The sequence below is a fragment of the Budorcas taxicolor genome, chromosome 2 (genome assembly GCF_023091745.1).
Source record: "Budorcas taxicolor isolate Tak-1 chromosome 2, Takin1.1, whole genome shotgun sequence".
Taxonomy (NCBI): domain Eukaryota; kingdom Metazoa; phylum Chordata; class Mammalia; order Artiodactyla; family Bovidae; genus Budorcas; species Budorcas taxicolor.
This window is the reverse complement of record NC_068911.1, coordinates 39411210-39482254: the sequence shown is the minus strand read 5'-3', so window position 1 is coordinate 39482254 and position 71045 is coordinate 39411210. Positions and strand designations below refer to the sequence as shown.

The 71045-nt window shown below is 50.9% G+C and overlaps 1 protein-coding gene across 2 annotated transcripts; it reads right to left on the bottom strand.

Moving 5' to 3' along the window:
* Window positions 1–27079: 27079 nt before the first annotated feature.
* SRL (sarcalumenin) lies at window positions 27080–64155 on the bottom strand. 2 transcript variants are annotated; one of them, XM_052636193.1, is made up of 7 exons: window positions 64027–64155; window positions 40402–41379; window positions 38558–38659; window positions 37336–37431; window positions 33585–33701; window positions 31812–32045; window positions 27080–30302 (listed from the first exon to the last, which is right to left on the bottom strand). In XM_052636193.1, the coding sequence occupies exons 1-7, from the start codon at window positions 64085–64087 to the stop codon at window positions 29491–29493; spliced, it is 2400 nt and encodes a 799-aa protein (XP_052492153.1). In that variant the 5' UTR covers window positions 64088–64155; the 3' UTR covers window positions 27080–29490. The 2 variants fall into 2 exon arrangements, with proteins under 2 accessions (XP_052492153.1, XP_052492154.1); XM_052636194.1 differs by having other exon boundaries at window positions 41041–41379.
* Between the last annotated feature and the right edge of the window lie 6890 nt (window positions 64156–71045).

Here is a 71045-nt window from a genome sequence, read left to right as displayed (position 1 = left end):
CCCTAAGCCATCAGACACAAGTACGAGGAGAACTCTCTGTACTTGGCAAATCCGCGTTGGTGTGGGCCCGCGGGCGGGTAGCAGAACACCGCAGAGGGGGTGGACACAAAGGTGCTGGGATCCTAGGCAGCGGAGTGGCACTTCCAGATGGCCCAGGCGTAGGGCTGAGGGGGCTGCGGCAGAGAAGGCAGAAGGCAAACCGGGAGTGGAGCTCACTCCAAAGAAAGCTCTGGGAGGGGCGCACGTGCGCCTCCCGGGCTGGAGGTGGGTGGACAGGCTTTGGGAGAATCTCTTCCTTAGCAGTGAGTGCCCGGGACACCTGAGGCTGTTGGGTGGGCTAGATCAGCAGTGTCGGGTCTGAGGGGAACCCGGAGCTGGGGGCCCTGGCTTAGCTGGGAACTGACCACCCTGGGCCAGGCATTTCCTCTCACAGGACTGCTTCCTCATTCTGAACTGCATGGTGGGAGGAGACGTGACAGGCTTCCCTGCTGATGTCCAAGACCGACTGGAGCATCACTGTTGCAAGAGAGAGGCTCAGCGACCTCCCTACCCCAGACTCCATCAGAATATATTTCTAGCACCTGCCTCCCTTCAGCTCTTTGTCATTTTCCTCCAGCTAGTTCTTAGTCCCTTCCCTTTCTTTCTGGGTCAGGAAGGCAGTTTGCAAAGGTGGCACCCTCCGCATTTACCAAGGAACACCTGGGCAGAGTTGGATACACGCAGAGATGAGCTTGCAAAGCTCTTGGTACACCTGCAGCTCTGTGACTTATGCCCAAAGGCACTCAGCCTGAGAAAGTCTTGGTGGGCCTGGGGGCCGGCCTCAAGCCACCGTGACACGCCCAGGGCTGCACTTCTGGTGACTTCTCCTCCAATCACCCAGACTGTGACTCCTCCCCTCAAACCCTTGCTCCAGTTAGACTTGCAGGACAAATAAGACAAACCAGCAGTATGCATTCAGGACCCTGAAGATGTGGAAATTGCAAGAGTCCTTTTCCCCCCAACCATGACATTTTCAGGGGTGGGTGTGAGACCCAGAGATACCTCAGGCTGGCTGACTCCTCCCTAGATCAGTCACTCAGTCATGTCCAACTCTTTGCGACCCCATGAATCGTAGCACACCAGGCCTCCCTGTCCATCACCAACTCCCGGAGTTCACTTAAACTCATGTCCATCGAGTCAGTGATGCCATCCAGCCATCTCATCCTCGGTAGTCCCCTTCTCCTCCTGTCCCTAATCCCTCCCAGCATCAGGGTCTTTTCCAATGAGTCAACTCTTCCCATGAGGTGGCCAAAGTATTGGAGTTTCAGCTTCAACATCAGTCCTTCCAATGAATACCCAGGACTGATCTCCTTTAGAATGGACTGGTTGGATCTCCTTGCAGTCCAAGGGACTCTCAAGAGTCTTCTCCAACACCACAGTTCAAAAGCATCAATTCTTTGGCGCTCAGCTTTCTTCACAATCCAACTCTCACATCCATACATGACCACGGGAAAAACCATAGCCTTGACTAGACGGACCTTTGTTGGCAAAGTAATGTCTCTGCTTTTTAATATGCTATCTAGGTTGGTCATAACTTTCCTTCCAAGGAGCAAGCAAATTTTAATTTCATGGCTGCAATCACCATCTGCACTGATTTTGGAGCCCCCCAAAATAAAGTCTGACACTGTTTGCACTGTTTCCCCATCTATTTCCCATGAAGTGAAGGGACCAGATGCCATGGTCTTAGTTTTCTGAATGTTGAGCTTTAAGCCAACTTTTTCACTCTCCTCTTTCACTTTCATCAAGACTCCTCCCTAACTTCCTGCCAAATATGCAGACCTGCCTCTGCTGAAGAAATGAAGACATTTCTAGGATTATTGGGACTTCCCTAGTGGTTCAGTGATTAAGACTCCATGCTGCCAATGCAGGGACCATGGGTTCAATCCCTGGTTCGGGAACTAAGATCCCACATGCTGTACAGCATGGCCTTTAAAAAAAAAAGAAGAAATTTTCTTGGTTAGAAAAACCTAAGGAAGACAGAATCCAACCTAAGGAAGAGGAATTGATTTGGGACAATGGAGGAAGGGAGAGGGTGCCTGAAATTCTGGGTGGGAATGTAAATTCACCCAAAATGTGTAACATTCTCCTCTACTCAATAAAGTTGACTAATGAAGTAGTGACATTTGTTATTATCACTTTTACTTCTTTTTTTTTGTCCTTTAAATTGAAGTATAGTTGATTTTTAATGTTGTGTTAAATTCTGCTGAAAAGCAAAGTGATTCAATACACATACACATACATTCTTTTTTATATTCATTTCCATTGTGGTTTATCATAGGGAATTGAATATAGTTCCCGTGCTATACAATAGGACCTTGTTGATGATCCATAATAGTTTGTGTCTGCTAACCCCAAACTCACACTCCAACCTTCTCACATCCTCCCCCCTCACTGTTACTGTTTTGAAGTGAAGTAAGCTCAGTCGTGTCCGACTCTTTGCAACCCTGTGGACTGTAGCCTACCAGGCTCCTCGTTCCATGGGATTCTCCAGGCAAGAATACTGGAGTGGGTTCCCATTTCCCTCTCCAGGGGATCTTCCTGGCCCAGGAATCGAACTCGGGTCTCCTGCATTGCAGGCAGGTGCTTTAACCTCTGAGCCACCAGGGAAGTTACTGTTTTAGTTCTACTTTTAAAAGGCAGCATTTTAAAAACAGCTTTATTGAGATATGCTATGTATGCACAAGATTCATCTATTTAAATTGAATAATTACATGGTTTTTAGTAAGTTCACAGAGTTGTGAAACCATCACCACTAATTTTAGAATATTTCATCACCCCAAAAAGAAACCCCATACTCATCGCTAGTCACTCCCATTCTGCCTATCCCTATTTTCTAGCCACAGGCAACCACTAATACACTTTCTATCTCTGTAGATTTAAAAGACTGAATTTTGCTCCATAAGATACTTTTCCTACAGTTAGGAGATGGCATACAACAGATGGCAGTGATGTCTTCAGATCTTATGACTCATAAAAATGGCCAACAAAGAAAATATGCTTAAAAATCACTGATCATGGGGAAATGTAAATCAAAACCATGATGAGATATTACCTCACACCCTTTAGAATCAGTCAGTTCAGTTCAGTCACTCAGTCATGTCTGACTCTTTGAGACCCCATGAACCACAGCACGCCAGGCCTCCCTGTCCATCACCAACTCTCGGAGTCTACCCAAACTCATGTCCATTGAGTTGGTGATGCCATCCAACCGTCTCATCCTCTGTCGTCCCCTTCTCTTCCTGCCCTCAATCTTTCCCAGCATCAGGGTCCTTTCAAATGAGTCAGCTCTTCGAATCAGGTGGCCAAAGTATTGGAATTTCAGCTTCAACATCAGTCCTTCCAATGAATATTCAGGACTGATCTCCTTTAGGATGGACTGGTAGAGTCCTTGTGGTCCAAGGGACTCTCAAGAGTCTTCTCCAACACCACAGTTCAAAAGCATCAGTTCTTCAGCGCTCAGCTTTCTTTATAGTCCAACTCTCACATCCATACATGACCACTGGAAAAACCATAGCCTTGACTAGATGGACCTTTGTTGACAAAGTAATGTCTCTGCTTTTGAATATACTATCTAGGTTGGTCATAACTGTCCTTCCAAGCAGTAAGCATCTTTTCATTTCATAGCTACAGTCACCATCTTCAGTGATTTTGGAGCCCAGAAAAATAAAGTCTGACACTGTTTGCACTGTTTCCCCATCTATATCCCATGAAGTGATGGGACCAGATGCCATGATCTTCGTTTTCTGAATGTTGAGCTTTAAGCCTACTTTTTCACTCTCCTCTTTCACTTTCATCAAGAGGCTTTTTAGTTCCTCTTCACTTTCTGCCATAAGGGTGGTGTCATCTGCATATCTGAGGTTATTGATATTTCTTCCGGGAGTCTTGATTCCAACTTGTGCTTCTTCCAGCCCAGCGTTTCTCATGATGTACTCTGCATGTAAGTTAAATAAGCAGGGTGACAATAAGCAGCCTTGATGTACTCCTTTCCTTATTTGGAGCCAGTCTGTTGTTTCACGTCCAGTTCTGACTGTTACTTTCTGACCTGCATACAGGCTTCTCAAGAGGCAGGTCAGGTGGTCTGGTATTCCCATCTCTTTCAGAATTTTCCACAGTTTATTGTGATCCACACAGTCAAAGGCTTTGGCATAGTCAATAAAGCAGAAATAGATGTTTTTCTGGAACTCTTTTGCTTTTTCAGCAATCCAGCAGATGTTGGCAATTTGATCTCTGGTTCAGATATGACCTAAATCAAATCCCTTATGATTATACAGTGGAAGTGAGAAATAGATTTAAGGGACTAGATCTGATAGACAGAGTGCCTGATGAACTATGGACAGAGGTTCGTGACATTGTACAAGAGACAGGGAGCAAGATCATCCCCAAGAAAAAGAAATGCAAAAAAGCAAAATGGCTGTCTGAGAAGGCCTTAAAAATAGCTGTGAAAAGAAGAGAAGCCAAAAGCAAAGGAGAAAAAGACAGATATACCCATTTGAATGCAGAGTTCCAAAGAATAGCAAGAAGAGATAAGAAAGCCTTCCTCAGTGATCAATGCAAAGAAATAGAGGAAAGCAATAGAATGGGAAAGACTAGAGATCTCTTCAAGAAAATCAGAGATACCAAGGGAACATTTCATGCAAAGATGGGCTCAATAAAGGACAGAAACGGTATGGACCTAACAGAAGCAGAAGATATTAAGAAGAGGTGGCAAGAATACACAGAAGAACTGTATTAAAAAGATCTTCATGACCCAGATAATCACGATGGTGTGATCACTCACCTAGAGCCAGACATGCTGGAATGTGAAGTCAAGTGGGCCTTAGAAAGCATCACTATGAACAAAGCTAGTGGAGGTGATGGAATTCCAGTGGAGCTATTTCAAATCCTAAAAGATGGTGCTGTGAAAGTGCTGTACTCAATATGCCAGCAAATTTGGAAAACTCAGAAGTGGCCACAGGACTGGAAAAGGTCAGTTTTCATTCCAATCCCTAAGAAAGGCAATGCTAAAGAATGCTCAAACTACTGCACAATTGCACTCATCTCGCATGCTAGTAAAGTAATGCTCAAAATTCTCCAAGCCAGGCTTCAGCAATACGTGAACCGTGAACTTCCAGATGTTCAAGCTGGTTTTAGAAAAGGCAGAGGAACCAGAGATCAAACTGCCAACATCTGCTGGATCATCGAAAAAGCAAGAGAGTTCCACAGTTTTGAACCGTGGTGCTGGAGAAGACTCTTGAGAGTCCCTTGGACCACAAGGAGATCCAACCAGTCCATCCTAAAGGGGGTCAGTCCTGAATATTCATTGGAAGGACTGATGTTGAAGCTGAAACTCCAATACTTTGGCCACCTGATTCGAAGAGCTGACTCATTTGAAAGGACCCTGATGCTGGGAAAGATTGAGGGCAGGAAGAGAAGGGGACGACAGAGGATGAGACGGTTGGATGGCATCACCAACTCAATGGACATAAGTTTGGGTAGACTCCAGGAGTTGGTGATGGACAGGGAGGCCTGGTATGCTGTGGTTCATGGGGTTGCAAAGAGTCGGACATGACTGAGCGACTGAACTGAACTGAACTGAATGGTCTAGTGGTTTTCCCTACCTTCTTCAATTTAAGTCTGAATTTGGCAAAAAGGAGTTCATGATCTGAGCCACAGTCAGCTTCCGGTCTTGTTTTTGCTGACTATATAGAGTTTCTCCATCTTTGGCTGCAAAGAATATAATCAATCTGATTTCGGTATTGACCATCTGGTCATGTCCATGTGTAGAGTCTTTTCCTGTGTTATTGGAAAAGGGTGTTTGTTAGGACCAGTGCATTCTCTTGGCAGAACTCTATTAGCCTTTGCCCTGCTTCATTCTGTACTCCAAGGCCAAATTTCCTGTTATTCTAGGTGTTTCTTGACTTCCTAGTTTTGCATTCCAGTCCCCTATAATGAAAAGGACATCTTTTTTGGGTGTTAGTTCTAGAAGGTCTTATAAATCTTCATAGATACATTCAACTTCAGCTTCTTCAGCATTACTGGTCTGGGCACAGACCATTCAATATCACAGTAATCCAAATCTATGCCCCAACCCTTTAGGATGGCTACTATCAAAAAAAAAAAAAAAAAAGGAAAAGAAAATAGGGTCTTCCCTGGGGGTCAGTGGCTAAGACTCTGAGCTCCCAAAGCAGGGACCCCAGGAGTGATCACTGGTCAGGGAACTAGATTCTACATGCTGAAACTAAGAGTTCACATGCAGCAACAAAGATCGAAGATCCTGTGTGCTGTAGCTAAGACCTGGCACAACCAAGTAAATAAATAAATAAAAATTACTATGAAAATAAAAAACAGAAAATAAGTGTTGATGAGGATGTAGAGAAATTGGAACTTCTGTGCATTGTTGGTGGGAATGTAAAATGGCACAGTCACTATGGAAAAACAATATGGCAGTTCCTCAAACACTTAAAAATAGAGTTATCAATCACCACACTATCCAGAAATTTCACTTCTGGATATACCCTCAAAAAATTCAAAGTAGGGTCTTGGAGAGATATCTGCACACCCACGTCCATAGCAGCACTGTTCACAACAGCCAAGAGATGGAGGCCACACAAGTGTCCATTGACAGATGAGTGAATAAGCAAAGTGTGGCACAGACATACAATGGAATAGTATTCACCTTGAAAAGAAAGGAAATTCTGACACACAGTACAACATGGATAAACCTTGAGGACATTATCTCAGTAAAACAAGCCACTCACAGAAAGGCAAATATATGGTGTGATTCCACTTATATGAGGTCCCCATGTATACCTTGGCTGCACTGGATCTCCCCTGTGGCGTCTGGGCTTCTCTAGTTGTGGCACTTGGACTTAGCTGCCCTGTGGATGTTGGGATCTTAGTTCCCCCACCAGGGATGGAACCCCTGCCCCCTGCATTGGAAGGTGGATTCTTAACCACTGGACCACCAGGGAAGCCCCTTTAGGCGCTGTTTTAAGTTGCTACGTTTGTGGCTATTTGTTAGGCAGAAGCAGAAAAACATACAGTCTCCTAATTGGGGACAAAAAAAGAGAGAAGATATTTGGTGGGGGAGAAATGAATCTCAGTGACTGACTTTGGCTTCTTCACATATTTCCACCTCCTCGAGTTTTTGAGGACCTGCCGCTCTGCCCACCGGCCCACCACGCCCCTGGCCCTGGGCACACACTGCCCACCGGTGGGGAGCCTCCCCTCAAGCCACCACATCTTCTCAACTTTAGGCTGAATGCTTCCAACAGAGAAGCCACAACCGGACCTTTTTCATATTTCCCAAAGCACCCAGGACAGGGCCAAGCACACAATAAACACTCAGAAATGTTTTTGGCTTGAGACATTTTCTTTCAGCTCCAGTGACCAGCGGGGCCAATGAAGGAACCCGAAACCCAGCCGGCCACAGGAACCCAGAGAGCCCCTCCCAGGAGACTCTGGTCTCACAGCGTCCTGGGGTTAACGAAACGCCAGGAGACACAGGAGATGCGAGTTGATCCCTAGGTCAGGAAGATCCCTGGAGGAGGAAACGGCAACCTGCTCCAGGATGCTTGCCTGGGAAATCCCATGAACAGAGGATCCTGGCAGGCTGCAGTCCATGGGGTTGCCAAGATTCAGACACAACCAAGTGCGCATGCACCACATGCAAGATGGGGATACCCATTTCTGCAGCCTGACCTTTCATTAACACTGGCAAGTCATATTTTCAAGCACAAGTGGGCTACCACTGCTCTCAATCACAATCAGTTTTGTTTTTTTTTTGAATGTTTACTTACACCTGGAATGTGCAAACAAAGGAAGTGAGACTAAAGAGGATGAGAGAGCTCACACAACATACTACCTGTATTTCATTCAACAACAGATTTATTCCGGATACCCACCATGTCCAGACACCAATCAAAGACCCTGGAGACAGAGAATCAGATCAGAGTGGTTCTAACCCTTAAACTTGAATCCAGGACTCCCCTGAGCACAGAGGCTGTGGCAGTCTTTGACAGTTTAGAGACCAGGAGACTGAATTTTCTCAGGTTGTTAAAATGAGTGGGGGCAAACCCAAGCCTGCTCTGGGGAGGCAGTAGGTGGGGTCCCTTCTGAACCCACCCCTGGGATTCTGGCCTGCCTTCTGTGCCCCACCCTTGACTCCCATCACAGGCAGTGATGTCACTGTCTAAATAACTGTGTGACAATCTTGGCAAATTTCATCCAGAGCCCTCAAGCACAGATTAAAAAGTAAGTCCATGGCATCTGAACAGACCTTTGGGATTCCCTGGTGGCTCGGATGGTAAAGAGTCTGCCTGCAGTGTGGGAGACCTGAGTTTGATCCCTGGGTCAGGAAGATCCCCTGGAGAAGAAAATGGCAACCCACTCCAGTATTCTTGCCTGGAAAATCCCATGGACGGAGGAGGAGCCTGGTGGGCTACAGTCCATAGTATTACAAAGAGTCAGACACAACTGAGCAACTTCACTTTCACTTTCACTTACAGTTGACAAGGCACTGTCACGTTCATTGTCTCATCTGATCCTCCCAGGAGCCCTAGGAAGTGGGTAGGGTAAAGATTATTATCTCTACATTTTTTTTTTTTTACTCACTAAGTCCTTTTTCTCTTACCTTGGATGTGGGGTATCTCTTCATGGCTGCTCCAGCAAAGTGCAGCCGCTGCTCCTTACCTTGGATGAGGGGTATCTCCTCACGGCCGCCCCTCCTGACCTTGAATGTGGAGTAGCTCCTCTCATCCCTCCTACACCCACATAACCACCGCTCCTTGGAGGTGGGGTTGCTCCTCTCTGCCGCCGTCCAAGGTAAGAGAAACCCAAATAAGATGGTAGGTGTTGAGAGAGGCATCAGAGGGCAGACACACTGAAACCATAATCACAGAAAACTAGTCAATCTAATCACACTAGGACCACAGCTTTGTGTAACTCAATGAAACTAAGCCATGCCGTGTGGGGCCACCCAAGATGGGCGGGTCATGGTGGAGAGGTCTGACAGAATGTGGTCCACTGGAGAAGGGAATGGCAAACCACTTCAGTATTCTTGTCTTGAGAACCCCATGAACAGTATGAAAAGGCAAAATGATAGGATACTGAAAGAGGAACTCCCCAGGTCAGTAGGTGCCCAATACGCTACTGGAGATCAGTTGAGAAATAACTCCAAAAAGAATGAAGGGATGGAGCCAAAGCAAAAACAATACCAAGTTGCAGATGTGATTGGTGATAGAAGCAAGGTCTGATGCTGTAAGAGCAATACTGCATAGGAACCTGGAATGTCAGGTCCATGAATCAAGGCAAATTGGAAGTGGTCAAACAGGAGATGGCAAGAATGAACATCAACATTCTAGGAATCAGTGAACTAAAATGGACTGGAATGGGTGAATTTAACTCAGATGACCATTATATCTGCTACTGAGGGCAGGAATCCCTTAGAAGAAATGGAGTAGCCATCATGGTCAACAAAAGAGTCCGAAATGCAGTACTTGGATGCAATCTCAAAAATGACAGAATGATCTCTGTTCGTTTCCAAGGCAAACCATTCAATATCACAGTGATCCAAGTCTATGTCCCAACCAGTAATGCTGAAGAAGCTGAACAGTTCTATGAAGAGCTACAAGACCTTTTAGAATTAACACCCAAAAAAGATCTCCTTTTTATTATAGGGGACTGGAATGAAAAAGTAGGAAGTCAAGAAACACCTGGAGTAACAGGCAAATTTGGCCTTGGAGTACGGAATGAAGCAGGGCAAAGGCTAATAGAGTTTTGCCAAGAGAACGCACTGGTCATAGCAAACACTCTCTTCCAACAACACAAGAGAAGACTCTACACATGGACATCACCAGATGGTCAACACCAAAATCAGATTGATTATATTCTTTGCAGCCAAAGATGGAGAAGCTCTATACAGTTAGCAAAAACAAGGCTGGGAGTTGACTGTGGCTCAGATCATGAACTCCTTATTGCCAAATTCAGACTTAAACTGAAGAAAGTGGGGAAAACCACTAGACCATTCAGGTATGACCTAAATCAAATCCCTTATGATTATACAGTGGAAGTGAGAAATAGATTTAAGGGACTAGATCTGATAGATAGAGTGCCTGATGAACTCTGGACAGAGGTTCGTGACATTGTACAAGAGACAGGGAGCAAGACCATCCCCTTGGAAAAGAAATGCAAAAAAGCAAAACGGCTGTCTGGGGAGGCCTTAAAAATAGCTGTGAAAAGAAGAGAAGCCAAAAGCAAAGGAGAAAAAGAAAGATATAGCCATTTGAATGCAGAGTTCCAAAGAATAGCAAGGAGAGATAAGAAGGCCTTCCTCAGTGATCAATGCAAAGAAATAGAGAAAAACAACAGAATGGGAAAGACTAGAGATCTCTTCAAGAAAATTAGAGATACCAAGGGAACATTTCATGCAAAGATGGGTTCAATAAAGGACAGAAATGGTATGGACCTAACAGAAGCAGAATATATTAAGAAGAAGTGGCAAGAATATACAGAAGTGAAGTGAAAGTCGCTCAGTCATGTCCAACTCACTGCAATCCCATGGACTATACAGTCCATGGAATTCTCTAGGCCAGAATCCTAGAGTGGGTAGCCATTCCCCAATACACAGAAGAACTGTACAAAAAGATCTTCACGACCAAGATAATCACGATGGTGTGATCACTCACCTAGAGCCAGACATCCTAGAATGTGAAGTCAAGTGGGCCTTAGGAAGCATCACTACAAACAAAGCTAGTAGAGGTGATGGAATTCTAGTTGAGCTATTTCAAATCCTGGAAGATGATGCTGTGAAAGTGCTGCACTCAATATGCCAGCAAATTTGGAAAACTCAGCAGTGGCCACAGGACTGGAAAAGGTCAGTTTTCATTCCAATCCCAAAGAAAGGCAATGCCAAAGAATGCTCAAACTACCGCACAATTGCACTCATCTCACATGCTAGTAAAGAAATGCTTCAGCAATACGTGAACTGTGAACTTCCGGATGTTCAAGCTGGCTTTAGAAAAGGCAGAGGAACCAGAGATCAAATTGCCAACATCCACTGGATCATTGAAAAAGCAGGAGAGTTCCAGAAAAACATCTATTTCTGCTTTATTGACTACGCCAAAGCCTTTGACTGTGTGGATCACAATAAACTGTGGAAAATTCTGAAGGAGATGGAAATACCAGACCACCTGACCTGCCTCTTGAGAAACCTATATGCAGGTCAGGGAGCAACAGTTAGAACTGGACATGGAACAGCAGACTGGTTCGAAGTAGGAAAAGGAATACATCAAGGCTGTATATTGTCACCCTACTTATTTAACTTCTATGCAGAGTACATCATGAGAAACGCTGGGCTGGAAGAAGCACAAGCTGGAATCAAGATTGCCGGGAGAAATATCAATAACCTCAGATATGCAGATGACACCACCCTTCTGGCAGAAAGTGAAGAGGAACTAAAAAGCCTCTTGATGAAAGTGAAAGAGGAGAGTGAAAAAGTTGGCTTAAAGCTCAACATTCAGAAAACTAAAATCATGGCATCTGGTCCCATCACTTCATGGGAAATAGACAGGGAAACAGCAGAAACAGTGTCAGACTTTATTTTGGGGGGCTCCAAAATCAGTGCAGATGGTGATTGCAGCCATGAAATGAAAAGATGCTTACTGCTTGGAAGGAAAGTTATGACCAACCTAGACAGCATATTCAAAAGCAGAGACATTACTTTGCCAACAAAGGTCCGTTTAGTCAAGGCTATGGTTTTTCCAATGGTCATGTATGGATGTGAGAGCTGGACTGTGAAGAAAGCTGAGCACCAAAGAACTGATGCTTTTGAACTGTGGTGTGGGAGAAGACTCTTGAGAGTCCCTTGGAGTGCAAGGAGATCCAACTACTCCATTCTAAAGGAGATCAGCCCTGGGTGTTCTTTGGAAGGACTGATGCTAAAGCTGAAACTCCAATACTTTGGCCACCTCATGGGAAGAGTTGACTCATTGGAAAAGACTCTGATTCTGGGAGGGATTGGGGGCAGGAAGAGAAGGGGATGACAGAGGATGAGATGGCTGGATGGCATCACCAACTCGATGGACATGAGTTTGAGTGAACTTCAGGAGCTGGTGATGGACAGGGAGGCCTGGCATGCTGCAGTTCATGGGATCACAAAGAGTCAGACACAACTGAGAGACTGAACTGAACTGAAGTCCTTTTTCAACCCCATTAACTGTAGCCCACCAGACTCCTTTGTTCATGGGGTTTTTCAGGCACGAATACTGCAGTGGGTTGCCATTTCTTTCTCCAGGGGATCTTCCTGACCCAGGGACTGAACCTGCGTCTCCTGCATTGCAGGTGGATTCTTTGCCAATGAACCACCATCTCCACTTCACAGATGAAGAAACTGAGGCTCCAAGAGTTGAGGTGATTCACCCAAGGTCACCTAGTTTAGAAGCCAAAAATTCATGTTTCTTCCCTTTCTATCATCTTGTCTCTAGTCTTGGGGACTAAATGGGAACTCAAAGGGAGACTAGCTGAGCTCTTCTCAACTGGCCTTAGTGGCTGCTCTTTTGAGAATTTTGTTATTGAAAGAATGAAAGAAAAGTAAGGATCAAGAGTAAGAGGAAGATACAAGGATGCCTGATAATCCAGTAACTATCAAAACTCTCCAAAACTTGAGAGCTTTCAAGGAACTCACATATTTCTTATCTCATTTGGTTCAAAGAACAATCCCCTAAGGTTAATAAAGCAAGTACAATCGTGGCTCAGACGGTAAAGAATCCTCAGACACGACTGAGCAACGAACACACTGACTGATTGTAAGAAGGCTGGCTCAGAATCAACCCCTAACTCTTCTGATTCACAAACTCTTTCCATAACCTAAGTGAGGGCATTCTTAGCACACATACCCTACTTCTGTCCCTTTGGTCCTGAGGGTCAGGACCAAGAGACAACTGGACACCCTTCTCTTGTGTGTCCATACAAGTCCAACTTATGGTGACCTTTCTTTTTTATTTGTATTTTTGGCTATGCCACATGGCTTGCAGGATCTTAGTTCCAAATCGAGGACTAAGTGGAAGCATCGCATCCTAACCACTGGGACACCTTTCATTTCACTGTTCTTCTGCCGGAAGTTGCCCCAGAAGCAGGGACCTCTCCCTTCTGGTTTTAGGATTGTTGCTATTGTTCAGCCGCTAAGACAGGCCCAACTCTGCAGCCCCATGGACTGCAGCATGCTAGGCTTCCCTGTCCTTCACTTATCTCCTTTGGTTTTAGGATTACTTTTACACAACTGATTTTATATAACTGATAAACCAGGGAGAATGTTATCTGTCAAGCTGCTGTTTGTCCATTTAACAGCTGTTTCTGAGCAGGGCTTCACTCTAGACTAGGCCCTGATGTTAGAGAAATGAACCAGACATATTCCCTGCTAATGAGATGCTCACAGTCTAGCGGAACTGAAGAAAACACAAATACCTGACGAGATACATGACATTCATGAATGCATAACGAGATGGAATAAATGTCACAACAGAGTTATAAGCAAAGGGCTGTGGAGAATCAGGGACAATTCCGACTGGTGGAAGAAAAGTGTATTCCTAAAAAGCAAGCAGCCTTGGGCTGGACCTTGATGGGTGAGTGGAGAATCTGGACTCACAGTGGAGAAGCAGGCGTGTGTGGGTCACTGACTGGTGATGGAGTGCCACTCCACTGTGTTTATCGATAGACATCCCAACCAGCAGCATGTTGTAGCTGCTAGTGACCAAGGTGGGATGTTGAGTATCTGGGATGTTAGACAAGTGCAATGCCCGTGTCTCTACTGAAGGCTCAGGAAGCTGAGATGTGGGAAGTCCATCTTCACCCATCCAACTCAGATCATCTATTTACTTGGCCTGAAGATGGATCCCTCTAACACTGGAATGGCTCCACAGACGTACTTGAGAAATCATCAAGTCTTTCACTGCAGAAGAAATAGCACTTTCCTGCTTGCAGCATTAGTAACCAAGCTAATGTTCACCAATCTCTTGTAAGTTCCTGGCTCAGCTCTGATCCTGCCAAAGACGGCACTTCAATCACAAGCTTGCTTTCCAACAGGGCTTTGTCTGTGAACAGTTTGGATGTTTTAGGTCCTTGTTTTGTTTGTGGAACTGACGCAGAAGCAATTTATGTTACAACTTTTAAGACTTTTTTTTTTTGGCTGTGCTGGGTCTTTGTTGCTACACTCCAGCTTTCTCTAGTTGCGGCGAGTGGGGGTTACCCTTCATTGTGGTGCTCAGGCTCTAGGCATGTGGGCTTCAGTAGTTGTAGCGCAGGAGGCTTAATTGCTCTGCAGCATGTGCAATCGGGATCGAACTGGTGTCCTTTGCATTGCAAGACAGATTATTAACCACTGGACCACCAGGAAAGCCCACTAGGCAACTTTTTTCCATGAAGATACTAAAAGATTTCAGGTAAGACATACAGTTATGGCAGAAAGAGCGTGAACATTTGGGAAACAGGGACGGAGCCCCATGTGAGAACAGCGTGAAGTCTGCTCAGCCCCCATGTCACCCTGAGCCTAGCGGCCGTCCAGCTCAGTCAGGCCTCCAGCTAGATCTGGGCTGGATCTTGCCCCAGCGTGAAGGAAGCCAAGAGACCCAGACCACCTGCTCCTCCTCTTCTCAGGTCCTAAGGTGTCTGTGTCATGTCCCACCTGATCTTAACTGCCTTCTTAACCACTCAGCTTTTCTGTTCTCTATGTCTGGTTTGCTTTTCTGACTAGATTAAAACACCAGTCTCCTGATTCCTTGTGAACATGGCCACGGGGTGTCTGTATCCTATCCCTGCCATCGTGAAGCTGGGCACAGAGCAAGTAGGTACTGAAAACCTCTGTGTGGAAATCTTGTTGTTTAGTCACTCAGTCATGTCCTCTTTTGTGACCACACAGACTGTAGCCCACCAGGCTCCTCTGTCCATGGGATTTCCCAGGCAAGAATACTGGAGTGGGTTACCATTTCCTTCTCCAGGGCCTCTTCCTGACCCAGGGATCAAACCTGTTTTTCCTGCATTGGCAGGTGACTTCTTTACCATCTGAGCCACCAGGGAAGCCCCTGCTGAAGTCTACAGGCCCAAGAATCACAGGATGACAGTTTCAAAGATGAGGAGAGCATCCCTCATCTGGGACAACAGTGAAGGGATTAAGAGTAGACATGTACTTCTGGTTTTAGGTTTGCCTTTTATAGAACTGAGCCATATTTAAATCAAGCGGTTTGGATCATTCTGTGGGACAGCCCTGCATTTCCAGTATTTCACCTTCTGCTCTCTCAGACCAAGGTCCCAAGGTTCCCCTAATCTGTTTTTCTAGTTCCTGCTTGTCAACATCTTCCAAGGAGACATGGGGTCTTCTCCTTCCTCTTGGGAAGAGTAACAGGAAGGATGGTAAGGTTGCCACTGTCAGTCTAGGGGCCCCAGGGTTCGAGGCCAGAGGGGAGAGCTGAATCGGGGCCCAATGGGGGTGGGGGTGGAAAGGACCCCAAAGCAGAATACAGCTTTCTATGAGGTGGTCTCCTCTGAAGGGCTGGGTGGACAAGAATGACAGACAGGGACATCAGATAGGGTCAAAATTCAAACAAGTCCCCCTGGCAGGGAGATGGATCATGAGCTACTCCATCCCCCCAGGGAGATGGTCCATCAAGGGGACCAAATAGTAACAGGGTGGGGCACAAAAGGGGCAAAAGAGACCAAAGTCCTAGGTGGTTTAGGGATTATCTAGTCTGACCCCCTTCTGATCCCACAGTTGAGGTCCTCAAACATGCTGAGTGAAAGTAGCCACTTTCACTCAGCATCAATCTTCATCTTTGATGCTTCCAATCCATCCTCCAAGTTGTGGTCTTTTTGCAACAGTCCATTCAAGTTGCTCCTCAACCTTCAGGTTAGAGTTCAAAGTCCGTATGGCCTAAAACGGTCCCTCTCTGTTAAACACAGGTAGTGCTAAGTTGCTTCAGTTGTGTTCGACTCTTTGTGACCCCATGAACTGTATGTAGCCCACCAGGCTCCTCTATCCATGGGATTCTCCAGGCAAGAATACTGGAGTGGGTTGCCATGCCCTCCTCCAGGGGATCTTCCCAACCCAGGTAGACCTTCACATACAATATTCTGTCTTTATCCTATGCCTTTCCACATCCCACTGACCTCATTCCACTGACAAAACACTGCACAACATTCTCCAAAGATGCAATAAATTTACTCCCATCTGCCAGGAGAATTGAAATGTCAAGGTCCAGCCCAGGTGCTACCTCCTCAGTTAAATCCCCCCTCACTTTTCCAAGGAAGAATGAGTTAGTTGATCTTCTATGTTCCAAAAATACCTCTGCAGACTTCCCTGGTTGTCCAATGGTTAAGAATCCATTTGCCAATGCAGGGGACACAGATTCAATCCCTGGTCTGGTGAGATCCCACATGCAGCAGGGCAACTAAGCCTGTGTACCACAGCTGAGCCTGAGTTTCAGAGCCCTGGAACCACAACTACTGAAGCCCACGTACCCTCTAATCCATGCCCCACAATAAGAGAAGACACCACAATAAGAAGCTCTCATACCACAACTAGAGAAAGCCTGCATGCAGCAATGAAGACCCAGTGCAGCCATAATTAATTAATTTTAAAAAATAAAGTTGGGAAAAACATATATGTATGCTTCTGCATAGCCTTTCTGACCCTGATTTGTACTGATTCAGATACTCAGACCATAGGGGTAGGGATGGGTTTTGACTTCTCACACCCCTGCTTGCTAGCACACCAGTTGCTAGCCAGTGTCCTACTAACACTCCTGTTTTCCCCCCTAGTTCCGTCATCCTACCGAGTTCTGCATGGTTCTATATATTCTTTTCTGCTGAACAGGTACTCCTGTCTGGTCTCAGCTGGTGTTCTGCATGCACTTCTGTGTCTAAAGGTGTATTCCTGATGTATCTGTAGTAAGTGGTCAAAAAAAGTGTTCATTTATAAAGGATGAACCCCTTCCCTTTATAAACACACAGTGAGCTCCTGGCAGAGCCCAGTTGAAAATCTAGGTTGTCTGATGTCCAGATCAGTGGTCTTCTCCTAGGCTGTCTCTTCCATTTTCCGTGCCCATCCAGTTGGATTCTCCTCACTGATCTGGACTTAGAAACCCTGGGGCAGCAACAGACATTGGCAGAAGCAGGAGCCCAAGCTGCCATCTGTAAGGAGAGTCTCCGTGCCCATCCTGGGGAACTGTCGTGCTGCCGAGGGGCTCTGAATCGAGCTGGAGGCGGTGGCAGAGCAGGCAAGTCATCGCAGCCCACGCTCGTTCTCTGCTCAAGGGCTCCAGCATCTGCCTGTCTTTGGTGATACAGGAAATGGGTGCTCTGAGCTGACTCTGAACCAAGGAGGGATGGCTGCCATCATGGCCAAGGTTCCCCCCACCCCTGGTGATGAAAGCAGGAGTGATGGCCTCTACCCAAAGGAGCCAACCTATAGGGACTCAGGGATGCAGGGGATGGGCTCAGAAAAGCTGCAGCCCCTGATAAAGGTCAAGGAACACAGGTCACGATCCATCTGGAGAGACAGATGTGGATGGCCTTTCACCTAAGCAGCCTGTTCTCCACTGCCTGCCCTCATTGGTGTGTCTTCATTTCCCCAAATTAATCCAAAGCTTCCCTAAGGGACTTCCCTGGCAGTCCAATGGTTAAGAATCTGCACTTATACCACTTTCCTTGTGGCTCAGCTGGTAAAGAATCCACCTGCAAAGTGGGAGACCTGGGTTCGATCCCTGGGTTTGGCACATCTCCTGGAGAAGGGAAAGACTACCCACTCCAGTATTCTGGCCTGAAGAATTCTATGGAATGTATAGTCCATGAGGTCGCAAAGAGTCAGACATGACTGAGCGACTTTCACTTTGCGTAACTTACAGGGCACAGGGCACGGGTTCGATCCCTGGTTGGAGAATTAAGATCCTTGAGAAAAACATCCTCCACCATCCAGCCCTCAAATGCAACCAGGATGTTTGTTTTACAGCTGAATCTTGTTTTGAGCAAAGTGAGCATGTAAAGTTAAGAGATGGAGCTTCACTTAACTCTTTTCACCACAAAAAGCTCCCCAGAGGTGGACTTCCCCAGCAGTCCAGTGGTTAAGACTCTGTACTTCCAATGCAGGGGGTTCAGGTTGAAGAAACTAAGATTTCACACGCCCCTCATGGCCAAAATTTTTTTTTTAATTTTTTAAAGGAGGAAAAAGAGCTCCCCAGATGCACTCATTCACTGCTGGCTTCCTGCGTATAAGGTCCTCTATTAGGAACTGAAAATTCAAATCCTACTGCAATATAATCCCTGTCCCCAGCAAAGAAAGTAAGTTGCATCTTCACATTCATGCACAGACAGGAGTAATGTGATGTCTTCCAGGGGAGGCTCACCAAGGTGAGTTTGGGAATCTGGAGGTGAGTTTGAAGGGAGTGGTGCCTGAGCTGGGCTCTAGAGAACAGGGAACTTGCCACTCAGAAGTTGGAGTGCCCGCCACATGGACTAGGGGAGGATCCATGGACCATGCATACATGTGTGCTAAGTCGCTTCAGTCGTGTCCGACTCTTTGCAAGTCTATGGACTGTAGCTACCAAGTTCCTCTGCCTTAATAGCTGTGTGGTCCTACTATGTATGTGTGCGTAATCAGCCACTTCAGCTGTGTCTTTTTGTGACCCCCATGGACTATAGCCTGCCAGGCTCCTGTCCATGGGGATTCTCCAAGCAAGGATACTGGAGCGGGTTGCTGTGTCCTCCTTCAGGGCATCCTCCCCACTTAAAGATCGAACCAGCAACTATGTTCCTGCATTGGCAGGTGAGTTCTTAACCACTAGCGCCACCTGGGAAACCCCATCCTATGTATTGTTCAGTCCCTAAGTTGTGTCTGACTCTTTGCAACCTCAGGGACTGCAGCACGCCAGGCTTCCCTGTCCTTCACTATCTCCTGGAGTTTGCTCAAATTCATGTCCTTTGAGTCAGTGATGCCATCCAATCATCTCATCCTCTGTCACCCACTTCTCCTTTTGTCCTCAATCTTTCTCAGCATCAGGGTCTTTTGTATAACTAATGAGAACCTATTGTATAGCACAAGAAGTAAAAAAAAAAAAAAGTATAACATGCTTGTAGAACATACTAAGTTAACCTTTAAAATGTATTCCAATACACAGTAGATGCAGACTACTGCTTATTTCACTTGTACGAGATACACAGAATAGTCAAATTCAGAGTCAGAAAGTACACCGGTAGATGCCATGCCCAGGAGCGACAGTAGGGGATGGAGAGTTAGTGTTTAATGGGGACAGAGTTTCAGTTAAGGAAGGTGAAAACTTTGGGAGAGGGCTGATGGTAAGAGCTGCACAACAATGTGAATATAGTTATGTCATTGAATTGCACAGTTAAATATGGTTAAAACAGTGTTTTATATGACTTTTACCACAATTAAAAAAACCTTAAAGAAAAAGAGCTGTGTGATCTTGAACACATTACCTAACCAGAATCTTGCTTTTCTGCAAAGTCCCTCCCTGATACTTTCTACTAAGTGGATCACTAAGAAATGAAAGGAGATTGTGGCTAGGAGCATCTGGCAGCATCGGGCACACGGCATGTGGTCACTGAATGTCAGGTTCCATCTCCACGTCTGAGGTGCTAGGACAATGAACAACAACTTTGGGGGACCCTTGAGGAAGGAAGAGGCCAATAAAAGAGGATTCTGAAGTGGGAGGGTGGTGGTGGTGAAGGAAGAGGTTCCTAGAGGAAAGAACCCAAAGCTTCTGAGTTGAGGTTCTGCTCCATGGCAGGCCACTTTAGGGATGCTGGAAAAATACTCCCTATCACATTGGTCTTTGGTTTATCCCCCAACAACACTGTGTTCCAGGAGTGGCACAGAGATGCAATTAGCAGAATCGAGCTTGTGGGTGGAGTGTAGGAGTTGAGCAGGGATGAGAGGCAGCACCTGGGCTCCTGCCCAGACTGTGGGGGGAACCAGAAATCAGGGGACAGGGAATGATGGCTGCAGAAAGAGAAATGCTTTTAACTCCAACGCTGTCCTCTACAGGAAAGGCAAAATGTCCAAGGTTTTTTTGTTTTTTTCAGATCTATATACCTACTCTTTTAACATGAATAACCTGGCTTATCACAAAGCGGCAGGAGAGACACTGACACCAATCCCCCTGTCCTGCAGAGAAGAGGCACAGCTATGGATCTTCAGGGCAATTCTTCAAAGAATCTGGCCTCTTATGTGCTCCTCTTTAATTCTTCCACAAACATCCACAGAGGAACTATCATACACAAGATCCCAGAGAGGCAAATGTCAGCTCAGTTGTCCATACCTCCATTCCTCTTGCTGATTCACTAGTCAGTTTCCTTATCTGTCAAATGAAGAAAATAGGTTCACAGGATGATGCAATAAGATAGTGAACATACTTGGCATAGAATAAGTGCTCCAGAAATGCAAATTATTGTTATACTGGTAGAAGCAAGATTGCATGTTATGCTGGCTATCTTTCTTCCACCCCTCCCACCTCCCAGATATACTCCACACCCTTTTCCACCATGTGCAGTGCCCTAGAATGGACTAGTCAAGACTCTCTTGCCCCTTGACTTCTCACTGGGTTTGGTCCATGGGGAGCGAGATTAAGGGAGGGAGAAATTAAAGACAAGGCTTTTATTTCCCCAGCTCCCTTCCTGAATCCCTTGACGCAAAGTCTCAGCTCTAGGAAAATGACCTTCCACACAGCCTCCTTACCTCTGGGCGCAGAGGTGGTTACAATCCCACTGTGACTAGCCTCAGAATATTTCACACTCCATAGCTGTTTCCCTATACCTTGTGTCAAACTACCCAGCTGATATGTGCCATCTGTTTTTGGGGACCCCTGACATCCAAGGTGCAGGAGAACACAGGAAAAGGCCTGGGGATCAAGAGACCTGGGTTTGAGTCTCATGTCTCCTCCTCGCTGGCTCTGTGACCCTGAGCCAGGCTCTCCTTTCCAAGGCCTTAGCTTCCACATCTGTAAAAAGAACAGCTCTTTTGTCCTACAACCCCACCCCCGACACACACACATACAAACATACACAGGGGGTTCCATAACTTAAGCCCAGGACAGGGATGCATACAAAGGAGAGCTGCCTCAGTCAGAGAGCAGGTGAGGTTGCCAGGCCTACACCATCGCATCCTTCCCCAGGAATTGCCTCACTCCTTTTTATTATTATTATTATTATTATTATTTTGCCTCACTCCTTTTAAAGACGTTCTGTGTCCTTGTTCTCTCAGGCCACCAGATTACCAGATGCCCAGAGGATCTCCCCCACCCCCAAAGCAATTGCCAAGAAAACTCAGGGAATTAAAATAAATTCCTTTATCTTTCAATAGCCAGCCGCCAACCCTGCTTTGGCGACCAAGGCCCGTTCCCAAGTTCTAATGGCCCAGGGGTCCAAGCAGGAAAGCCTGGTCAGTTGATCCCCCACTCCCCGGGGCTGCAGCAGGGTAGGGGGGCATCTCACAGTTGGCATCTAAGACAGAGAAATCTAAACCATCACCCTATTGGGAGACGCCTGTGGTGGGACATGTTTCAAGAAGAAGCTAAGGACCACTTAGGTGCTTATTACAGAATCTGTGAAGTCCTTTTAGCTCCTAAAATTAGTGACCCAGAGGAATCCAGGAGCCACAAGAATATGTTCTAATAATATCACTCCCCATGCCCACACCCCCGCCACCCTCTCCCCCACCGCCCGCCGCCCCCGAATCTGAAGTTTCATTTGTTCTAAGTGCTTTCCCGCCCTCGGTTATCCAGAAGGAGGGTAAAGTGAGCCAGATAAGGCTGGTTTCTGTACTAAAGACAAGAGGAGAGAGCAGCGTGGACTCCAGCTTTTCTGAATTTCTGGAGGGGTGAGGGAGGTGCGATAAACTCCTAAAATTATCAGTTCCTGCTTTACCTGAGGGCTGACCGCAGGTGAAAAACCACAACACAGTAACTGCCAGCACCAATTTGTCTCTGACGTTCTTCACGTTCCCCAAATGCCTCCAGAAAGCTGTGGCTTCACCCCACAACTCTGAGCAAGTTCAAGACCTTTCCCCGCCCCAAATGAAAAACTTCCGAGCTCCTCAGGGCTTCCAACGGACGGACAGCGCACGGGGCCGGCTGAGGCGGCGAGCCTGCACCGTAGCCCGGCCCCGGGGCGGCCTTAACTTTGGGGGCGGCAAGGGCCGAGAAGGTGAAGCTCTTCGGCCTCGCGGGGAGGGGACCCCGCCGCCCTCCTCGCCTCAGGCGCTGAGTCACCGCCGCCCGGGCTCCGCCGACCCCGCGTTCCCAGGAAGCGCCGCCGCGCGCCTGCGCATGCGCGGTCCCGGGCGCTTGTCTCGGGAGCGCGCGGCCCCGGAGGAGGCGGGGCAGGGCCGCGGGCACGAGCGGAGGCGCTTGCGCAGGGCGGGATCCGACAGGCTAAGCTCCGACGGGTCCCGGTGCCGCGGCCTCTCGCCGTACCTCTCAGAGTCGGGGTGACGAGCTTCTCGGGGATAGTTATTTACGCGTTAAGAGCCGGGCTTGAGGGGCCCAGTCAAGTTCCACCAGGCACCCGTTCCCCTACCCTCATGTCTCCGGTCCAGAATTGCTCTGCCCGGGCGCTGGTTTCACCTGAAAGGTGGCGGGGAGCGGGGGAGGCTGAGGGAAGGGAATGGGGAATGAACCAACCAAGGCTGACGCTGACCTCGGACCGCACCTGACCGGTATGAGGATTCGGGCCGCAGACCCTGAGGTCCCCAGACGCGGAGGTCGCTGGTCCGGGAGACCCGTCCCCGCACCAGAAGTGGCCCCCGACCCCACCAGGAGCCCACCTCACTGAATGATCTGAGACCCCGGGGCCAGGAGCACCCTATGTCCTCGTCCTGCCCCGTCATGCAGGCCTTCCTGTCCTCTTGTCCGCTGGCCCTGGTCAACTGGGCTGGAGTGACCGAAACGTCACAGGGGGGCCAGAGAAGGGACACAGATTTGGGTGTAGGCATTAGTAGGGGTCCAGGGGCCCACGGGGGTTCCTGAGTAGGGCAGGACTGATGGGGTGGGCCTCTTCCTCGCGCCTCCTTACCAGGCTCCAGCACCTGGTTCTCAGCTCCTAGGAGTGGGGCAGGGACAGGGAGGACAGAGACCCAGTATCCCCCACCCATCAGGCCATGAATCACTGGGGGAAGAGGGCATTACCCAAGGGATACTGGGTAGCCAAAGCAGGCTCCTGGACGCTAAGCGCTCACCTCTCCAGGCAGTGCCCGTTTGCTGCCTGCAGGAACTTCCTTCTTCTTCATGGCCTTCAATATTCAGAAATGGAGTGACCTCAAACCCTGGTTCCTTGGGCTTCCGTTTAATTGCCTTGTTCTTGATAAGTGAAGTCCAACTCGGGGACCCCATGGACAGCAGCACACCAGGTTCCTCTGTCCTTCACTATCTCCCAGAGTTTGCTCAAACTCATGTCCATAGAGTCGGTGATGCTATCTAGCCATGTCATCCTCTGTTGCCCCCGTTCTTGTCCTGCCCCTCATCTTTCCCAGCATCGTGGTCTTTTCCAATGAGTCAGCTCCTCGAATCAGGTGGTCAAAGTATTGGAGCTTCAGCTTCCACATCAGTCCTTCCAATGAATATTCAGGGTTGATTTCCTTTAGGATTGACTGTTTTGATCTCCTTGCTGTCCAAGGGACTCTCAAGAATCTTCTCCAGCACCGCAATTTGAAAGTATCAGTTCTTCAGTGCTCAGCCAACTCTCATATCTACACATGAGTACTGAAAAACTGTGACTTTGACTATATGGACCTTTGTCAGCAAAGTGCTGGTTTCCTCTAAATCACCTCATCTCACCTTGATTCCTCGCTGGACACACAGATGTCTTCCTTTCTGAGTCTGGACCTTTGATCTCCCGGCAGGATCCATCCCCCTGGTCTCTGACCTTCCAATCCCACCCATCCCTCAGCGTGTACCTAGAATTCCCTTCCCAAGGTCGATAACCCCCTGGCTGTCTCAGTATTCTCAGGAGAGTCCTGATATGATGTAAACAGATTCTCAACAACAGGAATCTATTAAATGCTGAAATAAATTTCACAGTCACTATGCATTGGTCAGACTTTTCAAATAATTACATTTTCAAATGAAAAAAAAAAAATCCTCTGCCAGACCATGTGTCCTCATGATTTAGAAAATGTGGTCACTTCATCCCAGAGGACTTCTGTGGTCACTCGGGTTCCATGACTCTTTCCCTAATTGGACTGTTGGCTCCCCCAGGGCAGAGAATATGCCTGAATAAATATGTGAGAATTCCAAGGCTTTTGAAGTTGTGGTGGGAGAAAAATCCAGAAGTTTGGAGAAAATGGAAATAGAACCAACAAATTTTTTTTTGCAGTCTTCACAAATACAAAATCACTCTTCAGTGTATCAGAAAAATGTACTATCACAATTTGGCCTAGGCTTCAGATTAGCACAAGTCAGTATGATAGAATATAGTTGAAAGAATAGTGGGATGGATAGAAAATTGCCTTTTAGTTTGGTCTGTCAGGTTTTAATGGGGTGAATTTGGACCTAACTTCTCTGGATATGCAGTTTCCCCAGGCTGGATTTGAATTTAAGGTTAGTAAATATACCTGCCCAGTCTATTAATACTTTACAAGATGATCATGGTAGAGATCAAACTGAAATGGAATTAAGGGTGTGATTTTTTTTCTTATAATATTTTGTTGTTGTTCAGGAAATAATCCTCAATAATCTTTCTAATGATTGATAGGTTTTATTACTTACAAGCTTCAAGGTACTGACCAAACATTTTAGACAGTTTATGAAGAGGAGGGAAAGGGATCAGAAAGAACAGTGTCACCAAATGTGACCCCTGGGCAAGTAACCTAGCATGACCTGTAGAATGAATCAGACTTCAGAAGAATTCCGACCTCCCAAATACACATGCCATCATCCCAATCACTCTGACCATCAGTCTCCTCCTCAGTAAAGTATGATTAATAATAGTAATAACATGTACTGAATACTTTCTGTGGGCTCTGTATTATTTCAAGCATGTTGCATTAAGTCATTTAATCCTCTCAACAACCCCATGAGAGAAGAACAATTAACATCTCCATTTTATGGGTAAGGAAACTGAAGCACAAAGTTAAGACATTTGCCTACGGGTGCTCAGTTAGTACGTGGTGGAGCCCAGGATGGATCCCAAGCGCTGACTCCAGAGCCTGTGCTCTTGTCCGTGCCGGATGGCTCCTTCCCCGTGGGGTTATTTTGAAGATTACATGAAATGAAGCAGGGATTTCCCTGGCGGTCCAGTGCTTAGGACTCAGTGCTTTCACTGCCATGGCTTGGGTTGGGAACCAAGATCCCTCAAGCCACACAATGCAGCCCCCCCTCCAAAAAAAAGGGAAAAAACGGAAAAGAAATAAAGCACATAAAGCACTCAATGTAGCTTGGCACACAGCTGTTAAAATTAAGGCATTAAGAGTGGTAATGTCTGTAGGTCTATAGCCCGGTTCCTGGCACGAGTGCTCTAGAAGTTGTTTCCCTTCCCCACTGACATTACGGTAAACCAAAGGTTCCACCGTGTAGGCAGACACAGAATATGCTCATTTATGTGTGTCATTTTTGTATGCTTCAGATAAGAAGTTGGAGCAAGGGATTCCTTCAGAACCTGTTCAACCTCCTTTGCTGCATTGCTCTACTCTCGTTTTTCTGTTTCTCTTAGGCTTCTTTTTTATTGTTTTTATGACCTTCTAAATAAAAATTCAAGTTTCTCTGCGCTAGGAAAGCTTGAGCTTATGTCACAGAAAGAGGAATTGGCTTTAAAAAAAGAGAGAGAGAGAAAGAGAAGTTGGCTTGAAATGTTGTCTCAAGGCTCAGACTTTGGGATACACACGTAAAACTTGAGGACAGTTGCCATGTCCTCCTTGGGCCAGATCTCCCTGGTTCTCCATCCTGGGTTGGGCACCCAGTTCACCCCCACCCCCAATACATCTGCCTGCACACATGCTCCCATGATCTGAAATCCTCACACTGTTCATACAATTACTACTTCACCACCCCAGACCACATGTGCATCTGCTGAGCCGCTACACCCACACATAGACTACACACAAGTGTTTGCGTGTCCCTTATACATACAGCTACCTGTAACCCCCAAATATTCAGGGGAGGCATACACACAGCTGTAGACACCCCCTCCATTCACAGTGTCCCTCATGTCATCAGGCTGTGTTTAAAATGATCCTTGATTTTGCTTTCTGTATTTCACCCTTCTGATTTTCTTATCATCCTGACTGCAGACTTAATTTAAAGATGGTCTTAGCTCCAACTTGGATATCAGTACAGTCCCATGGTTACCCCAAATTTATTCAGTACTTTTTCCTAAACGTGACCGTGAAGTTGTTCTGGCTAATCCTTATAAAAGGGACTTCAGTGCCCATTTGCTTGCCCCATAAGCAGATTCAGAGCTGGGTGACTATGATGTGTCAATGAGGATCATCAGTTTTAACAAATGTACTGTTGAGGGGGGCGTAGATAATGGGCAAGCCTTGTGGGGAGGGGGCATGTGGGAAACCTCTGCCTTCTTCTCAGTTTTGCTATGAACCGAAAAATGCTCTTAAAAAAGATTTGTCTTCCTTAAAATCAGTATGTGCATGCATGCTTGCTAAATTGCTTCCGTTGTGTCCCACTCTGCAACCCCATGGACTGTAGCCCACCAGACTCCTCCATCCATGGGGATTCTTCAGGCAAGACTACTGGAGTGGATTGCCATCCCCTTCTCCAAGGGATCTTCCTGACCCTGAGATCCAACCTAGTTCTCTTTTGTCTCCTGCATTGGCAGGCAGGTTCTTTACCACTAGACCACCTGGGAATCCCTTCTACTGGATAAAAGGAAGAAAGAGTTTACACTGGGGACGCACCAGTGGTAAAGAGTCTGCCTTCCAATGCAGAGGGTGTGCGTTCGATCCCTGATCAGGGAACTAATAACTCACATGCCACAGGGTACAGCCAAAATTCTTTAAAATTTTTAAAAGAGAGAGAGATTACACAGGTTGGAGGCACCGAGACAGTACGAGGTGTTAAAGAGAGATGGGAACTTTATTGAGAGTTTCTCCCTGATGAACTCAGAACAGAAAGAGCATTGGAAAGATTCCGCTTTGGAGAGAAACAGCAACTGTTCAGGCACAAACATTCACAGATACTCCTCCTAGGGGATTCCTGACTCCCCACCCAGTTCCCCACGATCCCCACCCCCACCCAAAGAGTCAGAATTCTGCTCGAAATCCACCTCCACAGAGCAGGGCACCAAATAGTGCTCAAAGCCCCGGCTGGCAGACAAGCCTGCGGGAAGTTAGAGAGAAGGGAAGTCAAGGGGTGAACAGCGGAACAGAAGGAATAAGAAAAGGAAGCTGAATGGAGAAAAGAAAAGGGGGGAAAGATCACTGATGATGTCACACGCACCCCCAGAAATATAAATACCGTATGAATGTGTTCATCTCACTCCAGCTGCTGCCCCCAAAGCAGTGCTGACCTCAGCAGCTACGACGACGCCCAGTTCTGCATTTTTTCTTCCCCTTCGGCACTGAGAAAACAGAAATGCCCAAAGTAGCCGAGGGGGTGAAGGGGCATTATGGAGCAAGGTGGGAGGGCAGCCCCTTGAGAGCGTAAAGGATGGAGAGATGAGGCCAGGGCTGGTTTTGAACGAGAAGGAAGCAGCTCCCCGGGTGCTGGTCACCAGGTTCCTCGGCTGTCCCTGCAGACTTGTCTTCTCTGGTTGACTGTCCTTAGAAACATGTCCTGGAGGTGGTGGGGCCTCTGGTCTTCTTGTGGGAGGTTCTAGATCCTCCAAAGGAGCCAGAAGAAGCAGCCTCTGAGGCAGCACGTGCCAGACTGCTGACAATTCCAAGAAACTCAAGGAATTCCAGACTGCAGATCTCTGTGTGAGCCTAACGTGGCCACCAGCGTGCCCATTTGCTTCCTCTGCCTGACCCTCAGGCCACTTCTCCCTCTGCCTTTGTCTTGGCTTTTCCTTGGGTCTGGGGGACGCTCTGGTGCAGGCAGGGCCTCTTGGGGAAGTCCCCCAAGACAGCTCCCTCCCAGGACAGGCAGAAGGAGGCCCCAGGTTAGGGGGAAGGGGCAGCCAGGCCAGGTCCCCTAGACTTAGACTCATCACCAACCCATCTTCCATCAAAAGGCTTGTCCCCTCCATGCCCCGTCCCTCCGTCCGCTCCTGCCCTCTGAGGGGGCGCGCCAGGCAGGCAGGACTCTCACCGCTTGCTCCCCCTCTGTGCCCTCAGGCATTTGTCATCTCCCTAATCTCTCTTGGACAATGTAACACACACACATTCACACTCATTGGTACTGGAAGGCCAGGCACCCCTGCTATGCGCTCGGTGGGCATCAGCATCAAGTTCAGGTGGGAAACTGACAGACAGGCCTGGGTTGCCAGTGGCACCGAGTGGCTGGTGCTGCCTCTGACTCCCCAGAAATTACTCCGAGTTTCGAGTGTTGACGCATCAGGGAATGGAGAAGCGAAAGGAAAAGCCGTGTGATGAAAACCAGGAAGGAACGACTCCTGTGCCGAGTGTCTCCACGGAGAAGCTGTGGCAACAGCAGGAGCAAGCTCTCCACTATCCCCTCTGAAACCCAAAGCCTTTGGGGTCTGAGTTTTCCAAGACATGCAATAGACAAAGACACACTGCAAACCAATTAACCCTCTGAGCCCTGCCGGGACTCTCACTGAAGTCACTTCCAACAAGGAAATGACTGGGACACATGGAACAGTCACCCTCCTCCTGGGGCCGAGAAAGGGACCGAGCTTCCGGCTGGCTTAGAAGGTGCCAGAGAACTGGCCTGGGGAGCGCTTGTTCTCTCTCAGTGTCCTGGTATTCCAAACCGTTCCCTGCCCCTTGCAGAAACAGGGGAGAGGGCCCGGGGGTAGGCTCAACACCCAGGTTGATTCAGACCCAAGAGATTGTCTCCTTTGAAGCCAACCCAAGCTCGGGAGGCAGATGAGGGCTGGGGACAGACAGAAGACTGTGTGGGAGGTAGCTGTGTGCACGGAGCAGACAGCCCTGCAGAACTCAAGTCTTCTCTAGCCTCTCAGCTGATCGGGGAAAAAGGAACTTCAGCTGCTTTTAGCCTGTGTGACACTCATTAATTCAGTTTACACTAGAGTTTAGCTGCTCTCTGTCCCCGCCCGCCGCCCCACTGCAGAGAGGGGACCCAGGAAAAGCAGGTGTGGCCTGACATGCCTCGGTCAGGCCCCTACTTGAAGCAACAAGACAAGCAGGCCCTAATTCACAGTTTCCACTCCCCCCCTCGACCCACCCCTTCCCCCACCACTGGCCTCAATTAACTCCCGTCTCCAATGCACAATGGTTCCTGCCAGTGTGGCTCAAAGGGTTAATAAACCAGGACTTCTTGGACAGTCAGGACACAAGCTCATTCACCAACGACGACGGGAGCCCGAGAATGGCAACGTGGCCACCTAGGGTTTCTTATAACGGTTCTTTGGGGTCTCGCCACACCCTGTCTTGTCACAGTTGAGAGCACCTGGGTTCTTCCCCAGCCCAAGGCTGCCCAGGAGGCTGGGGAGCTCCTGGGTGATGGCCCGCTCGATCTTATCCAGAAAACAGCCTCCCATGTAGGAGCACTGCTGGGACAGGAGCTTGAAACTGGAGATGGGGTTGATCCCAAAGAAGTCCTTGTAGGCCTCGCGGTGGGGAAGGTCAAACTTGCTGACGTTGGTCTTGGCCAGGATGGTCTTGAAGATGTAGAATTTATCAGGGTCTTCCACGATGTCCTTAAAGACCAGCTCCCCATCACTGAAGAAGGTCATCTTTTCCTTGTACGTCTGCAGGTAGCGGTCCACTAGGAGGGCGTGAATGCGGACCCGAATGGCGTGCTGGCGGATGAAGGCGATCTTGTTCTCCAGCCTGTTCTCAATCACCTGGTTCAGGTCCTCCAGGAGGGAGATCTCTTCCCTGAGAAACAGGTCCCGGTGGGTGTCGGGCTTGTAGTCGTAGGGCCAGAAGGAGCTGACATACACCCGCGGAGGCTCTGTGACGTTGATGAGCGGGGCCAGGCTCCAGAAGAGGGCCCCGTAGACCCTCATGAGCATCTGCGTGGCCAGGTTGTCGGCCTTGTTCAGGATGATCCTTATCTGGGACTCGCGCCCCTTCAGCTGGCGGAAAAGCATCTCCAGCTCCAGACCCACGTCCAGCTTGGTGGGGTCAAAGACGACGAAGATGAGGTCTGCTCTGTCGATGAACCACTGGCACACGTCGTTGAAGGGGTAGCCTTGGGGAGAGGGAGTGAGAAGTCAGGCTGGGCAGACCCCACACACCCCCAGGCCCCCTGCCCCTCCTTTCGGAACCAGACCATTCTATGGCTTTGAAGGGACTAAGAACCTCAGGGATTTTCTGGGTTTCTGAAGACTTTTAAAGAATTCATTACACATCCCCTGCTCCTTGTCAACCCTCAGTCAAGAATGGCCTGGGGAAACGTCCTGGCGGTCCAGTGGTTAGGACTCCACACTTTCACTGCTGAGGCCTCAGGTTCAATCCTTGGTTGGGGAACTAAGATCCTGCAAGCTGCGTGGTACAGCCAAAAAAAAGAAAGAAAGAAATGGCCTGATCCTTGTTTTAATCCACAGTGGAATTCAAGGCTCCAGGAAAACAAAACATTTCTGCCAAATGGAGATTTTCCCACTGCTTGAAAAGATCTGGGGCAGTGGCAAAGATGTTAAAGGAAATAAGTCAGGGAATTAGAAGAAATAAAAGAGAGGGGGCATCACTCAGGGGAAATAAATGTGGACCTACCATCGAGACCTGGACTAGAATTTGGGCTCCGTCACTGACCAGCTGAAAATTATATGCTTCTAAGCCTTACCATTTTAGTTGAAAAATGACAAGAAGAACAATACCACCTAAGGTGATATAAAGATTACAATGTTGCTAGAAACACAGGAAAGCACTGAACTAAAACTGCCATCCAGTCACAGGGTAGGTGCTCAATACATCCTAACTCCTATAATTTATTTCCAAAATAGGAAGAGTAGGGATACCTGTCTTGAAATGTTTCTACAATGATCAACCAATAACACATGGAAATTATCCAGTGCGTTAGAAGAGTGCAATAAAGGTTAGTTTATTACTATAATTATTAGCAACAATATTATTATTAGCTATAAAACAGGATCTGGTTATAACAAAATTAGAGTTATAACCATAAACTGAGATCCACCATCTGTTCATATATTCTGACAAATGCCCCATTATGACTCATCTCAGCAGATGGTGCTGCATCACAGTGACATTCAGTGGCACTCCCCTGCCACCCGAAGGCAAGCGGGGCTTTGGAAAGTCTGAGACAGGATTGTGTTGAAGCAGGTCTGGCAAAGCAGATATTGGGACCAGGACGAGTTGAAGGTCAAGTTTAACCCAGACTCAGGTTAGCCAGAGGTCAAGTGCACCTGGACAGGAATTCAATCAGTCCAGGCCCTTGATCACCTGGACAGCATGTGCATCTCAAAGACACAGCAGGGACCTGGAGGAGCTCCTGGCAAGACGGCCAGCCCTCCCCCTGGGAAGATGCTGACGGCCTCCAAACAAGACCATTCCTCAGGGAAGTAAACGGATGAGGTACTCACACCTAGGAGGCTCCACAGTGATGACAAAGAAAGGGCTGGAAGCAAAGAATGCACCCCAGAGTCTTGGACAATACTGGTCTCCTCTGGTCTGCCTACCATCCTCTGCCTCAGTTTCCTAAGACAAAGCTCATGCTGTTCAGAAATGAGTGTTGAATTACCTCTTTCTTGCTGCTTGCGGTTCTCAATGATGCCTGGTGTATCCACAAATGTGACCCGCTCCAGAAGTTTGTGGGGAACCTCAATGCCGATCAGCTTCTCCAGGAAATTCTGGCCAAACTTCTCGAGGGGTGAGAAGGACCGGGCGCTGTCAGCAGCCATGACAATACCCTCGATGGTCTTCAGCTTGGGCCCGTGCATGAGGACCGTGAACTCCGAGGTGGTGGGCTCGGCACCTGCACACATGGGTTAGAAAGAACACAGTCATATCACATCACAATACAAATGGAGGCACAGGAGAGATTACTGGGAGTGGAGGGTGGAGGAATGGAAGTTAGTGTTTATTTATTTTTATTTTTTGGCCATGGTGCCTGGCTTTCAGGATCTCAGTTCCCCAGCAGGAAAAGTGCCGAGTCTTAACCACTTGACCACCAGGGAATTCCCTCTCCTGCACTTTCTGTCTCTATGAATTTGATGACTCTAGGGACCTCATATAAGTGAAATCATATGATATTTGTCATTTTATGTCTAGCTTATTTCACTTAGCATAATGTCTTCAAGATTCAGCCATGTTGTGGCATGTATCAGAAACTAATTCCTTTTCAAGGCTGAATAATATTCCCTTGTGTAGATGGAATGAACACATGTCTTTTATCTATCATCAATTGATGGACATGTGGGTTGTTTCTACCTCTCAGCCATAGCAAATAATGCTGCTGTGAATACAGGTATAACTGCTGGTTTCTTGCACATAATTTTCATTATTATATTGAAGATGTATATGAATATTTTCATTTTTCTTTTTTAATCTGTCAGATCCTACTTTTTAAATTGAAATATAAATGATTTACGATATCATGTTAGATTCAGGTATACAACAGTGTGGTTCAATATTTTTGTACATTAAGAAATGATCTCTACAGTAAGTCCAGTTACCATCTGTCACCATCCAAAGTTACTAGTATTGTTTTCTATACTCCCTGTGCCATACACTGGGCTTCTCTGATAGCTCAGTTGGTAAAGAATCTGCCTGCAATGCAGGAGACCCCGGTTCAATTCCTGGGTTGGGAAGATCCGCTGGAGAGGGAATAGGCTACCCACTCTGGTATTCTTGGGCTTCCCTGGGTCAGCTGGTAAAGAATTTGCCTGCAATGCGGGAGACCTGGGTTCAATTTAGTTCAATTTAGTGCTCGGACACAACTGAGTGACTTTCACTTTCATTTATGCCATGCACTTGTTGCTGTTCAGTCACTAAGTCATGTCCAACTCTGCAACCCCACGGACTGTAGCTGACCAGGATCCTCTGTCCATGGGGTTCTCCAGGCAAGAAAACTGGAGTGGCTTGCGGTTCTTTCTCCAAAGGCTTTTTCTAGACCAGGGATCGAACCTGAATCTCCTGCATTGGCAAGCAGATTCTTTCCCACTGAGCCACCAGGGAAACCCTATATTAATGCTATACCATAATTTAAAAAAATAAAATTTCCTGTGTAGTCAAATATCCTTTTAACTTACTTCTGATTTTACATATATATATATATATATATCTTTTTAAGCAAATGTAACCCCTTTAAATCTTTGCATATTGAATCACAGATCTCTCATTGATCTCCAAGTTTTTCCCCATGGCATTACAGCTTAAGTTTAGTGGGTACAGGATCTCTTTCCTGGTACTTTGTGCCATATACCACAGCCCCTAAGTGTTTCATTTTTTTCACAGTGCTTTTTACATGTGACATTGAAATGCCAACAGGCACACAAGAAAGTCACACTGTTACCTGTATAGAGCTGGTAGCGAGTGTTTTCCAAGCCAAGGAGGTAGTTGATCATGGTGGATTTGCCAACACTCCACGGTCCCAGGAACAAGACCATCGGCTTGGACGTGATCTCCCCATCTGTGGGCAGCAGGGACAAGACATGGAAATGAACTCAAAGCTCCTCACTGTGGAGGGCCAGGGTTCTTCACGTTGTGCCCCAGAGAGTCGATCAGGAGCTGTGGGTTTCTACCCTGGACCACAGAGCTTGGTATGGTCTGGAGCATGTCTTGTTCTGTGTTAGTGTGATGACCCAGTTAGCACCCACGAGAAGATAGCATTTGGACTGTGGCACACCAGCATTTGGACCATGCACAGATGCACAGCACACCAGCCCCCGAGAGGGAGAGATCCACTGAGGTCAACAAACAGTGACTCAGAGCTCACACTGGGGGAGACCTCCAGGCTCAGATCTAGGAGTGCAGCATTCATAAGAGGCGCAGGAGAGAGCAGCCACCGAGGAGAGGCTAAAACGTTGCTACCTGGATTGGTTACAGAAAAACAGTCATGGAAGAGGTTTATACACTCTGGGATGGTCTGGACCCGGGCGCTGCCTGGCCCCTGCCTCCCTCTGCTTAGCTGCACCTCCCAACACCCCTCCTCAGGCTCAGCCTAAGCCGGCCAACAGGGCCAGTCTCAAATGTCAGCCTCCAAAGTCCAAGACACGTTTGCCAGTATCCAAGACCAAGCACTGACTCGGCAATTGTCAGGTTCTTGTCTCATGTTGGGGAGAACACCCTGCCTGGGGCTCTCCAGTGCAGGTCCCTGAGTAGAAAAAAAATAGAATTTTCCAGTGTTTTCAAAACCCAAGGATGGGGAGGGGACAGTGAGAGGCTTTCCACAGGGGAGATTCACAATCTCCTGTTGCAGACTTCCAGCCCTTAGGGCACATACGGTCGGCCAAGCACAGCTTTTTTTTTTTGTCCCTGCAGCAAGGCATGTGGGATATTAGTTTCCAGATCAGGGCTCAAACCTGCACCTGCTGCATTGGAATCATGGAGTCTTAACCACTGGACCACCAGGCAAGTCCCCAGCCCTGTACAGCTTAGTACCTAAAGTTTGCCAGACATCTTAGCCCCACTGAGCCTGGCAGGCAAGGCCTCAACACAGGATGCATTGTGGTGGTTTTTTTTTTTTTTCTTTCTCTCTTTCAGTTATTTTTTAAATTTTTAATTGATTTCATTTCTTGACTCAAAAATCAGAAGTATAAAAAGGTATACAGAGAAAAGTCTCCCCTCCATGTCCTCAAGCTGCTTAGGCTATGTGTCCTTTCAGATATTTGAATGCGTGTGTGAGACCACATCTGGTATTCCCATCTCTTTAAGAATTTCCCAAAGTTCGTTGTGAGATCAAACCAGTCAATTCTAAAGGAAATCAATGATGAATATTCATTGGAAGAACTGATGTTGAAGCTGAAGCTCCCTCCAGTACTCTGGCCACCTGATGCAAAGAGCTGACTCATTGGAAAAGACCCTGATGCTGGGAAAGATTGAGGGCAGGAGGAGAAGAGATGGATGAGGATGAGATGGTTGGGTGGCATCACCAACTCAATGGACACAAGTTTGAGCAAACTCTGGGAGATGGTGAAGGACAAGGAAGCCTGGCGTGCAGCAGTCCATGGGGTCAAAAAGAGTCAGACATGATTTAATGACTGAAGAACAACCCCTGGCTGGGGAGCAGGAAGGAACAGGAGGGTGGGGGTGGGGTGGCAGGAATCCCCAGTCACAGCCACAGAGATCCTAGAAGGAGCGTCTTTTTCCCCATCCCAGGCCTCACCAAGGGGAACCTGGCCTTCCAGCTCTCCTGCGAGACCACCTCGCCAGTTTTCCCAGCTGCTGTTCCTGCTCCCTGCAGTAGGGGGCGGCACTGGAACACGCAAGAGGCTACAGGTGTGGCACCCAGGAGGGAGGTCACAGGAGGATGACCCTGGGCTCAGAGCAGCCCGGACACTGGCAAGAGAAGAGGGGAGAGGAGAGGCGCCTGGATGGATAGATCAGGCCCCAGGGACACCCTCTCTGCAGAGTGCCATGCCCACGGGCCAGCTGCCTGCTGTCTCTGGCCTACACATTCTGAGAAGCCTGCAAGGGAATGGTGAAACGAGGAGGAGACAAAAAGTTACCGCTCCTAATTCCAGCCACGTGGCCTGGGCAGCCCAGCATCTCTCTGAGCCTCTGGTCCACCTTCTGTAAAGCAGGAATGAGGGAGGCCATACAACACCCCCTCCCTGCACAGCCATCAGAGTATCACAGGAGACATGCAGAAACAGCCAACTAACACAGGAAGGGACGTGCAATTTCGCTCCCCGTTCAAACGCGAATTAGACTCCCGTCTCAGGCTGGGTCGTATTGGGAGACTGAGATTGGCAGATATACACTACTGAAGTGTGCGTGTGTGCATGTAGGCACAGTTCCTCAGTCCTGTCCAACTCTCAGTGACCCCATGGACTGTAGCCCACCAGGCTCCTCTGTCCATGGAATTCTCCAAGCAAGAATACTGGAATGGGCTACCATCTTCTCCTCTAGGGGATCTTTCTGACCCAGGAATCAAACCCATGTCTCCTGCATCCCCTACATAGGCAGGCGGATTCTTTACCACTGCGCCACCTGGGAAGCCTATAAACTATGTTAAAATAGATAACTAATGAGAACCTACTGTATAGTATAGAGACCTCTAGTCAGTGCTCTGTGGTGACCTAAATGGGAAGGAAATCCAAAAAAGAGGGAATCTATGTATATGTATAGCCGATTCACTTTGCTGTACAGTAGAAATTAACACAGCATTGTAAAGCAATTATATTCCAATAAAACATTTTTAATTAAATTATTTTTTTAAAGGTGATCAAAGGTGAAAGAGGAATTTTTCTGCTGCCCCTTTAAAAAACAACTAGAACAATAATAGCAATTAGATGTCATTGTCAACAGGTTTCCAAGACAAGTGACACTTTAATTAAAATGGCCTTGCTGTGAGGCAACAAGAACTTGTATCACGTTGCTGTGGTACACAGAGGACAACCTAAGGTAACTGGGCTACAACTATCAAAATGCTGAATTCCAGCATTTAAAAAAATATATATCCTACAAATAAACTTGTGTGAAATATGGAACAACTACAGTAGTGTCTGTAACACTAAAAAGGGAACGAGGCAAACGCCCAGTGGTTCATCAACAGGGTACACTATCTAAGGTGGTGGGTTCACAAAGAACAGAAAGAGCAATTGTGTGCTGTGATCCCATCTTTGTCAAACAAAGGAAAAGATACCCTTGAGCATGGAAGCAGAGTGCTGTCTGGAAGCCCTGATGAGAAACCTTAGCCACGTGCATCTCTGAAAGTGGAGTGAGAGAGCCTGGAAATCAAGACAGGGAGGTTTTTTTTTATTTTTCAACTTATACTATTTTGCACAGAAATTTTTTCGGTTGCCAGTTCATCGTATTTTTTAAAATTATTTTGAAAATCAATTTTTAAAATAATCCAAACCCATGGGAAGTGGACAGGGGACAGAAGACGCGATCTGTAAGTGAATGAGGAGCCCCGTGGGGGCTGGAGCGCAGCAGTCAGGGAAGTTAGCATCTTTTGGAAACCCAAACTGCACTCATGGATCTCACGGTAAATCCCTGTGTAGATCAAGGGGCACACCTGCTGGGAAAGGCTGGCCCTTGTCACTGAGGTCTCCGCCCCTCCCTGCCTCAAGGGCTCAGGGGAGAGACGTGGCCGGTACCTGTGATCTCGTGCTGCCGAAGCTCGTTGTATTTGTAAGACTGCTCCAGGGGCTTGATGGATGAGTGGTAGATCTTTCGAAGCCGCTGCAGCACCACTGGGGGCAGAGAAGGGTGAAGGGTTAAGGGTCAGGCAGGGGCTTCGCAGCTGTGGCGCTGTCTAGAAGGCATTCCCCCTACACACACCCCTGAAAGTCACCACAGCATTTTTGTTTTTTAACTTAGCCCTCTGGTCCTTCCACTTAACAGTTCACAGCACCACCTTGGCCTGCAGCTACATCGAGGTACTGGAAACTCCACCTCCTTCTCTCTGCCCCCCTAGTGCTACCTGTCTTAGGATCAGAGGCAAGCAGGCATGGCCACCCCAGCCCTGCACCCTTCACCGCATCCCTGGTGCCCCTGGGAGGATTCAGACAACCAAGTGTCTTCTTGGGGAGAATGTGGCTCCAGGGAGAAGGGGCTCGTGGGGTGAGGTGCAGGGAGGGACCAACGCAGAGCCGCGAGGGTCAGGCTCTCCAGCTGCCCGTCAGCGGCCCATCTCCTGCTGTTGCCAGAGCAGACCCCGGCCTCACCCTGAGCTCTCACTGGCTCATCAATTAGGAGACAGAAAGCCCTGCTGACAGCCTTGGGTTATTATGAGGGTGAAATGGAATACCGGACACGAAGGGGCTTTATAAACTGTAAAAATTGAAGCCAGTGTGATGAACAACCTCCCCCCGGCCACGACTCAGATGCTGGCACCGTCAAAATGACCCTGATGCTGGGAAAGATTGAGGGCAGGAGGAGAAGCGGGTGACAGAGGGTGAGGTGGTTGGATGGCATCCCCGACTCAATCAACACGAGCTTGAGCAAACTCTGGGAGACAGTGAGGGACAGGGGACCCTGGAGTGCTGCAGTCCATGGGGTCCCCAAGAGTGGGACACGATTGAGCAATTGAACAATGACAACCATCCCCAGGTCGCAGCTCTGCCATTTGCTTCCCCAACCAGTCCCTCTGTTCGGATCGCCTTTCCTCCTTCCCGCCAACCCAGAGCCCTCCAGCTTGGACCTGCTCACAGAGCCTCCTCCACAAAGAGAAGCGCTCCCCTCCCTTCAACTCCAGGGCACTCCTCCTCCCCTGGGGTGTCTGCCGGCCTCAGCTACAGACTCAGGGCTCTGCCTGGCCACTGGCCCCGGAGCTCTCCCAGCCCTACCCGGCTCCACCCAGCCCCTGCCTCTGGTTACCAGAGAAGTCATCAGCTGGCTTGTCCTCATTCAGCATCAGAGTTTTCTCGATGTGGGAGCGGTCCCTCAGTGGGGCTTCCTCACTCACATCCTCCGCCTCTTCTGGAGAAAGAAGCAGAGATGGGGGGTTAGGGCAGAGCGAGGATTCATTGGCTCTGGGGCTCCCTCCAGTCAGGCAAGCTGGGGAGTGGGCAGGGTGGGGCAGGATCGCAAGCAAGTGCTGATCGGAGCTGGTCCAGGTTCAACTGCACGGAGCTGTCTCTAGGAGGGACTTTGAAAATCCAAACTCAACACCTGTGAAGCTCCACGATCCATTCTAGGGGTTCAGCAAATGTTGACTGAGCACCTACTATACACGTGCCAAGCACGGAGCCTTGCACTGTGAATGCCGTGGTGCCCCAAACCGACCCAGCTCTGCCCACGTGGAGTTTTCCACAGTCTGCGGGGAGAGGGGGAGAAGTAACCTGGAAAGCAATACAATTACAGGCATCGATGTGGCTTCGGGAGGAGAGTCCGGAAGCTGGGAGGGCCTAAGACATGTGCCTATGACATCTCAGGTGGGGAAGTTGGAAAATTTCCTGAGGGTTGCCTGTGAGCTGAGATCCAGGACAGGAGAAGGAGAGGTTTATAGGAGACTGCCTTTCAGGTTCTAGGTGGACCACTGGCTTGGTCAAGTGAGCATTTCATCAGGAAGAGCTGCTACAGGCAGTCTTGGGGAGTGGAGGGGGAGTAGGGAGGGGGGGAGGGAGCGAGGGTACACTGTTGCTTCTGACCCAGCCAGAGGTGCCCGTGACCACCTGAGGCTCCCAGGGAGGGGTGCCCCAGGCCTCTTAACATCACAGCCATTTTTTTTTAATCCTTGGCTAATTGCACAAAGAATTTTAGGTGATGGAAGGAGGATGGACCTGGCCTGTGGGAACAAGGGGAGACCAGTTCCAGGAGGGATGGCAGCAGAGAATAATCAATGTGTCTCAACAGGGTGATCCTTTCTGCGATCAGACCCAGATCTGGGAGGCCAGGGGAAGGGTCCCCCATTGCAAGTCCCTGACCAGTGGGGAAATGAAGTTCTTGGAAGGAAACCTGCATTGGAAACTGAAGATTGAGTCCAGCGCCTCCATCCTACAAGCCAATTCTGGGTCCAGGTCAGTGTACTCAGTGGATGAGGCCATGCCCAGTGCTGGACACACCTCTAATGCTGCCCAATAGCTTAGGTCCTGCCCACTTCCATCTCCCCACCCTGTCCCCTGGCCCTGAGTGGCTGCTCCAGCCACTCATCTGCGGGACAGACATGTGCTGGACGTTAGTGTCTCAGCCAGCCCAGTGTTTAAGGATCCTGACATGACCTAGTCTTCAAAGGGAGGTCCCAGGAGCTAGCCGACCAGCATGGTCCCCCAATGCCCCTCACACCCACCAGCCTGCCTCCCGGCCTCAAATTCTGCCCGTGTCCCTTGTCCTTTGGGTTTAGACACTGGTCTGTTTAGGCACTGGTCTGTGTTAAAGGAGGGACTCTAACGGATAAGTTTCTGATGGCCTAACTCAGATGTAACCAGGTTCCTCTGGGCCCTCCAGGGTGCAGGCTCTCAGTGGGTCTCTCTGAAGTGGGGATAAGTGAGGTAAGGAACAGCCTGGAGGCACCCAGAGGGACAGGAACCCCCATGGGGCCTCTGCCCTACAACCCCCGCGGTTGGCTAGAGGCTCTCCCGCCTGCCCTGCAGGTCCCTATCTTCCTCTGCATTCAAAACCTCCGGGAAGACTGCAGCCACCAGAATGCCCGAAGCAGCCCCCTCCGACGAGGTGCCTGCCAGGCGGGGGTGGGAGTGGGCAGCCCTGGGACGCTCCCCTACCATGTGGCCCCTCCTCCTTGGGCTCCTGCGCGTCAGCACCCTCGGGCGATTCCTCCGGGGACCCCTCCTCCCCAAGGCTCGCGCTTCCCGCTGCCGCGTGGGCTCCTTCCCCAGCTTCTTTCTCGTCTTCCTCCTCCTCCGAGGCGCCCCCGGATTCTTCCGAACTAGCCGCGTCGCCGCTGTCCTCTTCGTCGCCGCTCTCCTCTTCGGATTCTTCACCCCCCTCTTCTTCAGAGGAGGCCTCGTCCGGGTGCTCCGCGGGCATCCCCTCCTCCGGGCGGTGCTCCCGGGAGCCCCCCTCCTCTTCTAGCGCGGCAGCGTCTTCCGCGGCCGCGGCCGAGATGGAGTTGGGTTCCGCCTGGTCCTCCGTCCTCTGCGCGGCTTCTGCGTCCACATCCGCAGCTCCATCAGGCACTTTTGGCTCCTGACCCGGCCCTGGGCTGCCCTCCCCTCCTGTCTCGACCTCCTGGCTGGGAGAGTCCCCTGCGTTCTCAGGCTCTGGGGACCCCGCCGCTGCTTCCCCTAGCGCCTCCGCAGCTTCTTCGGGGACCTCGCCGCTCCCAGCCGGTCCCTCCGCCTCCTGTCCTAGGCCCTCTCCGGAGCTGAGTTCCCGCGCCCCTTCCTCCTCCCAGGGCTCACCCTCCCCTCCTGCGGGAAGGGCGCTCGCTGCTCCCGGCGGGCCCGCATCTTCCGCCCCGGGCCCCGCAGGTTCCCCCGTAGCAGCAGACTCGGAGGCCGAGGCGTTGGAGAGGCTGGCTTCAGGATCGGGATCGGAGCCCAGGCCTTCGGCAGCTGTTTTCTCCGAGCTCCCATCCTCCCCGCCTTCTGGGGGGTGAAGGAGCGGGTGCGTCTCTCCAGGGGCCGCCTCTGCCCGAAGCGCCCTTTCTTTCTCCTCTAGACTTGCGTCTCCGGCAGAGAAATGATTCTCCAACAAATTGCCAACATCTTCCGTGCCACCCGAAGAGGAAACTTGCAGTTCTAGATGATCAGAACACGAGGGGTCAGTGTCAAGGGGTTGGCACGCGCTTTGCTTCTCACAACTCTAAAAACAGCCTGTCTCGCAGAGGCAGAGCTGTGCGGACCTGCGGGGACGGTGGGGCTCCTCCCTCCCTCGTCTTCGGAACCTCCCCGAGTGGCCGGCAGAGCGGGCGTGCCCCCTCCTGACCCGAGCCTGGGCTCTGAGCGAGCAGCTGACCCGCCCCAGCCCCGCCCCGGCATCCCGGGGGGATGGAAGCTGGGCGTCGCCCTTCCAGTCCTTCCTCAACCGCGCGGGCGGGCACGTGCAGCCTGGCTCGCCCGGCAGATCTTTCCAAAACAGGGCGGATGGGAACTGCCACCCCTGGTCAGTTCCTAGAGTCATTAAGCAGCATGCTTTTTATACTGCTATCGGCAAAGGAGTGAAAACAGGTGCGTGCGGGCCAGGTCCTCTTGGGTTACGGGGCACAGCACTCTGAGGATTACTTATGGCTCTCAACCTTATTAAGTCACACATCCAACTCTGTCCTCTTAAGGACAAGCATCTGCTGGCCTCTCTACCTTAGATTAGAGGGGACGTGTGGCAGGAGGAGATACCCACGGGGGCAGGCCTGGGCTTCCCGATGGCCTTCCCCTTCTAAGGGCCAAGGGCTTAAAGGCGAGAGCCAGGGGCACTGGGAGGGCAAAGCAGAGGGCAGGTAGGGGCCCAGAATGTGCCAGGAGCCTCTGTCAAGGGATGAGTGTGATGCATTTGGACAGTGGGGTCAGAAGAGAGGGTGGGGTCTAGTCTTTCCGAGCCTTCCCCGCCCAGGTGGGGACGTGTTTAAGGAGGAGCCCTGCAAAGCGGGTGATTGCAGGCACATGGGGATGAGGGCAAAGTGGGGGCCCTGCCTCAGGGTCGCTGAGACGCTCCTGGGTCTCCGTGGTTTCACAGGACTCTTTCTGAGGAAGGAGCATCCTGCCTCAGTGCTGGCCCAGCTCTGCCTCCCACAAAGAAAAGCCACTTCTTGGGAGTACCCACCCCCTTGTTCCCTGAAAGTTGGGGAGGCCTCTTAAGGGCCAGGCACAAATATTTTCTCATTAATCCCCACAGACATAATCTGCTATCAAATTCAGAAGGATGGGAAGTTTGGGTGCCTTTCGTTATAAAGGAGCCCGTATGTTGATGTAACACTCCCCCCACTCATGTTTGTGACCCCCTTCACCTCCCTTATTACTATCAGCCAGATTTCAGAGCTGAAGGTCTAGAGAGAGTGTTTGATTTGCCCAAAACACCAGGTGGCTAGTGGGCAAGTGGAACCCAGAACTGCCCACTCCTCGTCCAGGCCTTCCATGCCATGCTGTGTTGAGGGGAGCACATGGGAGCCCCTTCCGACTGGTACCTCTGCCCTCCCTGGATGCACCTGCTCTGGCTCCTGGATTGCAGGCTGGGACCCTGCCTGACCCACCCCACTCCCCCAAGAAAGTGCTGTGAAGAGGTCCATGGGGGAGATTTGGGTACATTCAGAATTCCTGGTAGTTGGGGAGCTAACTCATTAAAATTTTCTTTCATCACCACCTGAATACCTGTAAGTCCTCATTCCTCTCCCTGAATCTCTATCTGCCCTCCCCCCAACCTCTGGGGAAGTAAAAATCTATGGCAGGAATTTGGTTTAACCCAAGAGATTCACATGGAGAAGGCAATGGCAACCCATTCCAGCACTCTTGCCTGGAGGATCCCATGGACAGAGGAGCCTGGTGGGCTGCAGTCCATGGGGTCTCAAAGAGTCGGACACGACTGAGTGACTTCACTTTCACTTTTCACTTTCATGCAGTGGAGAAGGAAATGGCAACCCACTCCAGTGTTCTTGCCTGGAGAATCCTAGGGATGGGGGAGCCTGGTGGGCTGCCGTCTATGGGGTTGCAGAGTCTCGGACACGACTGAAGCGACTTAGCAGCAAGAGATTGACAGGCCTTTGAGCAGCAAGATAGATATATAGATATCGTATGAGATACATTTGGACAATTACTCAGTGTGCCAGGCAGTGCTTGAGCACTGGATGTATAAAACATGAACTTGATCTTACTCTATTTGCTTTCTTCTGTGAAACAAGTCTTACTCATCCCCATTTTACAGATGAGAGGACTGGAATCAGAGGCACTGAATGTCTTGCCCCGAACATCACACAGCTAGCAACCGGCTGAGGCCATTTAACTTCGGAACTGCAAAGGAGATTGTCTGATCCTGCAGCGGGGTTCTCCCCCGCCCCCTACCCCACCCTGCACCCCTCCCAACACTCCTCAGCCTGTGGTCCAGGCACCTGCAGCATCAGCATCACCTGGGAGAATCAGTAGAGATGCCAACTCTCAGGCCCCAGCCCAGAACCACTGATTCAGGATCTGCATTTGAACCACTCACTGGCTGCACATTACAGTTCAAGAAGCACTAGTCAACCTGAGCCTATAAAACTGCCTCTAAACCAGTGGTTCTCACCACTGTCTGTACGTGGAAACACCTGGTTCTTGATCCCACTCCTCTCCTCCTCCTTGAAGGTTCTCATTGAATTAACTAGCCCAGGGTGTAGCCCCAGCATCAGGACTGTAACCCCCTCCAAAAAATTAGCAGGGGGGGGGTGTGATTCTACTTAGGGGCTTTCCTGATAACTCAGTTGGTAAAGAATCTGCCTGCAAGCAGGAGACGCTGGTTCAATTTCTGGGTCGGGAAGATTGGCTAGAGAATGGATAGGCTACCCACTCCAGTATTCTTGGGCTTCCCCTGTGGCTCAGCTGGTAAAGAATCTGCCTGCAATGTGGGAGACCTGAGTTTGATCCCTGGGTTGGAAAGATCCTCTGGAGAAGGGAAATGCTACCCAGCCAAATAACCCTGACCCCAAGGCTTCTGCTCCTGGCCTCTCTCCACTCATGTGCCCACTGGAGGCTTCCAAATTAGATGGGTCACCAGGGCTTGGCAAATGACCTTGGAAGAGCAGTGATCAGAACTTCTCCTCTGGGGAGTCCAGCCCCTTTCAACAGGCCCTGTCATCCTCTACTGTTAATGCTGTTGATGCTGGTGGTGATGATAATGAAGATGGTGATGATGGCGATGTTGCTAGTAATGGTGATGCTGGTGGTGATGTTGATAATGGTGATGGTGATAGTCAAAGTGATGGTGATGATGGTGATGATGATGGTGGTACTGAGGATGATAATGTTGACTGTTGTCATTCAGTTGCTAAGTCTTGCCTGACTCTGAGACTCCATGGACTCATGCCAGGCTTCCCTGTCCTTCACTGTCTCCCTGAGTTTGCTCAAATTCATGTCCATTGAGTCGGTGATGGCATCCAACCATCTCATCCTCTGTCGTCCCCTTCTCCTCCTGCCCTCAATCTTTCCCAGCATCAGGTTCTTTTCCAATGAGTCTGCTCTTCTCAAGTGGCCAAAGTAATGGTGACAGTGATAGTGATGGTGATGTGATAGTGTTGATGGTGGTGATGACAGCAGGCTGAACGGGCTCTGGGTCTGACTACCTGCAGCATTTCTGCTAGTCTCAAAACACCCTCTGGCCCAGTGGAGGTGGGAGGGCTGCATCATCTGAAGGGAGATAAGGACCCCAGACTCTGGGGATACACATGACCTTCGCACTGCTGTGTATTTCCACACCTGGGCCCTAGACAGGAACTCAGGTGTGTGCTTGTGTGTTTACTTCTTTATATTCATACTCTTCCCTGGCTTTTATGACTTAGTGCCAAGCTTCTCCTGCCCTTCCAGTGACAAAGAGCGAGGGTGATGACTTCATGCCCCATGATCTTCCTTCCCAGGCTAAAAATAACTTCTCTGAGAGTCTCTCAATGAAACAAGCTGTGCCATTGGGTCCCCAGAGCTCAAAGCCCAGGAAGCAGCTGTGCCATTGGGTCCAATCTCTCCTCCCGGAAGCAGCTCAGAGGCTTAAAGAGCCTCTGGTTAAACTTAGTTCAATTCTGTGACATCAAACCAGGGTGGTCTTACCACCCACCCTGACTTCCTTAACTTCTTGCGGAAGGCCCACAGCGGCCCCGGAGGAGGGGTGGGGTGCACAGAGGACCCAGGACACCCTGACCAGGTTGAGAGCCTGGTAAGATGGGTGTCAGTCTCTCCCAGGACATGCAGTACTGCACTGTATGTGCTGCTGCCAAGGCAGCCGCCCAGGCCCCAGGCAAGCCTGGGTGCCAGCACCAGCGTATGCAAATAGCAAGCCCCCGGCTCAACCCTGGCGATCAAGGAAGGCCCCTGAGCCTGACAGGTGCCCCGGGGCAGAGCACAGCATAAACTGGCTCTGTTTTCTCTCCTGACACCCTCTCTGTCATCAGCCTTTCTCTGCGGGGGTCAGCTTCTCAGCTGCTCCCCCCTTCCTCCATAGCCTCAGTGGGGGCCCCAGGCTCAGTTCCTCTCTCCACCCTCCACTGCCAAACACCAGATTTTTTTCCAGCTCCTAACTGTTCCCAAATGCTTTCACAGGGACTCAGATTACTGTGGAGTTGCCCACAGTAATTACTGGGGCCTTGGTGAGTCCATTACAGAGGAGGAAGCTCTGGCCGTGGAGCTTTAGAGACTTGCTCAAGGTGAGGGGTAGGGTTGGGACAGAGCCCAAGGTCATGGCCCTCAGTCTAGAGTTCTTTCTGCTCCCAAAGACCATGTCCCCTGAGGTGCTAGGGTTCCATGGAAGGGTCTAGGGGGTGAAGGGAGATGAAGGAGCTAGGGTTCAGCCACCCCCTTGCTACTTCCTGCCCAGCCAGCTCTCCTTGGGTCTGCCCTACTATTCTGCCTCTGCTGCCTTTTCCCTGAGAATGCCTCCTCTTGCTCATTTCCTCCAACAGCCCAAGAAGCCTCCCCAACAGCATCTTTTCACTTTGCTGATCAACATGCGCCCAGCAGAGAGCTAGAGGCCATCTGACCTTCAAGCTGAATTTCACACTTCCCCTCAAATAACTCTGTGTTCTTCTCCACCCCCCAGTGGTCCTCTGAAGCAGGGAAAGCAAGGATTATTAACTGATTATTCACTTCTCTGGAAAGGAGGAAGCAGACACAGGAAAGTCCAGTGTGGGCTTGACAGGCCATCCAGGGATGGACTAGCATTCTCACCAAGAAACAATGCCCGGGATCTCTTGCCTGTGGCAGGTGGTATCCAAGCCCTGCAGGGCTTTCCTGACAAAGATGCCCTGTGTCCAGGGTTGGGTCAGTGTGAATCTGGGTGTTTCACAAGTGATTCTAACAAACACCTGCATATGAGAAGCCCTGCTCCGGGACACCCCCAAGTGTCAGAGAATCTGTCCTGAGGTTGGGACTGGACCTCAGGAGAAAAGAGATCATCATAGGTAAGATATACCATTACTCATACACGAGGATGCACATGCGGTAAAAAAAAAAAGTCCCCGGGGGCACAATCCCTTTCCACTTCAACCTCCAGACACGTCTGCCCCTGGGAGCCAGGAATACCGGTCAGGGTGCCCAGGGAGGCCCCCATCTTTCACCAGGCTCTCCTCTGCCCAGACACTTGGGACGTCTCACCGGCGGTGCCTCGGGTACAGCAGAGAGCACTTTGGAATTTGCGTTCACGTGGCCGGGGCGGCAGGCTGACCCCTCTGCGTCCCTGTGCGCTCCTGGACTGAGCAGACTGCAGCAGCCCCTCCGGCATCACATTTTTTCTCGACCTTATTTTACGGAGTAAATATTCACCGCTCAAGGCCCCTTGTTCCTTCGCTTCACAAATGAGACTTCAGATGGTTTACAGACTCTGATGCTGGAAAGGAACTTAGGAGGGAAGTGCCTGCCTCCCACTGGGGACCCTAAGGCCCTCTCCCTTGCCATTCTGTGGACAGCCCCCTCAAGGGGCCCTGGCAGGCAGCCATTCTCAGAAGGTTCTTTGGCTTCCTGGCCAAGCTCCTAAAGTCAAGGCTAATCCCACCAGGATAGCTTGTCCCAGGCTGGACTCTAGCCCCATGATTCACCCAGGGCATGGAACAGGATGACAAGGGCAGCGGCCAGTGGGAACCATGGGATTGGGGGTCCTCCTCGCAGACCAACTGGTTTGATTTCACTGGTCAGGATCCTAGAACTCTGATAAACGATTATCCCAAGACCACAGGGCTACTTAGGCTAGTCAGCAGCGGGCTGGTTCTGGGACCCAGCTCTGTACCAACTCCAAGTCTCATGTGCTGTCCCCGTGCCTGGTCGATGCCCCCCAACCTCGGAATGAGAGGGGGTGAGTCAACCTCAGAAGGACAGCGACTTCTCAGCCTGCCCTCTTCTTCCTCGCTTTGAAAACCATGCTCAAGACTTCAACACAATTGTTCTTAACCCATAAAGTCCAGAGACTGACAGAATAACTCCATCCCCATTCCCCACCCCTAAATCCCAGGAATTCCTAGTTCAGGAGGTACACTGGGAAATTCGCTCAGGATTCCACAGCTGTGGTGTATACACTGATGCCCGGAGGATTCGTGGATAACGGTAAGCACTCACTTTCAAAAGGCAAGTACCTTTGGAAGAAGTAGGACATTAAGCCTTAAGCCCTGGGGGGCAACTGGACACTCTAAGGAGCACACGGCTTTCCCTGCCTCAAGGGAGCACAGATCCTCGCAGGAGTCGCTGGCAATGCTTCCTCCGGTCAGAGAGCCCTAACTGGGCGGGAGGGGAAAGGCAGGGGGTAGGGACACAGGCTGGGTTCTGAGACAGGCTGAGGTATGAAGGTAGCCTCCCCCACCATGGCCTCCCCACCCAAAGAAACAACCTTCCTAGGAGCATGAGGACCACCTCTGGGAGGACTGATGGTCTAACTCTGGGGCACCGGACAAGGGGCGACCCACCGGGGGCCAGAGGAGAGTGGCTCCCGGAGGCCCCTGTCAGATGGACGCCTTGTGTTCAGCTCAGAGCCGTCGTCGTGGGCTTGGCAGGTGGGGGAGCAAGGACACAGACCCACCTCCTCCCCAGGCTGGGGAAGTTGGGGGAAGTCAGCTTGGTTCTTGAGCTAAGGAACTTGATCTGACACCTTCCTGGGCCAGGCCCTCATCTCAGGGCTTTCCTTTGCCGTGCGACCCAGAGCCAGACTGATCCTTCTGGACTCAGTCAGAAGCCAGGAGAGCTGGGCTCTGCTCCTTGACGTCTTCCTCACCGCCCATGAGGTTAGTATATAGGCTGCCCCTCACTGACTTGCACCCAGCTCCTTCCCCCCATAAAACGCAGCAGGGAACAATACCTGCTCTGCCACCTCTTTGGAGTATTTTAAACATCAGGTGATGTTTAAAACACTCTACAGGGAATTCTTCAGCAGCCCAATGGTTACAACTTGGCACTTTCACTGCCGTGGGCCCAGGTTCAGGGAATTAAAAGCCCGAAAGTTGGTACAGAACCAAAAAGAAAAAAAAAGCATTCTACAAATGTCAAGTATAATAATAATAATTTCCTAGAAGAGCAAAGATGCCAGGTTGAATCCCAAGTTCACTGGGTGGGGCAAAACAGAACTGGCTTTGGACGGGAGCCACCCTGGTTCACTTGCACCCTACTCCTCTCAACCTCGTTTCTAAGTGGTCCATCCTTGGGCCAGGTGAGGTCTTTCTGCCCGGGGTCTTTTTCCCTCTTTTCCAGCTGGAAGCACCTCAGAGAGGAGCTGTGGGTGTCCCTGCTCTCTGCGGTTCCCACTGGCCTGGGACAGGAACGAGGGTGAGCTGCTGGCATGCCTGTACCCAGACTTTGTCCTGCCCCGACTCACTCAGAAACTTCCACGACCATGCACAGCTCCCTCTCTGTCCTCTGCCTCCCTGGCCCCTCCTGTCACTCTGAGGTGGCCCTGCGTTGCACCCCAACGCAAAGGTGCGTGAGGGGTCGCGTCAGCATGAGGATGGGTGAAGGCCTTTCCCCGCTCTGGGAAATGGCAGCACAGTGGGAGACAGGCCACTCGGGGGCCCCGAGGAGCCTCGCCACCATCCCTCTGACCAGTGAGCACAGGGAGCATCAAGCCCCTCAGGAGCAACTCGGGCCTTGAGACACAGCTCCGGCTGCTGAGCTGATTGAGGGCGGCTCCAGCTCCCGCTCAGCAGCACTTGGCTCATCCTGCAATCAGAGCTCGGGGGTGAGGTGGGGGGTACCTCACACACCGCTCTGCCCAACCACACCTGCCAGCAGCCCCGCCCCCTCAGCACCCCCAGGCCCTCTCCCGCCTGCTCTCGGGAGTGAGGCGTCTTCCTTAGCAGATCCCACCCCCAGGGGTCCCCCCAGCCCTAGGTCTGCTCAGAGGAGACTGCAGAGGAAGGTCAAGCCAATGGGAGAAGCTGGGGCAGCAGCAACACAGGGGATACTCCACCCTGTGGACCCTTCCAGAACAACCACTGCCCACAGCCACGATGCCAGATCCTCTGCCTTCTCCCAAAGGGCTTCCTCAAATTCAAGACTGACAGGTTCTACCTCTGAATCCTTAGGTTCATGGCCCCTGGGCTCATCTCATTGTTCAGCCTTAGTTTTCCTATTACAGCCTTGTTGAACTAAAAGGAAATTTAGGAATTCACTAACCCAGCTCTTTCATTTCACAGATGAGGAGACTGAGGCCCAGAGACCGAAAAGAACCTGCCCGTATGTTGCCAAGCCCCTTGGGGCAAAGCCAGATGTAAAGGGATGGCTCCTAGGCTTCTAGCTCTGGCCTTTCTGGAAGGCTCCAAATGGTAATGGTGTCCTTGTCAACCTGATCTTTACAACCCCTTACACCCAAGTCTCACCCCATCCCTGGGGCCCAGTGTTCCTGGGATCACCCATCCATTCCCCTATAAAGTGCAGCCTCCCAGAAAGGGCCAGGGGAGGGCACTGATATCAGGCTGTGCCCCCGAGTACGAATCTGGACAGATGCTTGGAGAAGGCCTGGGGTCACAGAGGAAGGGCAGAAGACCACCGCCCATCCGCTGCTCCGTGAACTTCACCAACCCCCAAAGCCTCCAGAGCATTGATCATCTGGTAATGGATGGTCACCAGAGCAGGCAGCCATCCGTTACCTTCATTCACAGCTCCAGAGCTTGGACTCCATAGACAAAGATGTCTGGAACACCCAGGCTGCTCTCTGGTGGAACGTTCTGGAAATCCACATCTCCTCTGGAAGCAGACTTGTTTCCCGTTTGTAGCCTCAGACATGTGGGCCACACTTTCCCAGGAAGCTAGGGTCTGGCTCCCTCTCAGGACCTCCCCACTCCGGGGAGGAATCATGAAGGCAGTTATACCTAAGAGCAGCTTCCTTCTCGCGTGAACCCAGTGTCACCGAGAACCCAGGTACTCCTTCTCGTCTCTTCAAACACTAAAACCCCAGACGGGGCTCTGACCATGCAGGAACCTCTTCCTCCTCTGGTACCTGGTGGCCGTGCAGAGGGCCAGGGCCGGTCTCTGATTCCTTAGTTCTCGGGTCTCCCCTGGGGAGGGGAAAGTTAAGGCCAAGGGCAGGACAGAGGGCGGGGCAAGAGCGAGTGGACATTCCGCACACACTGTCCCCAGGGTGACCCTTCCTGGTCATTGCTGCCAGCCAGACTCCACCAGACTGCACTTGAGGATCCAGCAGGCCGCCTGCCCAGGGGGCTGCCCACCGCCGCCAGACAAGACTCCCAAGTCCCTGCACAAAACTTGAACTTGGTCTTGTATTCCTTTCCTGAAGCTACTGTAACAAAGTCCTGCAACTTGGTGGCTTAAAGCAACAGAAATGTATTCCCTCATGGTTCTGGGGCCAGAAGTCCAATATCAAGGGGCCCTATTTCCCCAAGGTTCTAGGAGTGGTGCCTTCCTGTCCTCCAGCTTGGACGGCTCTCAACAGCCCTTGGCTCATCAATGGGCACCTCCAGTCTTGCCCAGTCTCACCCTGCGTCAGTCGTGGCCTGTTCCCTGTGCCTCTATTCTTTGTCTCTCCTCCTCTTCCTCTCAGGATACCAGTCACACAAGCTAACTACATCTCCAACAAGCCTATTTCCAAAGGTGGCCACCCTCTGAGATGCTGAGGTTAGGATTTCGGCATATCTTTTTAGGAGACACGACCTAACCTGTGATGGGTCTGCTGACAGCCAGGCTACCTGGAACGCTTTCTGCTTCCCGCAAATCTGGCTACAGGATTTCGGGTCACCCTCCCCAACACCAGTTGGTTCCTCTCTCCCTGCTCCCAGTGCTGCCTGGCTAATTCCAGCTCCTGCTTCAGACCTCAGCTTTGAGGCCGAACCCCTGGGACGCATCCCTGGACTTAGTACTGAGGGGCTTCTGCTCTGTGTCCCCACAGCGCCTGTCAACCAACATGACAGCCTTTTTTTCTTTTTTTTTCTTTTTTTTGACTACACCAGGTGTTAACTGCAGCATAAGGGATCTTTTGTTGAAGCATGTGAATCCTTAGTTGTGGCTTGCGGGATCTAGTTCCCTGACCAGGGATCAAACCAACACACCCTGCATAGGAAGAGGGAAGTTTCGACCTCTGGACTAGCAGTGAAGTCCAGAATCTGCTTTTTTAACGAGCACCCAGGTGATTCTCACACATGCTAGAATCTGAGAACCACTGTCCTTGGGCCTTGACCTTGGCAGTCAACCTATACCCATCTTCCCAGGAACCTACTGGGTGCAAAGTGTGGACCAGGCCTGCCCCTTGTTCTGCTCCCAGCCAACAGCCCTTCTAAAATGATGCTGATTGTTGCCCCTTTCTGTGAATACACTAAAAACTATTGATTTGTGCACTTAATTGGGCAAATTTTTTACACGTGAATTATTAAATCTCAAGAAAGCTGTTTAAAAAATAAAGCATCTACAATTCTTTTCTTTCTCCAAAACTTTAGTTGAACCTGTGGTCTACCTTCAAAATCTCTCAGTCTGTTTCCCTCCCACCAGCCCTGACCCCCTACCCCACTCCACCAGCAGCGCTGCCAGCCCAGGACCCAGGTAGGCAGGCACTGTCATCTCTCACCTGGATTATGGAACAGCCCCTCCCTGAGCCTCATGCCCTCCTCTGCACACACCCTCCGAGTCCTGTTCCCCATCACCCATTTCTGTCTCTTTGCTTTGCTCTTCTGGGAGTGCCAGGCTCCCCCTTGCCTCCCTATGCTGTGCTTTCAGCTGGGGAATTCTCCCCTCACTGCCTGGCTATCTCCCATCCTCCCCTGAGTCCTGGCTCCCTGTCACCTTCTCTGTGAGGTCTCCCTGGCCACCCTGCTGAGGCTGCCTCCCAACCCTCTGTCCCTTCTTTCCATCCTAGTCTCTCTTTCTCCACTGTACCTATAAAAGTCTAAGAGACTAGATAACTTGCTTATCTGACTGCCTGTCTATCAGAGATTGTATGTCCCGGCATCTAGAACAGCCATTGGATGGATGGATGGATGGACAGACAGATGAATGGATGGATGCATGCGCGCATGGATGGGTGGATGGGTGGATGGGAGGAGAGGACAGGTGAATGGTGGCAAAATGTAAGGCCTTCCCACGAATCAGAAAGTTCAGCGTTCCAGAAGAGAGGAATTCAGAACCAGGATTCAGAACCAGAGGCACTTAACTGGCCTATTATTTTGTGATCAAAGGGTCCTAGGAGTAGCTGCCGATCTGGATTCCTGAATATAAAGATCCTCCCCTCAAAGACAGAGCAGGTAATTGGAGGGAGTGGCAGGCAGGGAGAGAGAAATTTCATCCTGCAGTGGAGTCTCAGCACCAGACAGGGATGTGGACCCCAGGAGCTCGTTGCAAGAGCTCCTGGGGTAGGGGTAGGGGATTTGGGTGTAAACTGGATTCACTGGTGAGCATTTCTGGAAAGGGGAGGGGACCCTGGTGACTTGCCCCCCATCTCTTCGTCCCTCCAGAGCCAGGACAAACCACAGAGCTACAGCCACCAGCTTCCAGAGCTGGCTGACACCCCAGTCTCTGGGTTGGGGACCCCTAACTCCACCCTGAGGAGACCCAGATACATTGCAGTTGGGGGCTCCTTCCGACGAGGGGAGCATAGCAGGCTGAGAAGTGAACCCCTCATGGATGGCGGTGGAGGGTCACCCAGACGTTCCTTCTGCATGTGACGTCTGCTGGGTATTAGGAGGGCCCCCCATCCTGCTCCTCTCTGGCCACCCCCCACCCCTCGCAGAAGACAGTGCAGAGCTGGGCGCAGGCACTCCCAGGGGAGTTTGCTGGTTCTCAGTTCTCGCTGCCTCTCTCCATCACATGACGGGCCGCCAGGAACCAGACCCCTGCCCTCCAGATGTGCCAATTCCAACTCACTCTGTACCTGGGCACACGTGACCGAGCACAGGGAGCTGGAAAATCCTCCCCATGATCCTCCCCAGGACCACCGCTAGGCGAGACACTGCTCCTGAAATTCCCTATCCCCGGCCAGCTGTCCGTCCATTCATTCAACACACTCACCCTGGGAGTGTCCGCAGAGCTCCATATTAGCCTTTGGGAACAACTGTGTGGGCCGTGGGGCTGGAGAGGGGACCAAGGAAACAGGTGTGACATCCTGGGAGACAGATGGGAACTGCTCAGAGCCAGCAACGAGGGAACGTCTGATCCAGTGGGTAAGACTCTGTGCTCCCAATGCAGGGGGGCCTGGGCTCAATCCCTGGTCAGGAAACAACAAGATCCTGCATGCTGCAACTAAGAGCTCCCATGCCACAGTCAAAGACCCTGCGTGCTGCAGTGAAGACTGAAGGCCCTGCGTGGCCCAGCTAAGGCCTGGTGCAGCTATCAATAAACAAACAAATAAATGAATACCAAAAAGAGAGAGTGTTCTCTCTAGAATCTCAGGATGTCACATTATTCGGAAATAAGGTCTGGGCAGAGGTGATTAGTCAAGATAAGTTCATATGGGATTAGAGTGGACCCTGAGTCCAAGACTTCTGTCCTTATAAGAGGGGGAGGAGACATACAAAGAAGAGGCCAAGTGAGGACACAGGCATAGATCAGGGAGACGCACCCAGGAGCCAAGGAAGGCCTAGGCCTGCTGGATGCGCCAGAAGGAAAAGGCAGGAAGGACTCTCGCCTGGAGCCTCAGGGGGAGCGTGCCCTGCCCACCCCTCGACTTCAGACTTCCAGCTTGCCGACTGGGAGAAAATGAATTTCTGTTTTTTGATGTACACTACCATATATGGAGGGGCTTCTCCGGTGGCAGCAGTAAAGAATCCACCTGCAATGTAGGAGATTCAGGAGACACGGGTTCGATCCCTGAGCGGGTTCGATCCCTGGGCATGACTACCCATTCCAGTATTCTTGCCTGGAGAATCTCATGGACAGAGGAGCCTGGCGGGCTACAGTCCATAGGGTCACAAAGAGTTGGACACGACTGAAGCAACTTAGCGCACACATGCACCACGTGTGAAATGGATAGCTGGTGGGAATTTGTAGTATGACTCAGGAAACTCAAACCAGGACTCTGTCGCAACCTGGAGGGCTGGGATGACGTAGGAGGTGGGAGGGAGGCTCAGGAGGGAGGGGACATATGTATACCTGTGGTTGATTCATGTTGATGTATGGCAGAAACCAGCACAATACTGCAAAGCAATTATCCTTCAATTAAAACAAATTCTCTCTTGTTTGAAGTCACTTAGTTTTAGGTCATTTGTTACAGCAACAGCAGCCCAGGAAAATAATACAGGACCAACACCCGAGCTGGCCCTACGAAAGCCTTCGAGCCCCTCTGAGGCTATGCTGGCCGTGCTCCCCAGCCCCGGGGCCCCGTCCCTGCTCCCACTTACTCTGCAAGCTTTGGCCATTTATTTTTAGCCCCAATTACACCTGCTTTATATGGCTCCCTCCTCCTATCACCAACAGGGATGGCCTGCCCTCCTGGTCTGTAAGCTCGTTGAGGACAGAATCGGAGGATATCTGCAGTGCCGAGAGGGGCAGCTGTGCTGATGATGAGATCCTTGGAGTCGCTCGCGTTTCATGATATTTGAGGGAACCAGAGGCAGGTGTCAAACTACAGGAATACTGTCCACAGCGAGAGCCTGTAATCGCTGTTACAGCCCTTCTAAACTTAAGTATCTGAGATCGAGAAACATCCTAAGCATCCGATAGCCGCTTTCTTATTTTAGTCACGAAACAACCCCATGCTGTAAATAGGGCGAGTACTATTCCACTCTATGGGCAGAGCCAACAGGTGCCGAGGTGGTAAGGGGCTCGCTGGTGAACTGTGACGATGCCAGGGCTTGCTCTGTCCTCGAGTCTCAGAGTGCATGCCGCCCCCTCTCCCGGGTACCCTCGTGGGCAGCCTCAGGGGAGGGAGGTCTGGGTGAAGAAGACATCAGCTTAACTATCTACTCTGAAACGGAACTGAGGCAGGAAGAGACAGGAGAAACAGGTGGAGTCGCCGTCAGCCTTCTGTTCCTGGGACCCCTGGGACCCAGGCTTCATCTTCTGGGAGCCTGAGGCCAGGATGGGCTCCCCCAGGCCACTACGAGAGCTGTGACCCCTCCCCAATGTTTCCAGACCCCTCCCTAGGGTCCAGGGAGTGTTTCTGGTGTCTTCAACCTCCTGGGATAAGCTAGAGAAATAAATGGTCTTCTACTGCCTGACCCTTGATTAATAAAGCGTAGGAGGAAGTTTGGGAAAAAGCAAGTAACCAGGAAGTGTCTCTGGTGTGAGGGGGCGGTGCAGGTATACAGGGCAGGCACCCATGGAATCAGAGGCACTTTGGGGACCTAAAGATCAAGGCAATGGCTTTGTGTCAACCTATTGCCATCTAGGGAAAACTCTATGGGAGGCAACTGCACTGGCCGAGGTCCTAACTGAATGGCCACTTGGAGGAGAACCAGGGGCCGCAGGTTTGGCAGCGGCCTGGAGGGGGGAGGGAGGGAGGGCGGGGGCTCCCACACCCCAGGGCTCCCCCCTGGCCTGGTTCTGGGCGGGGCTCCCTGTGCAACCCACTTCCCGTGGGCCCCAAACTCCAGGCCAGACTTTGCCTGCACCTGTTTGAGCTCAGAATGCAGTCCCTGCTCTAGAAGGATCCAAAAATATCTGAGAGGGAAGGGAAGGGGAGGAGCTGACTGGAAAGGGAGGGGCTAGAGCATGCTGAGAGCTTAGGGAGACAGAGGCTTGGCTCAGCATTCAAGGTACTTTCCAGTGGGCTCCAGCCGATCAGGGTGGTCTAGTCTCCCTCAACAGGAGCCCCATGTTCGAGCCCCATGTTCGAGCCCCATGTTCGAGCCAGAGCTGTTCTCATCCCATTTCTGCCAGCACCACCTTCTGAGCTTTCCTGCTCCCGGCTCTGATCCCCAGCTCCAGATGCTCCCCCACCCGGCCCTGTCTCTGCCTACACGAGTCATCTTTCATCATTCATCAGACATTGCTAAGCACCTCCAGTGAGCCAAGCGCTGTGCTATGCGTCAGCGACGGAGCGGTGAGCGAGTTAAATGCACAGCCCTGTCCTCTTGGAGCTGACAGCCCAGGGATCAACCCCTTCTTCCCAGTGCAGCTGAAACCCTGCCCTTCTGTGAGGCCAGACCTCCAGCCCTCCTCTGAACTCCAAACAGAGCTGCCCGGAGTGTTAGTTACATCTTTTTTTCAGTGCGTGTCATCTCCCCAAATAGAAGGCAGCGCCTCAGGGCAGGGGCATGACCCGTTCCTGCCAGCACAGTGCGGCCAGCCCAGACATCACAATGGGCACGGCCTGGCCTCTGGGCTAGAGAGCTGGGCCTTTCCGAGAGGGACCCTGCCTGCCTAATCGGTCCTGCCTCGCGTCTTGAGCCCCCACCCTGTGTGATTACCCAGCCCCACCCTTCCTTCCCTCTTCCTGCCGTGTCTGAATCCACGTCGCACCCTCATGCCTCTTGATGATCACATACTGCCCATCACCCCGAATCGTGTCCATCCTGATTCCCAACCCAGGGCCACATTGCCTGTTTTTTCAGGAGGCTGTGCTGAACCCTCCTCCCCAGGGTTGGCCACACAGTCTGCACTCATCCTTTGCCCTTGAGCACTCTGAGCTGACAGAGGATTAGAGGTCAAGGGTCCTCAAGGTTGTGGAAGACAAGGACCCCAAGGGCCAGAGGAGAAAAGCCTCTTCTCATCATTTAACAGCCTTGCCATGAACATGGGGAGCCTGCCCCACTGGGCCAATGTCCCACCCAAAATCCTTCTGGGTCCCGGCTTAGGAACTGGACAGAGCAACAGAGACTGCTTTCCTATGGTCCCGATGATGTGGTCCCAGGAAGGACAGGCTCCTGGGATGGCACCAGGCAGGAGCTGCCCGCCAGCCCCACGGTCTCATGGGCTTCAGAACTGGGCACACCCACCACCAGCCTTAGGCTTCCCAGGCAGCTCAGCAGTAAAGAATCTGCCGGCCAGTGCAGGAGACCCAGGAGACATGGGTTCAGTCCCTGAGTCTGCAAGATCTCCTAGAGGAGGAAATGGCAACTCACTCCAGTACGCTTGCCTGCGAGATCCCAAGGACAGAGGAACTGGACAGAGGAGACTGGTGGGCTACAGTCCCTGGGGTTGCAAAGAGTCAGACACGACTCAGCGACTAAACAACAACGACACCAGTCTTCCCTCCACACCAGCCGGGGAAGAGCTGGAGGGCGGAAGCAGCAGATGCTATAGGCCCTGCCAGGGGTGTGAACGGCGGACCTAACAGTTCAGGCATTTTAAAAACAGACTCCACCACCCCAGCCCCTCACCCTGAGGATGGGCAGCTCAGGAAAGGCTGACCTGGAGGTCTCTGAGGAGACAGGAAGTGACAGGGACACCCCATGCCAGAGGGGTGCCTGGGACCTTGACTCTGAACAAATCCATCTTCATGGCTGGAGAGGGATGAGGCTGAAACCAAATGGGATGGGATGTCCCTGAGCCCCAAGAAAGATACATCCCAGGTGACACAGACCAGGAAACGGATGTCTCCAGAAACTCAGCGCAGATGAAAACTGACCCATCCCATTGCCGAATTACGCCACCCGCTTTACCTCCTGCTGACGACAGCAAGGCTGCAGGTGAGCAGCGGGTGGGTTTTTAACCACAGAGCAAGTCCTACAGCTGTGGCCACCATGGCTCCAGCCCACTCCCTGTCTCCCCCTCCTTCAGGGTCAGGTAGAGGAAGCCCTGCTCTACAGCTCAGGATTGGGGACTATCTATTGCCTCAACACCATGACTAGGGACTTAGGGTAAGACCTTGCCCACCAAAGCAATGAGAAATTCCATGTTAGAGATGCATTCCTTGAGCTAAAATCTTCTGACTCCTTTCAAACAAAAAGTGACTTTGGAAAGTGACAGTTTAAGTGTTGAGCCGTTAGCCCTTGCTGGAATGAGTTTCAGGGCACATCTCATGGGGACAAAGCAGGGCCAGTGTCTGGGGAGAGAAGGGAACCTCCAAGGAGAGAAGGAAACGGACAGGGCAGAGACAGGCGCCTGAAGCCACATCTAAATCTATAAGGCCCCTGAGAAGGCAAGTGAGGAAGGTGGAGGGGGTGTCTCTGAGGGCCCTGGCCTCCCGGAGCAGATCCTGAATTCCCTCAGCCTGAAAAGAGTCTTGCTGATGGGCCAGGGAGCTGCGGAGGGAGGCCTTGCAGCCACCTGGAAAACACCCAGAGGAAACCTGAGCCCAGCTGCCTCTGGGCCCGGTGCCCTGCACCGTGCCCTGCGCCAGCTTCCACCAAAGTAACAGTCCCTGCAGAGCCGAACACAGCGCTTCCCGGGAGCAGGTGTGTGCGTGTCTGCGGAATGAACACCTTGGGACAGAGCTTGGGGTCAGGTTTTGCCCCCTTCTCTGCAGCATCTGAAGGCTCGAGAGGGCTGGTTCACCAAAAGGGAGAGACCAACATTTGCTGTGATGAAAATGCTGATTCACTGGCCACCTCCTGGCCTCATCTCAGCTGGACTGGAGACCAGGTTCTGGTCTGGGCCCTGCTGTTTGATCCCACGCATCTCAGGACAACTGGCCTCCTTTTCTACCTCAAGGGGTTCTTGGTCAGCTCTGGCTGATTCTTCCCCTCCATGGCCTTCTCTCTGCTCTGTAGCAATCCCCTGTTGTAGACCAGGATCCTCACTTCCTCGTTGAGCTCCTGGTGGGCACAGGCACTGCTGAGTGAACCTTGAGTGCACGGGGGCTCCCTCTGAGATCCCCCCTCAAACCCCCTCGGACCTGTCCACCTCGCTCTCAAACTCTGACGCCCACCCCATGCCCCACGATCATCAGCCCTTCCTGCTCCTCTGCATCCTCCCCATCGGCCCAGGAACACACTGCCTCCTCTGCAGACTCAGCCGTCCCACCTCCTCTCACCGTCCTCTAGCTCTCGTAGACTTAATGTTGAAAGTCTGTCCCGGTGAACGTGCCTCCGTGTCCTCACTGAGTGACCAGTCCGCAGCCTCCTGGTGTCCAAGTCAACGCCTCACCTTCCCTGGCCTCTCTGCAGGACTCACAGCCTCTGCAGGAAGCACCCTGTCCTCCGCTGCCAGGTCACGCCTCCACCTGGATCTCGTCCCATCTTCCTGAAATCCATTTATCGTCTTCCTCTTCCCACTCCCTGGAGACTGGTCCTGGACTCTCTTCTTTTTCTCTCTCTGCAGCAGCATCCTCGGGGATCTCACAGCCTCGCCCTCATCTTTACCCAAACGGATCCCCAGACCCGACCTTCCTCCTAAGCTAACCATCTGCATCCAGGCATTCCTCCAGGACCCAGAATTCATGATGATTTCAGATGACCTTTTAAAATCGGTTCTTTTACGATCCTGGTCTTACTTTTCTGGCAAGATGCTGCCTGCTGTGGCCTACATGAAACCCTCGGGGGCTTCTTCCCACCCAGCTCGCCAGGCCAAGGAGTCCAGCAGATTATTCCCCAGCATCTGTGGGGCCTGCCCTCCGGTCCATCCCTCTCCCTTGCCAGAGTACACATCATCCCAGCTCGTTCTACTCCTCCCTACAAACAACTGCCAGACACACTTTTCCAAACCACCCCTCCACCCCATGGTTACCTGCCACCCACAGAGCAAAGCCCCCTCCTCAGCCCAGCACCGCTCACACTCTGGCCCCAACCCTGCCTCCTGGACTCGCCACAAACCCCACCTCACCCTTCCTCCCCGTGACCCTCCTGGGTCTCACCTGAGCCCCACCTTCCCTGGTGCATGAATGTGCTCATCCCTGTTTTTCCTCAGCATTCTCTTCTGAACCCTATGCTTCTCAAGGCCCATCTCAGACACTCCCTCACCTGGAAGACGTTTCCCGATCCACTCAGATCCACTTCCGTCCACCCCACCCCATTTACCTGGACCTCCCCGAGGACACGCGTGTGTATTCTTTGTGTGTGCACAGCCACAAGGGGGACACCCTATCTCCCCCAGCCCCAGACTGTAAGCATGCCAAGGACAGAGTGCCTATCCGCGTTCCCTTGGCCCCACACCTGCGAACCAGCAGGCACACACTAGATCCGGGATGAATTAAGGAAGGTGTCTGAGTGAAAGCACTTTGCATCCTCGAGCAGTATTTAAACGGAAGGGATGGTGAGTCTGGCTTTAGATTGGATTTGGGGTAGAGGGGCGCACCCCATAGTGGCAGACCCTATCCACGCCCTCCTCTTCCAGCCACACCCCTCCTTCCAGGCCAGAAGGCATCGTATCTATGCCTTGTCCTTATCCCTCAGGCCAGATCAATGGAGGAACAGTCACTTTCCTCCTGAGTCGTCTTCCTCCTTCCAGGAGTCTTGATTAGGCTCCTTCCTGGCCACCACACCTGAGCGAGCACCCAAGGCCAGGTGGATGCAACCAGCCTCAACGGACCCCTCTCTGGTCCAAGATTCCAGCTCTGGCCCTTGAGCTAGCTGTGTGAGCTTCACCGCCACACCCACGTGGGAGGCAAAGCCCGCATTTCCCAAACCGTGGCTCCACAGGCCACCAGGCTCGATGCCCACGTCGGGGACTGCGTCCACTGAGCAGACCCAGACTAGCGCCTCATACACCCGACGTGGGAAGTGGACCACCTGCTCCCCACGACTCACCTGGCAGCGTCAAGCCAGGAGCTGGGGACCTCACTGGGGACACAGCTTGTGGTGGAGGGGCACATGCTGCAAAGGCTTCTTGGGTCTAATTCCTCCCCAGGATCCCCTAGCTCATGACCTTCTCTCTGAGCTCTCCCCACAATTGGATCATGGCACCTGGGCTACCCTGCTGAGGGGCTGTGAAAACCACTTCCTTCTGGGTGGGAGAGGAAATGTCACGAAGGGGTTAGAGACCCCCATTGCTCTTGGAGGGCCTTGGGAGCCCCAGCACACACCAATCTCTCACCATTGGGATGGCAGGGTGGGGCCAGAGCAGACTGGGTGAGTTTGCAAACCAGGGCTGGGCTGGAGGAAGCAGACTCAGACCTCCTGTCGTCCCTCAATCTCTGCCTCAAGCAGGTAACAGAAAGCAAGGCTGTCCTGAATTCAGCCTAACAAACACCAGCAGTTTAAGCCCAAAGAAATGTGTTCGCAGCACCCCCATTCCCACATGCTCTCTGGGGAGTCAAAGTTCAAAGGCATTGGTCTTGCCCTGTATCCCAAGGCAGCCATGCATGGCCCTATACCCACAGGCAGAGAAACTGGGGTGTCCAAGGAGGACTGGGGTGTCCAAGAAGGACTGCAGAGAGAAGGGCCAAAGGAGGCCAGGAACTCCCAGGTGGGCTAAGACCGGCCCTGGCCCAACGTGCCTGCCACAGACTCGCTGTCTGACCTTGACCACGGTTCTTTCCTCTGGTTTTTGCTCCCTCACCTGGACCATGAGCAGACTGAGTAAACCCTCTCGGGGCTGTTTTCCTCTGTCCTTGAGCAGGCTTGGCCCCAGGCCAGGTCCCCAAGACAAAGAGAAGGACGCTGGCGGTTACAAAGGACTGGGGCGGATTGGGGGTCGGGGAGGCTGTGGAGCCTATCACCCTGGTGCGGAGGACCATGGAAGCAAGGAGGGCAAACAAGAAGGAAAGGCGGCTCTGCAGGGTCCCCCCAGGAAGCGGGAAGGGGACCTGCCACCAGGGAGGGGTGAGTGACATGGGGCTGGAAATGAGGATTCAGCAGAGGGGTGGGAAGTTCAGAAGCAAAGCTGTGTCTGTGGCATGGTGGCATTTACTGGTAGCATATTCTACAGGCAAGTCAACCGGTAGAAAGGATTGTCACTATGGGGTGAGGGAAGCCACTCATGGAATCCCCTACCCTGGATCACAGGAGGAAACCATCTGGGGTTTACAATCTGCAACTGGGGGTTAGAAAGCCCACCACTGTGAAGAACACACAGCATAAGCCGTGAGCAGTGGGGAGGAGGGCGGGGACCCCGCACACGAGTGGCCAGGCCAGGGCCAGTTGGGGGGCACACCGCAGAGTCCAGGAAGGAAAGGACTGCCAAGGAAGGATCTTTGCAGAAAGCACCTGCCTGCTTCCTTTCCCAATGGCGAGGTCCCCCAACAGGACCTGTGGGACATTCCAGATGTCCAGTTCCTGTGGTGGGAGGAAACATAAAGGATGTCCCTAAAAGGCTAAAAGTTCCTGGGGCGACAGCGTGGAAGCTGCGGAGCTGGCAGCTGGGGCTGGGCGGTGCAGGGGAGAGGTCGGCAGTGGCTCCCGGGCTCAGGCTCCGATTACATGGCTGTTTCCATACTTAGCTGCCTGACAGCCGCTTGGAATCCTTGCCGCCCCGGCCACTGCAGCCCCATGGAGCCCAAATTTAACTCAAGGGCAGACAAGGGCAGGGCCCAGTGGCACACACGAGGCCGGAGCCCCCCGCCTCAGTCTCCAGCCCTTGAAGGACTGGCTTCTGCTCCTGCCTGACATGGGACCTGCCTTAGACTCCCTGTCTGGGTCTAAGACCTCAAGAAAGAGAACACCCAAGGCCCCACGATCCCCAGCGCAGAAGAAGCCTACAGTTGTCACGAAAAGGTGAAGCAGGGCTCCTGGACTCCTGGGGGGTTCCCAGGGCACCCCTGAAGCATTTTGGAGGGGCATTCAGCCCAGGAGTCTTGGGAACAGAGGTGGCAAAATGCTCTAGTACCCCCTCCACACCTAAAAATAGCCCCCACGCTGTAACCAGAGCCACCGCCTCTGCCACAAAAAGTGCTGAGATGTCACAGGAAAACCACAGCACACAGGCCCCAGCCCCCTTCCAGTGAAGCCCCCGGCCTAGCCCAGCTCCATTCCAGACTGGGTCCTGGCCCTCCTCTGAACTGCCAAGTTTGGTTTCCAGCTCTTCGCTCCAATCCACCCCAAACTGAGCCCCACTCTGTCCCATCGTTCCCAAGCCGTGCCCCCCTACCTGCCCTCACTCATGCAAAGCCAGGCACCACTCCATCTCCACCAGGTGGGAGGGTCAACTCAGTGACCTCCAGGGGTTCCCTCCACCTCCAAGAACAGGGTCCTCTGTCCGCCTAGGAGGCTCCAGTCTTGACTCCTGGGGTCTTCTTCCTCTACCATCTACCGGCCGGCCCTTCTCCCCAGCCCCCTGCTCAGGCTTTGCACCTGCCTGCACCTCTCAGGTCACGGCTTCCGCTCCCTCTGGCCTCCTCCCCACGAGCCCCCTGACTGCTCTCAGGTCTCCACACCCAGTGCCTTCTCAGTGAGACCAGCCGGGAGGCAAAGGGCTGCCAACAGCTCCAGGAGCCACAGAGGCCTCATCCTCCGTCCACCGCCCAAGCCTCCCACCCCACAGTAAACAGAAAACCTCAAGGGCGCGTGGGGTCACAGGCTGGCCTGGCCAACTGGCTGGGGGTCGTACCTGCTTGTCCTGGGAGCAGCAGTGAGGCCACGAAGCAGCAGAGCAGGACCAGCGCCCTCATGGTGACTGCCAAGAGAGCCCAGCTGCTCCAGACCTCTATTTATAGGGCGGGCAGCAGCGGGGGCAGGCGGCAGGGTCACACAGTCACCAGGGCAACTGGGCGGACGTGATGGGCCAGCAGCGCAGACCCCAGAGGCCGTGGAGGCTGCTCTGCGCCTGCGGCGCCAGCTGCCATGGGAAAGGCAGGGCCTGGCTGACTCCTCTCCCATGACAGCCCCAGGGTCACATGACAGGGGTCGCAGGGTGGGCAGGGGTGGGGGGTGTACAGCAGAGAAAAAGTGGGGTGTCCTTTTGGGTCTGGTCTGGGAGTCAGGGATCGAATCTTCTCAGCACCTGCAGTCATGTGAGCTGAAGTCCATGCAAGCAGTCCCTTTCACACGCCTCGGCTTTGTGGACCAAGGGCCTATTAGACGACAGGCACTGACACACATTTGAGGCCCTCTCTGAAGGTCAAGAGGGTAGAGCCTTGATGGTCAGTTGAGGAAAGCCCGTGACATCTGACCTTTGAGGTCGATGGCAAGGAGCCTTGGCTTCCCTCTCCCCTGGAAGAGACAGAATGCTGACGGGAGGGAAATGGTACATCGGATGCTGTGCGGTTGGGCAGAGCCTGGACGAACCAGGGCCTGTCCAGCAGCGCTTCTGCAACACGCTACTTGATGCACTCTTCCCGGGGGCACGTGACGGCCCCCTGAAAGCCAGCTCTAGAAGGGGTGGCGTCAGCTGGTCCTGCTGGGGACAGCGTCCCTGTGGGGGCGACCGTTGGCCATGGGGGACAGGACAAAAGTCTGGTTGGCATCTTTCATGCACTTCCCATTTAAAACGGTTTTATGAGACACAATGGCCACACAGCAAATAACGTATTCAAAGTGTACAATTCGATATATCTTCACACACGTACACAATCACAATCAAAATGACAAACGGATTCCCCATGCTCAAACTGTCCTCACGTTCATTACAGTCCCTCCCTCTTCACCCCTCTTACCCCTTCTCAGGGCTTCCCAGGTGACGCTAGTGGTAAAGAACATGCCTGCCAGTGCAGGAGACATAAGGGACACAGTTTCAATCCCTGGGTAGGGAAGATCCCCTGGAAGAGGGCATGGCAACCCACTCCAGTATTCTTGCCTGAAGAATCCTACAGGACAGAGGATCCTCGCGGGCTACAGTCCACTGGGTCGCAAAGAGTCGGACATGATTGAAGCGACTTAGCATGCATGCATGCCTACCCCTTCCCAGGCAACCACTGATCTGCTTCTTGCCACTATACATTAGTTTGCATTTCCTAGATTTTGATATAAATGGAATCATCCCATCTGCGTTCTTTTTTATCTGGCTTCTTTCACATAGTATAATGATAGAGACATTTTCACATTGTAGCACATATGAAGAGTTGACTCCTTTTGATTCTGAGTTGTATTTCATGGCCTGGATAGACCCCAGTTTGTTATCCATTACCCGTTGAGAGACTTTCAGTTTTTAAAGCTGCTATAAACATCTATATACAATTCATTACAACATACACTTTCATTTCTCTTGGGTAAATACCTTGGAGTTGGGCTTTGCTGGCAGTCCAGTGGTTAAGACTTCAGGCTTCTACCTCAGGGGTCACGGGTTCGATCCCCGGTCAGGGAACTAAGATCCCACATGCCGCACAGTGGCAAAAAATTTTTTTTAATTCTTTTCCCTTATATGTTATTACAAGATATTGAGCACAGTTCCCTGTGCTGTACAGTAGGTCCTTGGTGGTTATCTATTTTATATATAGTAGTGCATGAATGTTCATCTCAAACTCTTAATTCACTCCTCTTAGTCTTTTTTCTAAGATGACCATACGGTTTTATAATCCCAACACCAGTTACTCCACATCCTTACCAACATTTAGTATGGCCTGTTTTTCAAATTTTAGTGATTCTTATAGGTGTGTATTGATACCACACTGTAGTTTAAATTTGCACCTTCCTAACAACTAATGATATTAAGCATGTTCCTGTGTATGTATCTGTCATCCACTTCTTTGGTGCATCTTTGATGAAGTGCCTATTCAAATATTTCCCCATTTTTTAATGTCTTCTGGAGACAATCCTTTATCAGATACATCATTAGTAAATATTCCCTATCCAGTCTGTGGCTTATCTTCTCATTTATATGTGTATTTCAAAGAGCAGAAATGGTTAATTTTTATAAAGTCCAATTGATCAATGTGTTATTTTATGAATTATACCTTTGGTGTCATACCTAAGAACTCTTTGCCTAACCCAAGGTCATGAAGATTTTTTCCTGTTTTCTCCAGAAGTACAGTAGTTTCAGGTTTTACATTTAGATCTATAATCCATTTTCTGCTTTTTTAAAAAATATGTTGCAAGACTGGACCAAAATTTAGATTTTAACAAATGTATATCCAGTTGTTCCAGCACTGTTTATTAAAAGGACTTTCCTGAAGCATAAAAGTGTTAGTGCTTACTCGTGTCCAACTCTTTGCAACCTCACGGACTGTAGCCTGCCAAGCTTCTCTGTCCATGGGATTCTCCAGGCAAGAATGGGAGTGGTTTGGCATTCACTTCTCCAGGGAATCTTCCCGACCCAGGGTTCAAACTCAGGTCTCCCATACTACAGGCAAATTCTTTACTGTCTTATCGACCCTGAACTGCCTTTGCATCTTTTAAAAAAAAAAATCTACTGACTATATATGTAGACACCTTGGTGGTCCAGTAGTTAGAACTCTATACTTTCTTTTTTTTCCCACACTTCCATTTTGAGGGGCGCTGGTAAGGGAACTAGGATCTCACATGCCAAACAACTTGGACCAAAAAAAAGGTTTTTTATTTTAATAATTGACCATATATGTGAGAATCTACTTCTGGACTATGTCCCGTTCCATTCCATATGTCACATATATCACATTCCATATGTGTCTGTCCCTTCACTAATCAAGATTGCCGGGAGAAATATCAATAACCTCAGATATGCAGATGACACCACCCTTATGGCAGAAAGTGAAGAGGAACTAAAGAGCCTCTTGATGAAAGTGAAAGAGGAGAGTGAAAAAATTGCCTTAAAGCTCAACATTCAGAAAACTAAGATCACGGCATCTGGTTCCATCACTTCATGGGAAATAGATGGGGAAACAGTGCAAACAGTGTCAGACGTTTTTGGGGGGCTCCAAAATCACTGCAGATGGTGATTGCAGCCATGAAATTAAAAGACACTTACTCCTTGGAAGGAAAGTTATGACCAACCTAGATAGCATATTGAAAAGCAGAGACATTACTTTGCCAACAAAGGTCTGTCTAGTCAAGGCTATGGTTTTTCCAGTGGTCATGTATGGTTGTGAGAGTTGGACTGTGAAGAAAGCTGAACACAGAAGAATTGTTGCTTTTGAACTGTGGGTGTTGAAGAAGACTCTTGAGAGTCCCTTGGACTGCAAGGAGATCCAACCAGTCCATCCTAAAGGAGATCAGTCCTGGGTGTTCATTGGAAGGAATGATGCTGAAGCTGAAACTCCAATACTTTGGCCACCTGATGCGAAAAGCTGACTCATTGGAAAAGACCCTGATGCTGGGAGGGATTGGGGGCAGGAGGAGATGGGGACGACAGAGGATGAGATGGCTGGATGGCATCAGCGACTCAATGGACGTGAGCTTGAGTGAACTCCGGGAGTTGGTGATGGACAGGGAGGCCTGGCATACTGTGATTCATGGGGTCACAGGGAGTCGGACACGACTGAGCGACTGAACTGAACTGAACTGAATATCTCACTATCTTGAACACCGTGGCTTCCTAATAAATCTTGAAAATAGGTAGTATGAATCCTCCAACTTTGATATTCTTTTTTAAAGTCATTTTAACTGTTCTACATGAATTTGGGGATCAGTCTATCAATTGTATTTTAAAAGTCTTCTTGGAGTTTAATTGAATTATGATGAATCTGTAGATCAGTTTGAAGAGAAATGATGAGGTATCAGATGCAATGGGTGTGTCAACCTGGCTAGGTCATGACACCCAATTGCTGGTCAAACAACAGTGTAGATATTGCTGTGCAAGTGTTTTTCAGATGTGCCTAACATTTAAATCTGCAGTCTTGGACTTCCCACTTCCCTGGTGGTCCAATGGTTAAGAATCCGCCTGTCAAGGCAGGGGACATGGGTTCGATCCCCAGTCTGGGGAACAATCCGCATGCCAAGGGGCAACTAAGCCCATGCCCCACAACTACTGAGCCCGCATGCCCTAGAGCCTGTGTTCTGCAACTAGAGAAGCCACCTCAATGAGAAGCCCGCTCACTGCAACTAGAGTTTCCCCCACTCACTGCAAGTAAGAAAGCCCGCACACAGCAATGAACACCAAACACAGCCAAAAATAAATAAATAATTTAAAAATAAATAAAAATAATTAAACCCCAGCCTGAGTCAAGCAGATCACCCTCTCTAATGTGGGTGGGTCTAACCCAATCAGTTGATGGCTTTAAGCAGCAAGACTGAGGTCCCACGATGGGGAGGGAGTTCTGCCTTCAGACTGCAATGTCCACGCACCTGACTTCCAGCTGCTGCCTCCCCCTTGGATTTCTGACTTTCTGGCCCCCTCTGTAAACACAGATCCCATTGGCTGTTTCTCAGGAGGCCCCGACTGACACACCAACATTAAGTCTTCCAACCCGTGTTCATGGCTGGGGACCTGGAGCGGGTGTGGCCCTCCTTGTGAGGGAGGGGCCTCATTCCGTCACAGGAGAGAAAAGGACGTCTGAACCAAGGAGGTGCCTGCTCCACCCGGGGCTTCGAGGGATGGGAGGCGAACGTCACTACCTCACAGAGAAGCCTGAGGCTCTGGGCTGAAGGGACTTGTTCAGGGTCGCCAACTAGGAACAGAGCTGCTGGGCTTGAGCCCGGATCAGCCCGCCTCACAAACCTGGTGCTTCTCCCATCAACCAAGTGAACAGCATCCATGGTAGGGGGAAAGGAGTTAGCACATGAGGGAAGGGCGTGGAGGGTAGGGCGGGGATGTGGGGAACAGACAGAGGGTCAGAGAAACCACAGGAAACCACGCCAGGAAGACAGGGAGGGTGAGCCCAGCTCCCCTTAATGGGTTGACTGCGTCTGATTTAAAGATGCCCTGTTTGCGGTCAAACAGGTCCTTGTACACCCAGCAAACGACTCACCACAGCCAAAAGGTGAAAAAAGCCCAAGTATCCCTCAGTAGATGAATGAATAAACTGAATGTGGTCCAGCCATACAATGGGATATTGTTCAGTCATTTAAAAAAAAAGAAGAAATACTAAGGTATGCTACAACATGTGGCTAAACCTTGAAAATGCTATGCAAAGTGAAACAAAAGTCACAAAAGGACAGCATGTTACTTTGCTAGGATTGCCTTAACAAAATACCACAGACTGGGGGCTTAAATGACAGTTTATTTTCTCACAGTTCTGGGGGCTGGAAGTCCAAGATCAAGGTGTCAGCAGATTTCATTTCTTCTAAAGTAGCCCTCATCAAGAGGACCTTCCCATTTACCTCAGGAGTTAGCGACTGTCTTCCTTGGAAGGACCCAAACTCCCATCATCCTCCCTACAATAACCCTCACAGAGATCCCTGCTTGAATACCTCCAATGACAAAGAGTACTACCACAGAGTACTGCCTCTGCTGTTCTGCATGCCAGGTGAGGCCCACAGCCAGCCACGTGCTCCAGACCTCCTCCCCACTGCCATCCCACCTTCTCGCAGGAAGCCAGGGACACGCACCATGAGGTCCCCCGGAGAATGGAGATCGCCCCTCCCCTGATCTCAAACAAGCAGACCCCACTAATTGTCAGTGCCCGTCCAACCCAGACAATTCCCTCTCCCTACAAGGGAACAGGCTGTCGTCAATTCTCTTTCCCCGTTTTCAGAGCATCCTCTCTATCTGCCTCAGATAGGCGAGAGCCGACGTGAGAGGGACGACTAATCTCTGGAATGTGTGCAGCACTCGCACGCAGGCTTCTCCAATCGCTGTGCGGTTTCCTCTTGAACTTGATCCTGAGGCTGCCATGGAGACAGGGCGCACCCGCGGGAACTTGTGACCTGGGCCCCCTAATTCAGGAAACCCTGCAGCTGTCACTCCTAGCTCCTTTTCAACACCAGGGGTGTGGTGGGGGGGACAGCCGGTTCGGGGAGCTCATTCCTTCCTACGGCTGCCGGATTCAGGGCCCATCCTGCCCCCCAGCCCCCAGTCCTACCATCCTCCTCTCAGTCAGCACGCGCTCGCGTCAATCAACACCGAAACCTGCAATTCAGCAGGGCAAGAGGAGAGAGGGGACCAAGGCAGGGGATGGCACTGACCCCACGCCCCAGCCCAGGACTTGCAGGGCGAGGGAGGGCATGCGGAACTCCAGACGGAGGGAGAAAGACAAAGGCCACAAGGACAGCAGCCTGCAGGAGAGCACAGAGAGACAGCTGGATGAAGAAGGGATTGCAGAATGGGTCCAGGAGGGGCAGGGGCAGGCAGGGGAGAGCCAGAGACAAATCTGGGGCTAAGGACAACTTGGCCGACCAGCCCCAAGAGGTGGCTGGAGGATTTGCAAGGGCTTTATGTACTGGTCTGAGGCCAGTTAACCAACCGCTAAGGAGGCCAAGGTCACAGGGAGTCCCCTCCCTCTTTCTGCTAGATAGCCCTTCAACATCTCACAGAACTAGGGTGGGGGGCTAATGTTCTGCTGCCAGACACCCCCAAATCAGGGCACAAGCAGCGTTTATCATAACACACCCTGTGCCAGAAAAGCATACAAATGGGTCCCAAATATCCATAAAGTACACCAAGAAAACAAGAATGGGAAGTAACAGGAAATGAAAACCACACAAAGACAGGCACACGAAGTGGAGCCATGTGTAAGGCTGATACAAAAGCAAGCGGCAGTGCATACGTAAACCCTCACGTGTGTGTAACTTGATCACTTGCCAATTCAGTGTCCTTAAAATAAGAACAAACCAACTGTT

Excerpts from the sequence above, each read along its gene's own strand:
- SRL (XM_052636193.1), bottom strand. The coding sequence starts at position 64,087 with ATGAGGGCGCTGGTCCTGCTCTGCTGCTTCGTGGCCTCACTGCTGCTC. Across the intron at positions 37,432-38,557 it reads GCCAGCTGATGACTTCTCTG|TGGTGCTGCAGCGGCTTCGA; the intron begins GTAACCAGAGGC and ends CTCTGCCCCCAG. Across the intron at positions 32,046-33,584 it reads TCGCTACCAGCTCTATACAG|GTGCCGAGCCCACCACCTCG; the intron begins GTAACAGTGTGA and ends CCATGTGTGCAG.